Source organism: Labrus mixtus, chromosome 4 (genome assembly GCF_963584025.1).
Source record: "Labrus mixtus chromosome 4, fLabMix1.1, whole genome shotgun sequence".
In the NCBI taxonomy this organism is placed as follows: Eukaryota; Metazoa; Chordata; class Actinopteri; order Labriformes; family Labridae; genus Labrus; species Labrus mixtus.
In genome coordinates, this window is record NC_083615.1 from 3977310 (window position 1) to 4049398 (window position 72089).

Consider the following 72089-nt stretch of genomic DNA (forward strand, 5'->3'; position numbering starts at 1 on the left):
ATTTCCAGCCCTGCAGATCGAGCGAAGGAGAAAATACCTGCAAAGCCGTCGGGACATTCGACACAGAGCAGACGGGCACAAAAACCTGTCATCATGCCAAACTTTAAAATAGAGCCTGAAGATGGTATTTGCAAAGGAGGACAGTTATTTGTGGAAAGGGCACAAGAAGTACTCCAAAAGATTCTTCAGACTGTATTCATACGGTATCTTTTATTCAGCTCCATGAGTGCATGTCGCCGACAAAGACGTCAGAATACACTTCACTGCTCAATCAACAGTGACCGTTTCAGTCACCTCTCTTTATTTTTATATTGGTGAAATTAAATGAAGAGAAATAGTGACACTAAGGAGACAAAACATAACAGAAACTAAAGACAGAGGAACAACTAAATACAAACAATGTCAATATCTGAGTAATGTACAATCACAACCCAATATGACAAATATTTACAAAGTGTAGAAACACAACTGGTGGAAAACAAGGTACTGAAGTGCAGATTACCAAAAGTATTTAATTCAACAAAAAAAAAGACCAAAAGGCAAAATAACAAAAGCTTACTTAGTGGAAAAAAAACAAAGTCCAAGAACAAATCTAACAGAACAAAAAAACAGAGGCACAAGGAAAAATCAACACAGGAACACCGTGAAAGTTTGTGTTGCTGTCTGCCATTTTGCCAAGGTCGAGGGATTAATGGATGTTGTGTTTGTTTTGTCTAAATAAACAGGTAGGAACACGTTTTTTATGTTATTCTCTGCTGCGCTGCTGTGTAGCGCTGATAATTGTTTACAAAGAGTGACGAGTGTGACGATGAAATTGTTGCCGTTTGTGCAGAGAAATGTAGGAACCCCCGTAATATCAGACACAATTAAAACCGTCAGCTTATTAAAACATTCAGACTTACTGACTAATACATCCTGCAGAGTGATAGGCCTATAGGAGCTGAAATCGAAGAAATGGAAGCATTTGACAGACAGAGCAGCATAACTAGATGATATCCTGGAGTTTGGAGTTTTAGTTGATTATTATTTTCACAACAACCTCTGAAAGGAAGAGAGTACAGACAAGAGAGAGTGTGCCATTACGCACAGAGACTTATAACTTTGCACACAGAGGTGGAGGGATATGAAACAGAAACTTAAATCAAGGATGTAATGTAGTTTACCAGAGTAGAGTAGAGTGTGATCTACTACACTGCAGACGGTGTGCCTTTCATGCCCAGCCCCTCACATCACATATAAACTCCATATTCTGTTTCATTTTGGCTTGCCATGATTCTCTTGTTTTATTTTTAAGATTTCAAGTGTGTGGTGACTTGGTCAGTATCAGCCGGTGCTTTCTTTCTCTGACAGCACAGAGATATAGCGCCAATTCTTTTAAAGCTTATTTCCAATGTTCCAAAAAAATGTTACTTGTAGTTTGATTTACTCTGATTAGTGTTTGGAGTTCTGTTGTGAGAATGATAAGTGCCTGATAAGAAGCTTTATATATGTCTTAGCTGTTGGGTTTGGATGGCTCTAGAATGGAGGGTGCCTAATGGAGAAGGCTCTCTGCCTCATTCAGCTCTACATGTATTTCATTGTGAATTTCTGTATATATTTACTTTATCTGCATGAATACATTCTGACAGATGTTATTCCTCATAAGTAGCCACAGGGATGACAATAAAGCACTGCAGTTCTGGATGTTTCTGCCTGTTTAAATGACCTTTTTCCTTCTAAGTGCTTTTAGTGCTTCCATATGATGAAAGGTACATTTTAAAAATTGAGTTTCAAAAGAAGCTTCTCTCTGTTTCATTGCGTATTTATGGGTTATTTTACTTGGCGTGCAACCACACACTGTGATGTTGTAGCTCATGCCTAAGCACACGAACAAACATGAACTATTTGATTATTTATGAAGTTGTTTGTTTTGTTTCTCATTATTCGTTATTTAGCACAAATAGAAGCAGTCATGTTTTTTTCTCCATCTCCTGCTACATGGTGAATGAAGGAGGCCAAAAAGCTTCAGCGACACTTGTAGTTTTAAATATCAGGCCTAATAAACTACAAGTGCTGCCTGGAGCTTTTAGACCTCTTCAAGCCTTATTAAGCACAAGTCCATTTTTTTTTTATGAACGACTCATTCAAGAACGCCTACTTGGCATTTTGAATACAAGACTATAATTACATTAATTGAATGAAGTGCCACTCTTCAGCTGTCAGACTCCATATGGGCTGGAAGTGGACCTCAGCAGGACAGAGCACAAAATAATAATAATAATAAATAAAACACACTCAGCCTCTCTGCAGCAGAGGTATCTAGTTGGGCGGCCGTGGGGGCGGCTTGGTGGGGGTCGTCTGTTTCTTTAACAGCCCTCGCTTTTTGTCAGGCTGAGAGCTGGAGAGGAGGCGTGTTTTAACATCGCGCCCACCTGTCAATCATGTCAGCTTCAGCCCTAACTATGGAGAACAGGTATTGTTCATAAAATCAAAACGGAGCTGTTGTATAAAAAAAATAAAATAATCACCCGACGTATACAGCGTGTGCCCATGATGACAATAACTAATCAAACCTATTTCGGTTTTTTGAACCAGGCTGTAAACATGATTATTAATGCTGAAAAAAACTGGCTGTGGTGTGTATGTGACTTCAGTGCCTCAAACGGACACTCGACAAACTGCAGGACTTTGCACTCACTCCTAAAGTGAGGAACTAAAGCAAGGGGTAAAAAATAAAATAAAATCACTTTTGAACATTTTCCTTCGCACTTACAAAGGAGCAAAAAATAGTCAGGCAGAAATCAGAGCTGATGAACTGCAAAAATAATATTATTTCCCATTTTCTCTGGAATGCAATATTGAATGACTGTTTTTTCCATACATTTCCATGAATGCTGCTCTTTTAAGTATGAAAGGAGGCTGAACACATCAAAAGGATAGTTCCATGGATGATTTTCTGGTAGTCAATTTCAGTTATGGTAATCAATTCATGTAAATTGCCCATATTTAATATTGTTAACCCAATTTTTTTAATGTGTTTTCCTTGGAACGGCCTGACAAAGGCCATTAGGCTGAAATGCATCAGTGTATTCTACTCGTCCTTTTCCATTTCCATTCTAACCTCTCCCACACAAGAGTTCCTGTAACTGCTTCAGAGACCACTCCACTACTGCTTATTTTTTCCTGCAATTCGTTCCCTCTACAGAGCACCTTGTATTAGCGAGCATCACCAGACAGCAGGCCACCTTCTGTTCCCTGATGAAGTGTTCCTGGGACTGCAAGATTTTTCCAGTGAAGTAGCAGTCGTTAACCATTAGATGACATGTGGCGTGAAGACAGTTTTTAAATGATCTCAGTTTGTATTTTTTGGGGTTCACAAAAGCGTTAAGTTCAGTGTTTAGATACAGTGGTTGAAATAACATCACAAACACTGTGCTTATTGACAGAGAAAGACAACACCTTCATAAGTCTTTAAATTCAGATTTTTTTGGAAAACAAGCAGGTCAAGGTCAAGGTTTCTTTATTCGTCTCCCTAGGGTGAAATTTGTCTCGGATACTGGGAAATTGCTGCATGGACAATACATCAAAACAATATAAAAACAGTAATTAAAAATGTGCAAAAACATTAACTTATCCCTGCTACAGTTTACCCAAGCGTCTGCTTAAGTATCCATACACACACACACACACACACACTCACACACACTCACTCACTCCTACACTCACAGGCGCATGCACATGCACACATGCCACTCCAAACGCGTACGGTTTCATACATATAGACATGGCAACAGTTACCGGTACATTGGGGGCCTCCTGTTATTCTGTTCATCCTCTGTTGTTTGCTCATTAATGAGCTTAACTGAAAAGGGAACTAATGAGTTTTTGAAGATTAAGATTTACTTTTATTGATCCCTGCAAGGGGAAATTTTCTGTTTTTACACTCTGTAATCATGCTACACACACACAGGCTGAAATATGGAGAGATGTCAGGGTGACGGAGCTGCCCACTGCGGGTGCTCCTGAGCTGGTGGTGGGGAGGGGGTTTAGTGCCTTGCTCAAGGGCACCTCAGCAGTGCTCAGGAGGTGATCTGGCACCTCTCCAGCTACCAGACCAACTTCCATAATTGGTCCGCACCAGGACTTGAACCGGTGACCCTCCGGTTCCCAAACGAAGTCCCTACAGACTGAGCTACTGCCGCCCTGCTACTGAAGCAGTTGTGTTTGCACAGAGGAACCCTGTACCTTCTCCCTGAGTTCAGCAAAACATATTCGGAGTGCAATACATGGGAAGTGTCCGATAAGATGCCGTTGGCCTGTGTGATTGTAGCCTGCTCAAAAAGATCCTGGGGGGTAAGAGGGGTGGGGCTGACATTTCAACTTTTAACCTCTCTCTGTGAGGCTTCATTCCTCTGTATTTGAGACTGCTTGTTTCCTGAGGCTTGTTTGGTTGGCTCATAAAGCTCCTAATTAGCTAAGTTACTAAATAGTTAAGGATGGCCTTAAACCACTGTGGTAATGTTGCTTTTTCACTCTGCAGCAAACTCACACAGCTGCCCAAAAGAAACACTACCCTATACTCAGATTAATTTCATTTTCAACCTTTTCTGGTCCTGAATAGTGACTGAATTCTAATCAGTGCTGCTTACCTCTTAATATTCGAGGCATTCAGCTGTTCAATAACATCAATTATTCAAGGCAGTGAGTGAACAACAGAAAAGAAAGAAGGCTTGATTGTCCCGGAAAAACTCACTTCCACCGGGTTGCACCTCCACCACTTCATGTCATCAGTGTCATTGGTTCATTAGCAGTCAAGATATTTGCTTGATTGTTTGTCTTTTCTTCTTTGATTTTTTGCTTTTAATAAGCATAAAAATTAGACATCCTCACAGCCAGCCAGTGATATGTGATATGTTTTTGAGGCGGAATTAGAGCACTGAGATTTCTAACAAAGTTTCATCAAAATCAAGTCAGTGATGTCTGTGAACTGTAATGTTATAAAATTGACAAATAAATGAAACGGATTCCCCGTGGACTCAGTGGTCTGCTTCTCTAGTTTCAAAATCTTGCAATAGCTGGATACATTCTTCCCCTACACCGCTGGTGTCTGAGGTGTTACAAATGAATGTTAACAATCCACCACTTGGCTCTGACCTAACAGTGTTATACTGGAATGTGAAATGGTATGAAGATAAAAGCTAAGGTGTCGTGTGTATCAATGATACAATGAAAAAACAAATCAGTTGTGCCCCTTTGTGCTGATTGACTTTTTTTTCCCTCCATTACAGTAATTAAGAAGGGAGACATATTATTTACAAATTATCCCTGCACTCATGTTCACTTCATTTGTCTGTCTACTCGCCATTATAGTGAATATTTTCTGCTGATGACATGTCAACACTCCTGCACTTTAACATATGGATCACTGATTGCACAGCTCTGGACAGCTCCCTATGTCAGTACTGTCCATTTACAACTCTGTTTTTGCACAATTACATTTAATCTTTCATATTTAAAAGTAGTAATGTTTAGTTAAATCCTGGTTGTAATAATTCACATTCTTAGTTTTGATATTTTTAGTGCGTATTTACTTTGTATTTAATATCATATTGTGTTTAAATTTGCTAATATTGTGTTTTTTGCTCATATTGTGTGTTTGGATAACCTGCTGCTGTAACAATTTCCCAGTTTGGGATCAATAAAGTCATTCTATTCTATTCTACTGTGAACAATGGCTGATGCTGCCGTAATCAGACAGGGTGAAACGATAAATTGGCATTTTCTGGCGGTGGGTTTCTGGATCATGACAGTGGACAGCTGTAATGAGTCTCCCATACTTGGGTTGTTCTCCTTTTTTTTTTTAAGAGTCACCTTCCTCTAAAGAGCCTTCAGAAGAGGATCATAAAGACACTATTATTTTTGCCTTGCGCTGGAGAGGAGCAGTTTCTACATCTACAAACACCTGAGGCCAAACAGAACAGAAAACTTGTAACCCTTGCATTTAATGCAATTTCAAAGCTCTGATATTTCTGGTGCCTTCACTCCAGCAGAATGAGAAAGTAAACTTCTTTTAAATCTCTATAGGGAACCAGAAATTATGTAAATTAATAGGAACAGTAAGAAATCAGCCTATAACATCTGGGCCCTTGTACATAAGACTTTTATAGCATCATTTTTATATAGGCTGCTCGTGTGCATGTGATTTTCAGTGGCTCATAAGAAACAGTGTTTCTTGAAATTGCTGACTACTGAGCAAGAGACAGGGTTATTGTCAGAAAAAGGCCTGCTCTCATCGGCGTGTGAACATATCCCAGCACAAGTGGGGGGCTTTGGGTTCATTCATTTTGATGTCATAGTTCTCATGCCAACTATAGTGGCAAAGAGACATGTTGTCCAAACACAAACAAACTGGAGGAGAATGTTTTTTCTGCTCGATGCACACATATCCAGCCTCCTTGTTTTCTAGGCTTGCAGAACCTTGAAGGAATGACTGTGCAAGCATTGCTTTGGATAAGAAGGGCCAGGAGGAGGGGCTTATTACCACGGCGCGTAAGCTCAACAGGGAAAGAGGTTTTCAAGGACTCAGTGTGTTAATTAAAAGTTGTGGCTCACTAAATCCACGAACAAGCCCAACGGCATATCAGTCATTTAGAAGCCCCGTCTTCTCCTTCTCTGACATTTGTTTTTGATTTACCCACCTAAGAAAACTGCTAATGAACCAAAACCTCATCAGCAGTGATCGTAGGATTTATCTGGTAAGCTAGCTTTCAAGAAGAGCTTGCTAGAGCTTCTTTGTGGAAAGGAGATGCACAGTTGATCTCCCATGGACACCGTCAGAACACCTTTGTTCTCCGGGTCATTCAGGAAAGGAAGAAGTCAAGGACGTTTTGGCCTCTCTTTACTAATGCCAGCACGACTCAGGCCATGCTGTTGGCCTCACAAGGGAAAAACACAGGGAACATGACAGCTACTTTACTGACTTTGAGGCTCATTTTGAGTCATTTTAATCAGATACAGCAATAAATAAATTTAAAAAATAAAAGAGACATGCGGTCGAGTCGGCGTCCGCACATCGGAGAACATTACAGCTACTTTGTGTCTTTACTTTGAGTCCTTTTAGTCGGATTCAGACAGAACACTCCAGATAATAAAGGCTGTTAACGTTGTTTACCCGCCTGGACTTTAGGGTTGAAGCGTGCTTATAGGCACGGTACGGATTGCCAGTGTGACCGTGACCTTAGTGACATCATAGTTGGTCTCAACTGATCTCTTTTTAAGAATCCTTTATTTTTATTTTAAAAGAATGTAACTGCAACCGTATTAAGCAGGCAAACTTCCCCATCATCAGCATATAATCAAAACCTCTAAAGCTCATCACTCTACGGCAGGCATGGGCAAACTATGGCCCGCGGGCCATATACGGCCCGTTGGGCTTTTTAATCCGGCCCGCCGAACTTGTCCAAATTATATTATTATTCAATAAAATTTTATTATAATTAAACCTCGTTCGTTTTCCCCTGTAATGCCCGCGTTTCCCCAATAGATGGCGCACTTCAGAGTGTGGGGTATTATTCCCTTCTTCACTTTTTCGCTTTGCCCTATGAACCCGTATGAGCCCTTCTGTAAAAATGAGCGGATCAAAGGCTGTATGCCTGATATGCCAAGAAACTGTCGCAGTTTTCAAAGAATACAATATCAGCCGTCACTTTGCTACGAAGCATGCTAACTACGCTAGCAAGCAGTCCCCCGCAAGAACGGGCGGCTAACGGCTCAGAGGTTGAAGGATAATTTACAGACTCAGCAACATTTTTTTCACCAACAAACTGCGATTCAAGAGTCAACTACCGAGGCAAGTTTTTTGCTGGCATTCAAATTAGCAAAGGCTAGCAAGCCTTTCTCCGAAGGCGAGTTTTTAAAAGAATGCATGGTAGAGACAGCAGGTCTCTTGTGTCCGGAGAGCCAAGGCCAGTTTGAAAAAATCAGTTTATCACGCAGGACTGTGACTCGCCGTGTGGAACTGATTGATGAAGATATAGCCAGCGAATTAAACAAAAAGGCTGAGTCCTTTAAGTTATATTCACTAGCGCTGGATGAAAGTAATGACGTAAAAGACGCTGCTCAGCTCCTCATTTTTATCCGAGGGATTAATGACAGTTTTGAGATAACGGAGGAGTTTTTGACCATGGAGTCCCTGAAAGGACTTTTCATGCTTTGCTACCTGTTAAAGGCCAAATCCTTTCATGTAATGGCTTTTACATGTCATTTATATTAGTTCACACAAACACTCCATCCATCTGTTCCTGGCCCGGCCCCTCTGTCAAATTTTAGAACCCATTGTGGCCCGCGAGTCAAAAAGTTTGCCCACCCTTGCTCTACGGGGATTGGAGATCAGAAGGTCACCCAGTTGGTTAACAGAACACTAATAACAGTTTGAACTATTGAGTGCATTTTCTCACAAACACAAAGGCCAAAATGAGAGATCTCAGTAAACAACAATAATGAACAGGTTGAGAAGGAAAATGATGTCTGCAATGAGTGAGGTAGAAAATGTCAGCCTGGATTTTAAATAGCGCTGTTGGTTCATTTATTATGCTGCAAAGGTTTTTTTTTTTTTTAATCGACCTTTAAATTGAACATTGATTATGAATATAGTTAATCTCACTGTCAACTCGTGTAATTTTCAAAATTATACTCTGAATATTCATAAAAATAAAACAAAATTTGTTGGTTGATCCCCAGCTCCTAAAGCCACATATCTCTTTGAACAAGCTTTTCAAGTATGATTGTGATGTATTTTCTGTTTTCTGTTGTTTTACCTTTATTGTTGTTATCTTTATGATTTGTGTGTAATGTTGCAGTGTCTGTCTGTGTGAATGGGTAGGTGTTACACACGGTGTTAAAGCACTTTGAATAGTCTGAAGACTAGAAAAGCGCTATACAATTTCAGTCCATTTACCATCTAAAATCCATTGACGTAAATCTATAGAAAAGGGGAAGAAAATGTAAAGGACGAATATAACTTCACCTTATTTTCCCTAGAAATGGTGATTGCATTTCACAGATCAGGTAAAGCCAAATATCTTAGTTTTTCAGATGGCCAAATGCTCGAGTTTATGTTGACTGTAGGAAGAGTTTGCTGACATCAAAGCTTCACTGTCTTAAGCCCTCTCTCAACGAAGTGCACTTAGCAAATCAATTTCCTTGGCACAGCCAGTCAGGTTTGCGATCTATAATGGCATAAGAACAAAAAGCTGTATGTCAAGAACTTAACATAACAAAAAACAAGAGCCTCATTTAATATCTCTTTACTTATGTCTTCTGTTTCATAAGCAATGATCCAAATGAATGCCTGCGTGCTTTTCCTAAGTAGTTTTGACTACAGTGCAGTACTCAGAAAGAAGAACAATTTGAGGAAATTAAATGAACCAAGGACCTTTTTCTCTTTCCCGAATGACCATAGGCACATATTTATATTTGAATTCACTGATTTGATTTAACTTTGTCTGTGCTTCCCTCGTGGCACAATAAATCACATTGTACGTTTCATGATGGTTTGGAATTGATTGCACATTCAAATTTGAGGTTTGTCTTTTGATCTGAGGCCATCTGAACCAGGGGGGGGACCACAAATAGCCAAATCTTCACTGGTTCATTCAAAAGAGCCTCAGTCAACTGCAAATCTCACAGTCGACAACAAGGATCATACCATTCCAGCTATAGGGAGTGCTCAACGTCTAATTTACATAGATCTGCCTGTTTTCTTCAAATGTTTCATGACTCATAGCCTTTCTTGGTATAAATATAAACGTATTAATACTTCAGTGCAAGTCATTACGAGTAGTTTGATTAAAACACAAAAGTAACCTTGTTGTATTTTTAACAGACCAGGTGCCATGCCTAATTAAATTACCTATTTAATATTCCCATCAGGAGACTTTGTTACGAGGGAAAATATAATTAATTGAAATGTGCATCATCATCATGTGAGAGTAAAAAGTATTTTACCTCTTTAATTTCCTTCCCTATGTGTCTGAAGGATACATATGGGTGAGGATATCCCTTGATGAATTCTAGGCTCAGCAGAGGTGCTATATGAGGACGATGTTATGATGATGAGGCTCAACCCCGACTTTGGATGTGATGAAGTTTAGGTGAAGGGGATGGAGGATGGCGGCGACATTCAACATCGAAATGAGAAATGACAGCATCAGAAAAGAAACAGAGTTAAAAGTTTGACAGCAAAAGCAATCAAGCTCAAACAGATAATGATCGTATAATAATTATAAGAGGCATAAGATAACGTACTGTTAAATCAATTAAATGGGACACACGCGCACAGCAAGATTAACCTGACTACCTTAGAGTGAAAGTTTTTAAAACTTTATTTTCAGCCTGATGAGGGGTGCAGCAACAGAAAGAGAATCAGTTGTACCCACCGGAGACTGTTGACTTTACTCAACACCTTTACCCTCTGATCCATTGAGAAGGAGAATTCCAGAGGAGTGTGAAATTGAAAATGGTTACGAGTGGCTGCATCTTGCATTGCTAACATGTAAAGTTTCATAATGCTGCTGCGGTTAGAATAGAATAGAATATAATAGAATAGAAGTTTATTTATAAAGCACATTTCATTACAGGTAAACTCAATGTGCTTTACACTGAAGATTAAAAAACACAAGAATACAAGAGACAAAATAGCTGTCTCAACAATCATGAATATGAAACAAAAATCAGATTAGATTACAAAAACAGAAATAAAACTGTGGCTCAGTTGGTAGAGTCGTTGCCTCTCAACCCGAAGGTCGAGGGTTTGATCCCCAGCTGAGCAACATGTTCGATGTGTCCTTGCGGCAAGACACTTTACCCCGCATTTCTCCCGCTGAATGCATTAGTGTTGTACTTGCTCTGTGGTCTATGTTACTTTGGATAAAAGTGTCTGCTAAGTGAATTGTAATTGTTGAAAACAAAACACTTACACATATACACAAAGAGTAAATATTTAGCTTGAGAGAATAGATGGGTTTTGAGTTTGGCTTCAAAAGTAGAGACAGTTGTGATGGACATCAGGTCAGCTGGGAGTTTGTTCCAGAGAGAAGGACACAGTAACTAAAGGCCCCCTCTCAGGACTTTGATTTGATTCTTGGAATGACTAACAGACCTTCACCGGATGACCTGAGAGCTCTGGTAGGGTTTTAGTGTGTGAGCAGGTCAGAAATATACTTGGGAGCTGAACCACTGAGTGCTTTATTGACGAATAAAAGGTTTGTGAAGGTGATTCTGGGTGAGCCAATGGAGTGTTTTTAAGGACCGGGGTGACATGATCAAATTTGCTTGTGTGTGTGTGTCAGGACTCTGGCTGCTGAATTTTGAATAAGTTGGAGTCGTCTGATAGATTGTTTGGGTAACCCAGCATACAGGGCATTACAGTAATCTAACCTGGTGGAGATGAATGCATGGGACTCATTTTTCTGCGTCTGTTTGGGATATGACGGATCAGAGTTTTTAACATGTTCTTTAACAGTTACAAATCTTCACGGTTTTGAAGTTGCCCAGACATTTTCCCACAATTAAAATGATGAGTAGGCCTATTGTTTGCTTAACACTAGGAGGTTAAGCAGCTGTGTGTGCGTAGGCGTTTCTGTGCATTTGTGCGTCAGATACCCGAAGCCCCTGTGAGACATTTTTAGAGACGTTAATGAAACAGACTCGGCTGCGAAGCTGAACCTGACTGTGTGGGGAAACAGCTGGTGTGCAGCCTGGCCTTTTATCGTTGTGCTAATACAGGCCGAAGAGTCTTAAACCTGAGCTGCTCCTCAAATTAGGATGCTACATTGATATTGAACAATGATGCTTGAATAACCAGAGTAATAGTAAAAAAAAAAAAGATGATGATGTTGATATCTGTTATTGGCTCTGAGAATTGGATTTTGGTTTTTCTAGTTCCCATTTTAGGGCTGAATAAATGTCCTCTTCAATGATGTTGAAACCAATTCACTGTAAGGCAACAGTACCCCTTTTGAGGTTTAATACAGGAAGTGTATTTAACTTTTGCTGGGAGATTACTATAATCAAATATCTTGGATGCTGCATGTGTAGCAGAAAAAACAAGTGTCTGTGCCTCCAGTGTTATTTCTGCTCTTCTCAATTTTATTTTCCTCTCCTGTTTGGTTTTGCCCTACACATTGATATAATTGTCCAAAAAAGTTGTCGATTCTCCTCAAACTGCCCTGCATGGTCTCTGCTGGACACAGTGAAGACTTTGCCTTGTATGGGGTCCACCCAGACAACCAGCCATTCATTCTGTGATTCAATTTCATCAGTAAACATTAACTCCTAAGGCCAGACCTACCAAGCCTGAGAGAATTTCATAACTGCGTCCCTGTGACAGGCGAGGACGCCTCCTGCTTGGTTCTGGTTTAATGGTGTCTCAGCAGCGAGACTCTGTTGAGGGGGATCTGTCGAGATTAATAACCTCATCATTGGCTGAAACATGACGTATGCGCTCCAGGTGCCCAACAAGTAGTTCACTGCACAGACCTAAACATTGTACCTGTCATCCTCTGTCATCCTGTCTTTTTTTTAACAGGTTCAGCAGACGGGGGCCTCACTCGCTGCTGGGGAAAAAGGTGTACTAGATTGAGGCTTTTAATTTGTCTTAACAATAGGAGACAACATGAATCATACTCTCATTTATTTATGACAAGTCATATTACTTGCACTCCAAATGCAAATGCAAAAAAAAAACACTCCTCCATGTTTCCAAAGTGCTGAGGAAAATTAAAGTTCCTCCTATTTCTAAACAACCATTATATTAATAAGGGTGTTCTCAGATCCTCTTTGCACTGTATAAAGGGCAAGTGTAATGAGTGTAGCATTTGGGTTATAGTTCACATCTGATGTACCAGAATGCTCATTTTCACACTAAATAACATTGAATTATCTCAATAATAGCTTTCTATCTGCAGTGAATCAAATCCTCTCAGTTAAGCAGCTTTGCATAATTATGAGTCACGATAGAGATTAGAGATGAAAAAAAAATAATAATTTGATTCTGTCCCTTTAAAACGTTATTAAAAAATGACCCCTGGTTCATGTTATCCTCAGTACACCTTCATCTTGCAAATGGCAAATAATGGCTTTAAAATCACATATTTGGAAGTGAACAGAGGGAGAGATAAGCTAGTTACGAAGAATGTTAATTCCGATTAAATCCCCAATTAAACCCAAAGAGACAGTGATTTGGTATTGTGCCCTGTCACTTTATTCCATATCACTTCTGCGTGACATCTTTTCAAGAACGCTTTGATAGTCACAGAACTAAATTGGCTTATCTTCGGGGTGATAATCCTAACAAGATGTGTGGAGATTGCTTGCGTTGCAGGTTAGGAGATTTGATGAAAACCAGTGAGTCATCGAAAAAAGGACGAAGCAGAGTTCTGGAAATGGATAATAACTGGGGGAAATGTTTGAAGGCTTGAAAAACTCTTGGAATGGAAGTAACTTTTTACCTCGGAAATACAAGTTGAGACCACAACAAGGTCGTATCCTAACGCTTTGAGAACTGCTGTTTCCTAAGTGAACTCTTAACTTCTGCCGTCGAGCAAAGATGAGAAACCCTTTTAGTGCTTTGTAGAGGTTGACGTTTACCGTTCAAAGACTACTTTGCAAACGCCATCCACTCATATGGCTTAGTATTTTTTTAAACTCCAGACCACATGGTGAGTTTGTTTTCCCTCCACCTCAAACAGGCCCGCGTTCAACTCACTTCTGAGCATGAGACCAGAGAAATGTATTTTTTTTATAAGTCAGTGTGTTCAGTCGTGCGTTGTAGCTTCTAACTGAATCTGTGTGGTTTTAAGTTTTGTTTCCCTCCCGCAGAGTTGTGTTTATCTCCTGCTGAAAACACATTTCCTGACATGGCTCTTTCACAATAAAAGCATTTCAACATTCTAATTATAAGAGGGAACTTTTGTTGTGAAGGATTTGAAGGTAATAAAATGTGTCATCAATGAGCGAGCTTAGCTTTAACTGCTACAATTTGCAGAGTTTTTCAAAAACACTATCTGGAGTTTCATAGTTAACATCCGCTTTTTTAAAGCACGCTTCACAGCCACAGCCTGCTTCATTTAATCATGTTGGACTTAAGACAAGCGAGACACTTGTTGAGACACACGTTCAGCAGGTAGACCTGTTGTAATGGAGATGCAAATTCATGCTGTGCAGGGCTCTAGTTATATGGAGTTCAGCAATTCCAGCACATAGCCTGTGTCAAAGACGCCGGCAGATTTAAAAATAAGCTGCAAGCAAACATGGTTTTTGTTCTGTTATTTACTGAAACTTGGAGACTGGAGAATACAAGATAACTTGATTGCTTTGTAAGAGGCGGCTTCTTACATGTTGAAGAATGGGGGACTCAATTTTAAAAATCACTATTTAATGCTACTTTTAATTTCCTACCACCAGGGTCCGAAATCAACTTTTTTGACTCACTGGCCAAGGTGGCGGGTAGTTGAAAAACATCCCCAGACACACACATGAATGCCAGCAACGCTCCGACATGCAGACATCAGAGGAGCAGGAGAAAGAAGCTGCAGCTACACAAACACTTTACAATCCTTCTCATTTGTATACAAGACTTTTATGGTTCAAATATTTAGCTGCCATGTGGTGGGAAGCCCAATGAAACGGAAAATTTAAAATTTGGCGCTGTGCGGTTGTTCATTTTGGATGCTGCCCGACACTGTGGCTGGTAGCAAAATTCAAAATTCAATCAAACTTTTGTTAGCTGCCTAAAATGAAAGCATCATCATTCCAGAGCAATTTTCTTGTTATTTTACTGAGCCATTTGAAACTGATAAAAAACAATTACAAAGCTTAGTGGAGCTGTTCATGGTTCTTAATGTATCAACCAAAGGCAGAGGAAAAGGCAGATTTTTTTATTCTTAAAATATACACACTGCAAGTCAACATTACAACATCATTCATGTTTATTTTTTGTTGTTACAACAACATCAATAAATTAAATAACCTGTGTACTATCAACTTTACCATATCACAGAGCCAAAACAGTTTGAAAACCTAAATTAAGCTGTTTTCTTAAACATTCACAAAAATCAACACAACACACAAAATGATACCTTAACATTTTCACCTAAGCATGAAAATCTGGATTAAAAAAAAAAAAAAAGAAAAGGATTTTCTCCAGTTTGATTTTTGAGCAACACAGTAAATACAGAATCAGTCCTGGACAAATGACACGATCAATAACACATCAACAACATGCTGCACAGGTACATTCAATACATTGAACTGTAAGATCCGTTTTAAAGGCAATAATGGTCGATAATGAGAAATGGCATTAACATTCATTTTTGTCATGAAGCAAATCACAGTCTTCAACACGGCACACAGAGACAAGCAGTTTCCAGTAGTGATGGGAAAAGCAGTTCTTTTCAGCCTACTGAATCAGTAGAATCAGTTCAGTAAAGTGATTCGTTCAAAAGATTCGTTCACCGAATCGTTCAGTACTTCTCCGCAGAATTCAGAATCAGAATTGAATAAGCTGAAACACGGCCGAGCGTTTAGTTCTGCTCGCGATCGTACTGAGAACAGCCGGTGGTGAATAATAAACCAATGAGCTGAGAATTTAGTTGGATTTACAGTTTGCAAACTGAAAGCTGCTAAAACAATCACATTTATTTCCCCCGAACGTTCTGTTCAGTACGTTCAGTTCAAGAAGAGGAAGAGAGTGACTCGGAGGAGGAGCTCTCGTTCAGTTCGTTCAGTGAATGAAACACTGACTGAACACACACACACACACACACACACACACACACACACACACACACACACACACACACACACACACACACACACACACACACACACACACACACACACCGTACTGACTGAAACACGATCGTTAGTGGATGTTAAAACAGCTGAGTGAAATTAAGTTGGATATAAAAGCCGTTTGCAAACTGACAGCAGATATAAAAAGCACAAACATTTTCGCGACACCTAAATGTTAAATAATATATTTGCTACTTCCTCAATTTTGGAGACATGAGAGGGAGAAGTAGGGGCGGGCTTTAGTGACACAGAGCTCCCGACCGACTCCGTCCTGTTGGTTCAGTCAGTACGTATCACTGACATGAAGAGAGAGGGAGGGCGGGCTTTGAGCGACTCTTACGGTCTGGAGAGAGAGACACATGAGACGGGAGAGAGGAGAGCGCAACTGAAGTTGAGAAATGAACGACTCTTTTTCAGTAAGTGATTCAGTTCAGTTCGTTCACCCAGATGATTCGTTCGTTTTGAACGAATCGTTCACGAGCTACACATCACTCGTTTCCAGACAATAAGCAGTTAAATTAAGAAGGCTGTGTGCCAACAAAACTCTATCGTGCAAAACAAATAAAAATTACATTAAGTTAAAAGGTTACAAAGCAGTTACCAAAGTGATTCATCTCTCTGAAACCTTCATGCCATAAGTGCAGACTTTGTTTCTTATCTCATACAGTTCATGTCTTTTTGGTTTTCCGTAATCGCTCATTTACATTTTTTGTTTCTGTGTTTCAAACACATGGAATAACAAATGACACAATCACATCTTCACACTGAAACCCAACAGTTGTGTTTATGTGTTGAGTGTTCGTCTGTGTTTGTTTTGGGTAAAGCACAGTGAGCTATTGTCTTTCAATCTGTCATTCAAAGTCTTCTTTTTTTTTTTTAAACCCCCACTGTGACGGTGTGGGATAATGAAACGTCTGATCAGTGGTATCCAAGACATGATGTGTGACAGATGGATGGACTAATCCATGTCTGACCGATAATACAGCGTCGATTACATCAGTGAAACGAAAAGGAAAACAGACCCGCCAGACAAGAAGAACGTTTACTTTTCGTTGAGCTTAAGAATATCAAAGCAAAATCATCAATCTGTCATCTCTGGAGAGAGACACTCAAACGCTCACTGGCAGCAGCTGATATTCTTTTTTTATTGAAATGCTTTAAGCCGTTACATCTTGCTTATTGGGATGATTGGTCTTGAACAACTTTTCGTGCTGTTGCCGCCGTTCCTCTCCTCTCTGTTTAAATTGTGGCCACCTGAGGCGGTCTGCCCGTGAGACGACAGACGGGTCATGTGCATGAGGCAGGTGTTGTTTTCTAGTTCTGTCCGTGTGTTTGAGTTCCGGCAGCACCTCTTCAGACCCTGGTGGAGATGAATGGTGAACAGACCGTACGTGATGGGGTCCAGGCAGGCGTTGAAGAGGCCAAAGATGAACAGCATGTGAGTCAGTGAATGCGAGACCGTCTCCTCCATCTTCTCAGGGAACAACCAGTACCACAGGCCCAGCAGGTAGTAAGGGGTCCAGCAGATGATGAATGATGTCACAATGACGATGCTCATCTTGAGAGTCCTCATCCGAGCTTTGGGGATGTTGTTGTGGGAGCGACGTAGGTGAACATCTCGAGACACCACTGAAAGAGAGAACAACACTTATTCCTTCATTCACCACCCCCCCCCCCCCCCTTTGGTGTCAGACACATTATTTTGATCCCTTCGGAGTCCTTCAGAAACACTTACGATTGTTCCGGGCCATGCGGCTCGAAATCTCAATGAGGATCCGTGTGTAACAGAAGATCATAATGACCAAAGGCAGGAGGAAGAGGCACACAAAGGTGAACATGTTGTAGAGAGTCTCCTGCCAGTGCTGAACAAAACTGCCATGGGTGGTGCACTGGGTGAAGTTCTCCGGGACTGTGATGGTGACATTGTGAAATATGATTATCTGCATTGAAAGACAGGGAGAGTTACATTAGAGGATTGGTTGGTTGATATCTTTTATTTTAAAACATGTTGACAGAAAATTAATTTAAAAAAAAAAGGCTATAAGGTTGAAAAAGGAAAGCATTAGAAATGAGGAAAAGTGAGCCTAAACAACTACAAAAGCACATGTTCAAAGAGGAGTTGGGAGTAGTTCAGACTGATAATTCTCTACACCAGTGGTTCTCAACTGGTGGGTCGGGACCCTAAAGATGGTCGCGAGAGTGTGCCTGGACAAAAACTGGTCTCAAACAGTCTGTCAAGCGCTTTTTTTTTAATCGTGTTAGTTTTGTTCAATTTCTGAGGTTCAAAACAGAAGCTGCTGTGGACATGGCGGTGGGTCCTGAGGCTCGACGAATTGAGAACCACTGCTCTAGACAGACTTAAAGGAGTGCCTTTAATTTGCAATCAGATTGTTGATTGAACAACAGTAAAAGTTTGCTTCAAGGTTTCCGTTAAAACTACTTAAAAAAAAAAAAGTACTTTAAGATGAGTATTACATTATTAACATTGAAAAAGAATAGTAACACCGTCTCTGCATCAATGTAATATTTTTAAATCTTTATTCTTAAAGTATAAACATTACATTTGTGCGATTCTGAATCACAAAAAAATCCTGGTGCACTTGAATTGATTCAGGGTAAATTATACGTCATATGTCATGAGTGAAGCTGTACAATCATCTCAAACAATAGAACGCATTTAATCCAGCCTGGAGGACGCATTTAGCATACCTGCAGCCTTTCACGGACACATAATTGCAATTTCTAAAGCACATAGCTGATTGTGATTGCTGCAACACAACCAATCTGTCTTTTGCATAATAAACAAAAGTAATTGTTTTAGTCACACTCAGTCATCAGTCTAATTGGCACAGCAGTCATGAAGCATCAGGGTCTACTTGTACACCAAACTGCTATTTAAATTATCTTGCCACATTAAAGTGCAATGGAGACGCTTGCATCATCTGTAATTGCTGCTCTGCTCAGAATGACGCTGGAGTGAAATAGGACTTCCAATTTGTTAAATACAATTCTTAGCCTGTGTCTCTTCATTGCACCTCCATTTGAGAGTCACTAAGATGAGAGAAAGGATGTTAACCGGGTTTAAAATATATTTTTCTTAACCTGTCACTTGTGCAGGTTAACGTCTGCCAATTCGGAAATCATGTAAGGCAAGGCAAGTTTATTTCTAAAGCACATTTCAACAACAAGGCAATTCAAAGTGCTTCACACAAGACATCAAAAAGCATCATGACAGAGGAAAGAAAAGAAACATTAAAATAGAAAATTAAAAAATCACTGAAATTATTAAATCTGAAAATATGTTCAAATGAAAATGAAATTACTTGAAATGAATAAAGTAAAAATATAAAAAGAGTTAAAAGTTACAGTGCAGAATTAAAATTTAAAATCTTATTTAAATTGTTTAATGAAAGGCAGCTGTAAACAGGTGTACAACATTTCAGGAACATTAAGTTAGCCATAACAGTAAAAATGTTTTTTTAAACCTGGCTGTCAGAGTGGCAGGTTTCCTGTTTTTTTTTTTTTTTTATCCTACCACAGCTGACATTTAACCCTACTCTGTATTTGAAGGTGGCAGGTGCTTATTTTATTCCCTGCATTGGAGTGATGGAGGCTTCGAGTCGCACATAGCCAAAGTGAGAGAACCCAAGCCGTAAATTAGAACTTGGTTGTAGTACGGGCAGAATCAAGAGAAAGGACAGATTTTGTGTGCGGGGTTGGTGACTCAGTAGTCTCTTTCTATATATACATGAGCAATCCACAGGACTCAAATCTCTGTCATTAACTGGCCCTGCATGGCTGCTCACCATCCATTGATTTGAGTCTGTGTTCGTGTGGTTGAATGAGAATTGTAAATTGCTGTTTATATGCAGTCCATTTAAGACGCAGCAAGTCTGTCCCTATATACTTCCTTTTGACACGGTGTCTTTATAGATTTAGGGATTTATTCTAAATGACTGACATTTGCAGGGCTTTCAGACACACATATACAAAATCAGACGGAAATAATTGGCTTTGTCAATAAGAGCTGTTATGTTTTATAGACTGACTTCGGTGCCTGTGTTGATAAAAGAGATTGACAGTTAATATTTTGAACATAAAAAGCCTTTGGCTGTCAGTGTCTCAGAAAACATTAATGCTGTTGGCAAAACAATCCCATGAGACACCTGGGCTCTTTTTTTAAAGTAAAGGCCAGTATTTGCAATTATAGTGCACAAATGAAGCGAGCCTCAAGGGACAGACGACAGCCTTGAATTTCATTTAAAGGGCGTAAATTAGTTAAATGATTTTTCTTTTTTTCTTTCATGACAATTTGTAGATAAACACAAGTCAGTGTTTTGTCAACACACGTGCTGGTCTCCAAAGACAATGCCTTATTTACAAGTGCAGATTTGCTCAGGAAAAACGGAAATGGGGAAACAAATATCAGCAAACTATAACACAATCAATCCTCATGTGCATAAGAATTATTTTTGGGCGTTTTTCCATTATTTTGATAGGACAGTGGATTGAGTTGGTGATTCGAATTCTTTCCGTGCTGCCTAAATGGTGGCCCCTGCTGGATAGAGTTGACACTACAACTAACTGTCCTGGATTGATCATTGCAGACAGGTGTGTCAAGTGTGTCTGCAATCACAGGTGTGCCTACAGCCACTATTAAAAGCTCCAACCTGTCCTTCTCTCACTTTCAGTCAACCTAACTAGAGGCTGCAGCTAAGGTAGGTTTAAGATCCACCACAAGGCCGTTTTGGACACCCCTTGGTTTGCCAGGCAAATGGCTACCCAACAGGTGTTGCAACGATGGAAGCGGGCAAGCCAACTGGTTCTGATATTACTGATTCTACCTGATCTTAAAAAGTCTCTGCATTTATCTTTTAAGCTCCAATGAGTCACGACCAGAAACGTGGTGAAACTCGGAAGCATACTGGAGATCCTTTTGAAAAATGAAGATTTTAGAATGCAGAACGGTTTCAAGAACGACCACATCTGCAGAAGCTTCAGTGTCCGCGACATGGCAGCCCATGTGCACTTCGACTCTTGGGAGGAGGTAGAGTTTCATCGAGTTCTGCCACCTTCAAAGCGAACTCATGGTACATTGAATCCCTTGGGGGTTTGGAATTCAGCGCTATGCGACTCCCCTTCTCCAGATTTATGAGGCTCCCAAACTGAAGTCTCCAATGGATGCTGTTATTCCCAGCCTAAGGAGTGCAGGCAGAACAAAGACTGAAAAGAAGGCAGCTCTTTAGAGTGAAAAAATACTTAAGTTGGAGAAAGCTGGCTAAAAAAAACAAAATCCTTCTGAAGCCGTTTATAGCTCAGCAGAATCTTGTTACCCACCCCATCATCTGGTCAATCACAATCATCAACTTTTCTCTCAGATTCCAGGGGATGTGCTAAAATGAGCAGCTACTTCCTGGGCCAACCCTGAAAACCTCTCTTATTGGGGGTCCTCCTTTATTTTTGCCAAGTAGCAGTAAGCGACAATAGCAAGGCTATGTTCCACCAGGTCCAATTGCTGCCTGAAAACCGCCCCCCCCCCCCCTGCTCATAATCCTTTGGTGAAACATGAAGAGAGAATCGGCACCTGAGGTTTATGAATGGCAAGTAGCCTACTACCCGATGGTACCACAAGCAGCCGTTGTTGTGGCTTCGCTGTTTAGAAATGTGATAATTAAATGCAGGATGACCAAAGCTTTGCATCTTGGACTACTTAGTTCACCAGATTCAGATGCGTTTACATTGCCATGCATGTAACACAAGTTGTAAATGCTTATCTATATGCATTATATATGCATATACATTCCTGAATCTATTTGAGTTAACTATTCATTTAATCATGATGATAATTGTTTTGTTAGTATTTGGCCTTTTTTTTAATATTATACATTTTTTAATATATTTTCTGTCATTGTCTCTTTAATTTGGGACTCTGAGGCGGTCAGCCAATTCTTATGAACCTGACAGGTTTTAGTAATGGGATATCAGATAGGATATCAGGGAGAGAGAGTGAATGACATTCGGCATAGGTTGGACTTGAAGCTAGGCTGCCCACTTGGAGGACTATAGCCTCCGTATATGGGGCACGACCTGACCAGTTGGACATCTGCACCCCATTTCTCAACTGATTTATGTTCTACAACTTCTATGTGCCTTGTTTCTTGATCTGATTGAAGTGTCGAGAAGTAAAATCAGCTTTAGGATGTAAAATGAAGCGACATGTTATCATTTAAACTGAGAGCAGACCACAGATCTCAGGCACGAATCGAACCTAAAGGCTTAAGCATGAGCAGAATTTTGAGAGGACCCAGCAGCCACTGATCTGAGCAAACAGAAACAGCAGTAGCATGGCCCCTGGCAATTTTGTTTTATCAAGACATTTCAGTGCCGTAAATTTGTAGACTTCAGACAACACTGTGAAGATAAATGGACTGCAAGGGCCAAGCTGTATCACAGCTGAGCCTCTTTAAGTCAGCAGCCTATCAACTGCCCACGTCAGCATTGATTGGCCTACTTCATGAGCCAGACACCTTGTTTTTTCCACAATATCTACATGAAAGCTTGTATAGATCTTTTGGGTAAACCATGTCCTATTTGAATAATTTTCAAGTGTACAGAATGAGCCTTCTTTCGTGTTTAGTTTCAAAGACAAAAACCTGTCAGGCTATGCCTTCAAGTCCAAATTAAAGAAAATAATAAATGTAGCTGTAGAAATAAAAAAATGCAATTATGTCAAAAAATATATACATACATGTGCCTAACAATTTGATTCTGAAAGCTTTCAATGCAGTGTTGGTTTAGTCTTTGTGAATCCCCGTTAATCAAAATCCTGGCATATGACCAAGCCTTCTTTTTTCTACATTCATGTCGGCTTTACAAAGTGTCCTAAAAGTCCAAATATGTGATGCTGAATCTTGGAGATCTTTGTATAAAGCAACAATTTAAAAAAATCCACCATGTTCCAGTTTGACTGAAAGGTACAAAAACATGGAGTCTGTGCTTGCCTCTGTGCATTGTCTGACAGCACCAGTCGCAGATTCAAATTGATGCTGTTTGTTAGCACTCACTGATGTTGTTTCCTCCTTTCTATGTCCTTGCTTTTGTTCTACTAGATCGCATATGTAAGTGGCTTTGGACAAAAGCGCCCGCTTTGTAGAATTAGATTTGAATATTTGAGAGTAAATCTGGTGTTAAAGATGCACTTTGATACTTTATTTTTCATCTAAAAAGTTGGCTTCTTCTATATAACAGTGCAACCAATTTAACAATATAAAATACAGAGACATGCACAAGTGATGAGTATTCCTTTTTTGTTTGTTTGTTTATACCACTAAGAGAGGTTTTCAGTGAAACTACTTCAAGCTGCAATTACTTTGTATGAGTAGATTTCTGAAACATTAACTTGTACCTTTGAGTCATAGTCATGTACCTACTGCCCCAAATCCCATATGATGCTGCATGAATCATTATCCGTATTGTCCATCCATGAATGACATACATTGACACACATTATGCGAATGGGATGAGTAACCACTTTACACAGCCTGTACCTTTTTTTTCTGAGGCAAGAGAGAGTGAAAATGTTATATTGAATATATGAATATTTTTCCGAACACTGCAGGGTATGGAAAGTATTTAAATATCTGAGACAGAGACGGTCTGAATCAGTGTCCTAAATGAAGGCTGACCATCAAACATCACCGATTAATTTTGCATACAGATTGATTGCTCAATTTGCATTTCTGGCTCTCGTGGCTGTCATGCATGCACAGAAATAAGCTCTGTGATTACACATCAAAAGTAAATGATTTGCATTTCTGAATGTGTGAAAACATCAATTTGTTTATAGAAAATTACGGATACTATATGTCATATGAAATAGCCTAAAGGTAAATTGTGCAAAGCAAATTGACTTACAGTAATATCATTGTGTACAATAGAATACAATAGAAATGTTAGGGTCTGCTTCATATTTCATAGCAGCAGCTTTTGCATTTCTTTTACACGTATGTATTCATATTTTTCTGATCCTTACTAATGGTTAATGACTAATAAATGAACACAGATCAGTCAGGTTACCCTTTCCAGCAGCAGTGGAGGAGATACAGCAACATTTAACTGAAAGAAAAAAATGTAAAACCTAAATTGACAAAGAGCTTTTTAAAAGAACCCGAAACAACATTTCCCCTGCGCCAGTTTGTGTCTGACAGTACATCATAAGTGCAGTAATACACTTGAGATTGGACTATATTTTGTATCATATTGGCAAGTGTATGCTAATCTACAGCTCCCAGCCTCTGTCTTGTTCCTACAGCCAGAGAATATCAATGATTTTCTTCATATTCACGTCACATTTCTCACTGTCTTCTGTGGATTTCGTATGGATGATTAGTTGAACATTTTCACAGAGATTTCATCACTTTTATTTCTTTAGGACTAAAAAAGGACAAGTGGCTGTGGACCAAACTTTACTAGCTTAGGCTATATATTTACATTAGGTTTGTATGTATATTAAGTTTGCTTTATTCTCTAACTCATTTTAGTTTGTGTAACAAAAAACTCTAATCTGGTCATTTTACTTCTGTTCCCCTTCTGTTGTCTTACCCACACACACACACACACACACACACACACACACACACACACACACACACACACACACCGGCACCTTTCTTACACACAGATGCTTGTCCAACGCCTTATTACGTTGCTTTGTTGTTAGGGTGTTTATGCTCTTTTTACAATATTCATCAGCAGTAACCTAAAGACACTTAAATGAGATTACTCACATTTGGATACACATATACAGATTTCGATACATGACATCAGGTGATACGCGTGATGGTAGGCTTATTTGATGATGACGCGTATCACAACAATCATCCTAAACTAAGAGTGCATGGCAGCTTGCGGCTGCAGAAAATTGCTGAAATGAGTCCATTAGAAGCTTCAGATTTGACATGAGCATTGTATCTAAGTGGCAACCTCCGGTGTTGAAAAGTGAAGACGATGCTGGAGTGAAAAATCCTGCAGTTCTTCGAGTTGAAGGCTGGTTGCAGAAGCACAGGAAGTCACATACACACCCAGTCAAAAAAGTCGAAATTAACATGTTTACAGCGTAGTTCAGCAAGTGAAATTGGTCTGATTTGTTTATGTCTCACTCAGCACAAATTGTACGGGGAGTGAATTTAATAATAACTCGTCCGTTTTGATTTTTTTAAGAAGGAAAAGTGGTTTTAATATAAGACGCGTAGCTGACCTCGCTAAATGGCGGGCCCAATGTAACAGTATGTCAAGAGGCTTGAAACAAGCTCTTAACCTGTCGTTAGGTTGACTGAAAGTTAGGGTCAGACAGCATTTCCAGAATGGGCGACAGCCATCAATGGGACTCCAAAGCTCCCTGCAGTAAAAGATGGGTGACGATGGCTAGGTCCATGAATGTTCACAGTCTATGGTTGCACCTCCATTCTTGTATTTACAGCAGAGACGTTCTGATTGATGTTTTTGCACCTATTTGTGCCTTTTCTTCCCCATTTTATAATCATGACTTGTCTTGTTTTCTCACACCTTTTCACGACAATAATTAATGTTTTAATTTGTTATAATTCTCATTGCAGCGCGATCAGAAATAAGTGACATCATCCTGATTATACCGTTAAAAAAAGCAAACTTTTTCATTAAAAAGCAAAATTATGAATAATTTACAACCAGTAGATAAACCAGAAGACCCTTTTATTTAGAAAGTGCTTTTTAAAAATCTGAGTGAAACTGACAGTAATATGAAAAGCGACATCATTTCAAAAAGAGTATGTGTTACCCCATGCAGGGACATCAACATAAAAAAAAAATGAAAAAAAAAATGTTTGAATTACAAGCTCGCAGTGATTTTTAGAAACACATAATTTATGTTTATATAAGCTTCGACAATGTTGAGTACCTAACATACACACACCGTTCATTCACAGCAGTGGTTCTCAACTGGTCTGACCTCAGAAGGACTCGTATTGTTGGGGCGGCTGCCTTAACTACAAAGCCCCGCTGGCTGCTTTGTGTGTGCGCCTCAGACAACCGCCATCGGCAGTACGATGTGCAAAACGTGGCCCTTGATAACGATAATATTACCGGGTGACCACTACCAATTCGGACTGATCACCGTTTCTTTGATGACATTTGATTGGCTCATCATGTCCAAAAAAACAAAAGACGTTTGGCAGGCGTCTGAAGCTGTGAAACGTGGCGCAAAGTTTGTGCAAAAAAATGGACCGGTATTTTCGGCGGTGGAGGGTCCAACTGTTTCTGTGGCCGCTTATGATGAGGCTAATCCGAGCAGCTGGGACACGACAGGTGGGCATTGTGTGCAGTCCCTGCGCCGGAAGCAACGGATTAACTTTGAATTGTTCAATACGAGTATACCTACTTGAGTAATTAAACTTAATGGCTGCATTAGAGAACAGCAGCAACAGTGATTTGTGGAGCAAGGCTGCTGCTTATCTCTAAACTTTCAGGTCGGAAAATACAGAAGAATTAAAACCACTTTTTAATTAATTCATAGAGTACGTATCCATCCAGTAATTAAGTACTCATGTTTTTTTTTCTTTAATGAAATGAAAAAGAGAAATGTCTTCACACTATAATTTGTACAATGATGAGTGAGGAGAAGAAAACAAGGTATATGTAGCCTGCTTTCTACAGTAGAGTACTGAAAGCTGAGCAGAGATACGACCATGTCCTTGTGGTTAAGAAGCAGTTATGTAAGCCATACAGGAATACTCTCTGACTCGAGACCATCAAGCTTTTCATTAGAGTCTAATGCTAATGAAACAATATTTTCTTGTATATATGTTCAATCAAATTGTCATCTTAACCAACCACATTTCCGTGTAGGCGGCCTCACAAGGACTAACCTTTCTAATTAAAAGCTTTTACACTACATTTAACACACTGTGAGGAGCAACAGAGCGTCACTGATCAGGTTCAGTTTCTTTGCTGAAAGCTTCAGGCTGCAGTTTACAACTCAACTGGAAAGATTACAGGTCTCTGACCGCAGGACATGATGTTTGATGCCTGAAGGCTTTCAGCTGACTGTACCACATGTCGCAGTAGCAGCTCTTTCTGAAAGGGTGATCAATGTTCTCAGGCGCTTAGAGTGGATGTGACTGAAATATGACTCATCCTGTTTAAATTGTGTTGATTTGTCTTTTATTCAACTATCTGATGCCAAAGAAAAAACGTTTTTATCGTACACATGCTGCAATGGATTGTTGCTTGGTCAGTGTCCCAAAAAAGGGGGACAGCTGTGTAGTTTGACGTCTCCTGACCGGAAGGTTGGGGGTTCGATCCGCAGCTTCATGTCCGATGCGTCCTTGGGCACTTAACCCCAAGCTGCTCCCGTTGCTTCCTCTGCAGTGTATGCATGTGTAGGCATGGGATTAGTTACTTCTGATGGTCACTTTACATAGCAGCCTCTGCCATCAGGGTGTGAAGAGGTGTTAATGCGTAGGTGCTATCCTATGCATTTTAGTTAAGTGGTTAATTATTATTAAATACATATATCTGTGTAAATCAATATAAACCTTGAGTGATCGCCCTAAAGATAAATATATCTTTTTGGGGGGCCGTAGGGGAATTTTCCTGGTGAAGGAGCAGGTCCAGGTTTTGTTACCCTTACTTATATTGATTGATAGATATTAATGACTATTGTAGTTATGATGTGTTGATCTGTTATTGTTTGTGGGTTTGCTAACCCCCAAAGGGGGGATTATGTTGTAGTTTGAATCATAACAGAAATACACAATCTGGTAAGCAACAGGCACAAACCAATAGTTATCTAACCTCTGTTGCACAATCAGACCCTGACCTGTTCAGAATTGCCTTTCACAGATGTAGCTCACAGCTAGACATCTTACGTGTCAGACATGGAAACGCCGCAACGCTGGATGTGTTAATATCGCTACACCACAGCTAGGGTTTTCACCAAAATACAATTGTAGAAGGTTTTTATTTTAACACATTTTGATTTTAAGTTTTTTTTTTTTATTAATTCTGTACGTTCTGTATGTTACTTGTGTAAACACTGACGTTAATTATATGATTAATTATAGTTTTATTTGTATATTGTTACACTGGTTGGTTAAGGAAAGGTGAAAAGTGATGCAATAAAAATGAACCTGTCCTGTTGTTTGAAATATGTCGCAGGCATCAAATTAAACTAAAGTATTGATTATAGCACGGGGTGGAAAATAAAGCTACAGGCTGTGTTGCTAATAGGGGATTACTATGATACAGACGAATGAACAGTGGACCACTCAGTTCACTTTGAGTAGCAGTGTTTGCATAGAACATTGCTGTTTTTGCCATGCGATGCATTTACAGATTGTTCAGCTCTTTTATCAGATGATGTTGCACTACCCTGAAGCTAAATCTGAGACTGAACCACTTTTTTTTTTTGCTGAGCTAAATCCTACTTTTCTTTTCTGCAGTAGCTGCTGTTTTTAAGCCAATAATTTCACCGCTCACAATCTACAGTATTTCAGCTACCATGCATATTGAGGACAGTGTGTGTCCACTATGAAGATCTGTGTGGTGGACAAGCATTGAGAGTATCTAATTTGAAGATCGCAGTGGCAAAACATGTCTTAATAATTCATCCATCAAACAATGAGGACGGTTCGCTTCATTTGCAGTCACTGACTGTGTCCTTTTTTATTAAAACAGTTTGAATATTCACTCTCTTCTAGCTACGTTTTAGTCTCTATCACCTAGTACTGAAAATATCTGTCCCTGAAGCTGCTAAATGCTCCGCTGTGTTTAGCTGTTATCTGCTGACTGTGGCAGTTTGTCATTCAGTGTTTGGCAGGTTGTGTCTCATAGAAAATAAAAGCAGTGTAGATTCCAACTTTCTAATGTTATTGTACATGTTTGGGTTTTAAAAGCATATAATAATATTACGATGGCTGCTAAACTGTTAGAAGTCGTCAATCATGAATTATAATTATAAAGGTTTTTGACCGAAAAATCAAATTCCTCAAAAATGCAGAAACTTAAATTATATATTTTTAAAGGTTACAAGTAATTATCTAAGCTGAGTTAAAAAAAAAAATTGGACACAACTGCCGTAGCAAAAGATTACTATGCAAGGCGACGTACAGAGGCCTCTCTATCTTGAGAGGAAAGGCTGAAATGGGTTTTGAAGAGGTCAGTTCTTTTTGGTAGCCCACCTGCCATGAGAGAGATATTGGCACCATAGGAGAAGGGGACTTGATTTTGCTTTGCGGCCCAAAGTTTCACACTTTGGCCATATATAAGAATATGATTAGAACATCCAATCCACCAATCAGTGTGATCTCAGAATCTTTGATTTGTTATAACTCATTAAAGGAAGAATATGTGACTTTTTGATCCAGCAGATGTCGCCCTTGAGCACCAGCGTGAAACCAAAACAACTCGCGCTGCGTTGTTGTGTTAGCATGCTAATGCTAGCGCTCTTTATTTTGCTCGTATCTTCACACTGCATGTAAATTTACCTGAAATGAGCGTGATCTAGAAACACAGTTAAGCAGTGAGTACAGTATGTTATTCTTCTTTTCTCTAGTCCCTCAATGAAACAACTTTTATACTCGAGGGGAGGAGTCAGCCGGCCGTCCCGTCCATGCAAACACGCTGTAGATACGGCTCGGAAAACATCACAGGCAGTGGGACTCGAGTGTCACATTCATTATAGACAGTCATGACTCACAGAGTTATTTTCAGACTTGATTTCTATTACATTTAAGTGTGAAAAAAATCTCATATTCTTCCTTTAAAGACTTTTACAGACTAATTACAGTAATTGAAGCAGATGTTGTGATCAGATACAACTTGTGAATAAAGAATGTTGTAACCATCCTCAGGCTCTGATGCCGCCACTGAGAAAATGTCTCAGATGTACAGCAGCAGGGGTCACTAGGACTGGACTGCGTATTTCTTTGTGAATCTTTAAACAGCTATGAGGGACTTTCATTTCGTGTTGATTCTGGGGCATCAAGCTTGGTGTCAGAAAGACTGTAGGTGTATATTTCCTGTGATTATGAGTTCATTTCTCAAGAAATAACTGAAATTAACTAGTAATCTTTGGAAAGCGAGCATCATTAGCCCGAGATAAGAAAGAAGTACAGATCTCAAAAAACAAACTGAAATGTACTCGTTAACATGTGTCAAACAGAGGAAAAGTAAATGTTTGGATCTATGTCCTCTTAAGGCTTCTGTAATGTATACCAACATGAATATTACATTATAATCGTATAAGCTGGTTTTACACTGTTATGTCTATAGTGTCTGTACGCATTTCATGAATAAAGCTGACAATGTTGCAAAGCTGCGTAGGAGGAAGAGGGCACATTCAGGTTTGATGTATAATCCTTTGAAATGCCGTGATTCTTTCCATCTTTGAATGATGACTTGAGTTGACCGGTGTTATGATCTCTGCTCTATTCCCTTCCATTTTAGCTCTTTGTCCTTCAGTGTTCTGCTTTTTCCTCTTTGGGAGGCTGTATGAACTTTCGCTCTTCCAACCAACCAACCAACCAACCATAAATTGCTTGTAAGGACATGAACCGATAACAGCACAACATGCTATAGGAAGACCTTTTTAAAAAATAGCACATTTCTGAAGTCTGGCTTACTTTTGTAGTTCAGCCTGTTCATAAGCAGTCAATAACTTATTATAGAAGGATTCAAATGGATAGATGGGGGGGGGGGCACCAGTGGCATAGTGGTTAGTTGTGCATCCCATGTACAGAGGCTGTTTGAATCTGGCCTGTGGTTCCTTTCCAGCATGTCATTCCCCACTCTCTCTCTCTGTCTGATTTCCAACCGTATCCACTGTCCTGTCTCTAAAAATAAAGGTATAAAAAGCTTAAAAATGAAACAACTGAAAAGAAATGGGAGATTCAAATATTGATGCCACTGTCTTTCTCATCACCTCCCCCAGGTTTTTTTTCTGTTACACTCACTCAGAAGCTAAATCTTGACTGTGTCAGGTTTTGGAAGTTTAAATGAGGCATCATGTTGGGTAGCTATAGTGGCACGCCACGGAAACTTTTCTTCTGACTGTACGCAGCGGTTGTTAAAATAATGACACTGACAACACTGACACCTACTGTGAACCAGCCAAAAAGTGTCAGAGTTCACATTTTTCTAACCTTGCTCAAAGACTTTCAGCACATAGTTAGATGCAGTTAGACGGTTATTCCTCAAAAAAAAAAAGGATGGGTGCAGTTGAAGGAAGGAAGGGGTTTTTAGTAAATCCAGATATTTTTAAAGTGTGTTTATTCTTCTTGTTACAAGAAAACTGAGGGATCTCTCACACCAAGCATAAAAAGGATAAGACTTTGACTCTTCAAAAAAGCCTGAGCCAAGAATTTGCATTTCACTAAAAAAGCCGCAGGAATGTGCTGAATAAGAAAGAGAAAAAACAACATTAAAAATAAATAGAACGCAAGAATGTTCCAAGGCCTTTCTCCTTACTTTGGCCAAAATGTACCTTACTACTTAGACTTCCTATTGCCTTAAATAAATTGGTATTGGTACTTTGTAGGATTTTAAGTTTAACATCTGTTGTGTATTTCCACCAAGTGGATTTTTATTAAATTCCAGATGTCCTGTAAGATTTGTATAGATCACAGAGAAAACCAAAAAAAAGGGAGCAGGCCAATTAAAATGTTGTAATTGAAAACATTTGTATTCCTCTTAACCATATTTATCACTTTGCTGTTCATCTCCTTACACTGGCTCCCAGTTACTGCTCGTATCAAATTTAAAAATCTGCTGCTCGCTGACAAAACAAGCAACAATAACAGCTCCTCCTTATCTAAACTCTGTACATGCTACACTCACTCCCACCCACTACGCTCTGCCAATGAAAGGCGTCTGATCCAACCATCACAACAGGGTCCTAAGACGCTGACTAGACTCTTCTCCTCTGTCGCCCCCCGATGGTGGAACGAACTTCAAAACTCCATGTGATCTGCAGAGTCCCTCTGCACCTTTAAGAAAAAGCTAAAGACCCAGCTCTTTCATGAATACCTACTAACTTAATGATGATGGTCTCCATATTATTGATGATGATGATGGTAATGACGATGGTTTTTGTTTGATAACGACGACTTATAAGATGGTTTCTAAACTGATTAGAGCTCTCAAGAACTGCCCTCAATGTTGTGCTTTGCCTCTGGTCACTTCCTGTCAGCACCTTTGTCCAATCAGACTCAAAGCTCTTTGTTTGCACTTGCTGACATCGTTTCCTCTTTTCAAGATCCTTGCTTGTGTTGTACTCGTTCTCTGAAGTTAATTGTATTTGAATGCTTCAGTGCAGCATAGTGACGTGCTCCTGCAAAGGTGAATGACACTAGAATGACTGTAAACACCATGTGTGAGTTTGCTGTAAGTCAAGTTTGATTATCTGCAGTCTGAGCCAATAAACCCTGACAGTGGAGGGCAGCGCTACTGGGAGCACTGTCTCACCGGGGAAGGATGAGACAGTGCTGAGTGGGCAAGAGGCATTATGAGTTCTGATTGACTGCAACAGCTCTGTGACTTTAAACTTTATATCATTATACCTTTAATCAGCTTTACATAAATAGTCTACTCTAGATTAAACAAACTGGTAACATGCACCAGCCCAACTCTCAACAGACACTCATTTTACAGATTCAATCAGCACATTATTAAAAAAAAGGAGCTGTTCGGGGTCAGTATGCATATAAACTGCAAGTATCAGTTGAGCAGGAAATATTTGTGTTTTGACCACAGTTCAGTTCCAATAAGCTGTTGTACTAGGCTCCATGCCTGTGACCTAATCACAACTGTGGTGAAATTCAATACTACCATTCAGAATTAAAAATCACAGAATGTGTCTTCTGTGGGAGAATCCTCTCAGAGAGACTCCACTACTCTGAGATTTAAGGGTTTTAGGACTATTGCAACGATGAATGATACTTAAAGGTAAAAAGACCAAGTGATAGTATTACATTAGGCGCACATCACTTTGGCTGCTGGGGATGTATTATCATTTTCAGCCACCCACATTTCGAAAGGCAGCTGAATCTCTGGTTGTCTCTATTGTCCCAAAACTGGAGCTCACAAAAAAAAGAAGTATCAGTTTTGTTTCACACATTGAAACCGCATTCAAATTATGTAAAAAAAAAAAAAAGCAAACGAGAAATAGAAGTGCTCTTTGAAAGCATCTAGGTTAAGTCCCCTTTACAACCCGATGGATTAGAGAACAGCAATGGTTATGTGTGGGGTGATGCTGATGTCGCACATTTAAAGCAAAATGCAGTCATACAGAAAAACATACCCAGTTTGTACCACCACTTCAGTGATTGAGTAGATACCAACAAATCCTCAAATAATCCAGTATTTATAGATGTCCCTGTGCAGCTCTACCTCCTGTGTGTGTGTGTGTTATCTTATGTTATCTATCTTTGTGGGTTGATGAGCACTTATGCAATTTCCTTCTTTTTCTTTGAGAAATCAAATGAGAGTTGTGTGCACTAGAGGGCAGCATCGGGAGCAGCATCGGGAGCAGCATCGGGAGCAGCATCGGGAGCAGCATCGGGAGCAGCGATTTCAATAATGAAATTAACAACTGACGTAGAAAAGGAAGACTACAGTTGGTTTCTTTCAACACAAATGTGAAAAAGTTGAGATGTGCAACGGGCAGAAATCTGGCACATTTAGGCTGAGACAAAACACATGCTCTCCCTGATCAAAAGTAAGCTCTCCTAAAATAAAGCACTTCTTCCTGCATATATAAATCAGCACACCACAGAGAAATGTGTCACACTTTCGCAGAGATATCAGGTTTTCAATATTTTTTTGCTATTTTGTCAAATATAGATAGGCGCAAGGGCTTGGCCTAAAATGTTTGAATGAAGAGTGTCCGTCAGCTCGGCCTCAGCCGGTGTGATGCTTTGTAAAGGCTGAGAGTCTGATTCATGCGTATAGCTTTTACGCCTTCTAAACCTGTGCAAATATGTAAGAAGGCTTTAATATGACTAAATATAACCACGGGTAAAATCCATCCAGGGCAGGAGAGAGCCTGGAGCTGTTACACATGATGAGGATGAGAGTGTTGCTTTTTCTTCAAGTTGTCCTTTCCTGGAATTGTCCTTCAGGGAGGAAGCTTTTTATTAATGGGTAAAAAAAGGTTATTTGTCATGTGTGGTGCTTAAAATACAGCAAAGTGAACACATTACTGTAATAATATCATTCCTTTAACTGAAAACATGGAGAAAGCAGAGAGCACTCCCATGATTCCCCGTTATCCTTGACGTCATCTTTTGTAATTGTAGCATTGATTGAGAGCCCCTTGTCGGCGGAATCTACTTATTGTATCTTTAAGTAAATGTAAAATTGGCTAGATTAAGATTTTGACTTGTGACATTTTAATTTCTTTGAAATGAGGTAGCTTTACTTTTACTTAATGTGGTGTTCAAGTGTGCCTACTCCTGTTTCCCGCATTTTTTTTGTTGTTGATGTGGTTTTCATCTGCACTCATTTTATCCTGCAGTCCCTGCTTTAAGGTTTGTTTTTTTGTGATTACCCAGTCACTTCCAAAGTACAGGCTGTCGCCCCCCGATGGGCTGTGTAGGAACTGCAGGTGGCCTGAGATAGGTGACTGACTAAAAAAAAAAAAAAAACATTATATTTGTACGTTTTTCAAGTTATCTATTTTCTCTTAATGAAATAAAAAAATATATATTTTTTCCTCTTTGTAAACGTATGCCTATATTGGGCGATATCATTTTAATCTTGTGCATTCGGCAGAGTTGTGCCCTAACCTTTAAGGTTCAATGTGGGTCTTACGTTTTTAGTGGCTCCATTATATAAAACCTGAATAAACATAAAACCTGAAAAATGTCATGAGCTTGTTCAACCTGAATTCATCTCATAGTGGTTAATATCCCCAAATTCCCAGAGGCACCATAAGGTATTAATCATAATCTTTTCGTCTGAGAAGTTCATTAGTGAGATCTCTGCTTTTTTCATTTTACCTCAGTGTGCACTTATTCCATCTGATGAGGCTGAGGAAACTCAAATATGATCTTACACTTGATAAGGTACTTTATAAACGATCCTGACATTTGCAAACCACTTTGAAAGCCTGTCTGGTCAAATATGTCTAGACATTATGCTGAGCCTGATCAGAAATCCAGTTTGATTAATGTGTGCAGCTTCCTGAATTTATGTCCAGCCTTTTATATCAATTCAAGATCACCATTTCACGTTAAAACCAGCAACCAGTACCTTTTTATTCTCTGGAACAAATCCTGTAAACTTAGTATTGTGTTGCTTCCCTCAACTTCACTGCCAAACTTAAATTATTCAGTTAAAGCCAACTCTTTTAGTACAACAGATGGAGTACATGTGAAATGTACAAAGTTGATAAATTGCCTGCAAGCCACCCCAGAGATTCAGTGACCCAGCTGCTTTTCTCTTTCTTCTTCTGCCTTACTTTGTTATTTCATATTTTTCTCTCTAAAGACTTTCATGGATTATTAACTCCCACCTCCCTTTCCTACAAAATAAAACCAGCCGGATTCACAAGAGGAAAGACTTTCAGTAGCTGTTTCCTGAACAAAGTTGAACTCAACCCAAAGGTAATGTGAAGCATTAAAGCCCCATAGCTCTCACGTGTAAGGAGCCTCACATGATTACAGTGTGGGGACATTGACGTATTAGATGTGAACCTTCGGAACATTAAAAATGTATGTCCTCTTACCTGAGGGAGCGAGAGGATGACGCTCATCGTCCACGCCACAGTCAACATGATTTTGCTTTTCCTCTTTGCCTCGCTGATCCCCAGAGGATTGAGGATGGCCGACTGTCTGTCCAGGCTAATGACCACGGTCACAAAGGCGCAGGAGTACATCGCCACCAGCTTCAGGAACATGAGCAGCCTGCAGGCGACGTCTCCCGCCTGCCACTGCACCGTGATGTTCCACACCGCGTCCACGGGCATGACGATGAAAGTCACCAGCAGGTCCGCCACCGTCAGGTTCATGATGAGGATCCTAACGTGAGATTTGCGCTTGCCGCCGTTGCCGGCAGCCCACAGCACGACCAAGTTGGAGACGGCTGACACCGCGCACAGAGTGAAGGTGATGATCACTCGGACTTTGGCTGCGGTGGAGAAAGTGGGCAGCTGGAGCGCGTCTCCATCGGCGCTCTTGTTGCACACTGAGATGTCTCCCTGGCAGCTGCCGTTCACGTTTTGATCCGTCAGCTGATGGAACATAATTAACCCCGCAAACTGCAAACAAATGCGAGGACTTTAATCCCGTCTGATCCTGATCCACTATAGCTCCTTTTTAATGCGCATCTCCTGCTGGATCCTCAACTGTGAAAACTGAGAAAAGAAAGAAATCATCTTACTTAATGCACTGCATATCTGTGTGTTCCATACATACCGTTGGATTCAAATGCTGTGCGGTATGGCACCAGGGTGGCTCTTGAGAGTTCTCTACAGAACATTTCTTTCCTGTAAGTCCTGGCACGCACAGCTTATATTTGCGCACGTTAAATTAAAAAAAAAAAACACTTTATTTAGATTCTCGTAAAAACGGAGACATTCGAGGCACTTACAATAGATGAATAGAAACTGGAAAAGAAAATGTATCGGCAAAAAAAAAAAAGAACAGAAGAGGGAAAAATATTCCGGAATCATCAATAATGAGGCGCAGCAATGTGTTGAACTTCCACCTATCCGCTCCTTAATTGTAATTTACGCACGACTCCACAGTGACTGCTACTTCTAATTAAATTGACCAAACTCGTCATCACCTGAAACACTGAGACAGGGAGAAGAAATAAATAATGATTAAAAACAATTTAAGCGACGGATAAAAATAGCTCTGCTCACCTGCACTCAGAAGAGGAGCTGACAGCGAGCGCATTGCATGGGGATCTCATGGAGCGTGTTTCCACTGCAGTGTCTGCAGCTGTTGCTTCAGTCCGCTTCATCCCTCTGCTCTGACGCGCGCAATGACAAGCGAGAGCATGAGACGGTCTGGTTTGAATCCTCTGTGAACCCTGCAGAGCTCCTCTTTTTCTTTTTGCTGTGGGGATGGCTTATGGAAATACTACTGACCTGCTTTAATACCCACAGATATAGATCATGTTTAAGTTTCCGTTCAACTGTGGATGAGGATGAATTTTTAAGGATAAATATTTCAAATTGGAGGAGCTGCTCAACATTTTTGGCAATGCTATGATGACAGAAATTTGCATAACATAGATGTCTTACTTTAATGCTTTAATTATTTTATAATCCAACTGAAAGAAATGGGTTGTTATCCTTCTTACCTGGTGTTAATCCAGTCCTGTGGTACCCATCTGCTTAACGATTCTGAAGCTTTCAAGATATTTTTTTTAACTTTATTTTGTGAAAACACACCCAAATAAACTTCTCTATCTCCGATTATCTTTCATGTTGTTTTTTTATCCAGCTGACATGTCTTCACATTGAATAGATATATTCATTTGGGTATGGCATTAAGTGATGCAAGCAGTGCGGAACAGGATAATTGGGTTATTCTAAGGATAGGGTCCTGTTTGTGTGCAGCATGTATAATAAAAATACTGTGTGAAAATGTAATTTCCCTTTGGGTATTTATAAAGTATGTGTTCTTCTTCTTCTTTCTTTCTGGATCTTTCGTCTTGGACAGTAGCCTGTACTGAATGTCTGTCCTTCACTTAATAATATCTTTCTTAACACTGGAGCATTAGACTGCTTTAGAATAAGTACAAACATCTCTGTCCTTTTGTGTACAAACGACTTCACTGTGGGTCACTTTAAACAAATAACTCGACTATAACCTCCCTCAGGACCGTCTGTATACCAGTCCTTTTCTAGATGTGTCCACAAAAGACACCGGTAACCAGGACAACTGCTTTGCGCATTGTCTATGTTTATTATGATAAAGGTAACTATGTGGCTGTGATGTGAAACTAAACATGAGTTTGTTAGGATTACATTTTATAGACGTGTTCAATAAACAAAAGACTTGTGTTTAAAATCTCATAAACATAATCACATTTATTTAAAAAAAAAAAAAAAGAGACAACAAATAAGGAGCATTTCATATCTTAAAGCAAGTCTTAAAAAGGTAAAATCTAACTTGATTAAACCTTATTCATGAAAGAATCACATAAAAAAAGATGACATATTATATTTTACTTTGAACCACAGTTAGTTTGCATAAAATGTCCTTTACGGAAACATTTCAGGATTTTTTTAACTTTCATTGCAAGAAGAGAGGAATGTCAGTGCTCATACTGAAAATGCAACATGCGGTTCGGAGAACACCTGTTAGCACTGAGGACATCGTTTTCTCACTTTTTTTTTTTTTTTTTTAGAGTTCTTCACAATGTTGAGTCCCAATGGGAAAAGGAGGGTGTTTGACAGACTCTCATCATTCAGGATGTCATGCAGCATTACAGGACCTTTGCCATGCACAGCCTTAAAGTTGATCTCCATGTTTTCACTTTTTTATGTAAGTTTAATGTGATTGAAGTTTTCCTATAGTGATTTGTAAGTGTATTGATCTTTTTTGAGGTAGCGACAGCTGAAGGGAGACAGGAAAGGAGAGAGAGAGAGATAGTGGACGGCCTATAAAAGGCCCTGGCTGAAAAAGAACCACTGGGAACACACTTTGTCAGTGCCAGAAGTTCTGTTAGCGGATGTCCCTGAGAGTTATAAAGGCAACTTTTATACAACATATAAAAACCGAGTAAATTTTCTCTGTGTGGCAGTAGCTCAGACTGTAGACACTTGGTTTGTGTCTACCGGTTCAAGTCCCGTTGTGGACCAAATATGGAAGTTGGTCTGGTAGGTCAAAAAACCCCTACCCACCATCAGCTCAGCAACGCCCCTAACACTAATTAATCATGAATTAATTAACAACAGATACATGGAGAGAGCCTGAGAAGATAGACATGTGTTCTCTATACTTCTGACAGTTGACACAGTGGGAACAGATGTAAGGTCATCTGAGGTCAGGTCTTTTGTTCCAGGGAACAAAACCAAAGTTATTAGGAAGCTAGAACAGGAATCAGGAAAGGAAGGAAGATACAAAATGTGTCTTGCTCTCAAACAGCTGAATCCCTTGAGCACTCGACTGAAAGCTTAGAAAGAACCAGGACTGAACATATATAATTATTCTTTTGTATGTTAGTTTATTTGACATGGACATACAGTAACATTGGTGCAGTAACATGCAGAAGTCCCAGATGCACTGCTCTTAGTGTTTATAGCAAAATGCTAATTCGCTACACCTGTCCATGGGAGGCTTTCAGGAACATCAGATAGAGATAAATACAAAAAGGAAAAAGAGAAGAAAATAAGACTGAATATGTGGCGTACACCAGGTAGCTTGAAACTTGATTCCAAATAAATATTATCATGATGCTCCCATCGCCTGTACAGCAAATAAGCTACAATTCTGCATATCAACTTTGATGATTATATATTTTAAAAAAAATTAAAACTTTGATAATTATATATATTTTTTAAACATTTACAAACATTTTGATGATTATATTGCCAATATTGTGGTTGCAATTATTATCCCCTGCCTCAAATGGCAAAAAAATGTCAATAGGTTTCACTGACATGTCTAACATAAGACCAAACCAGATTTCTATTAACAATAATCATAACAAAACCTTATGTCAAGAGCAAAAGAAGTGGAACACAATGACATTGATGCAAACCCATCAAGTATCACCTGCTCATGATTTAGTTCTTCATTAATCTCCATAAACAGATTTCTGAATATAATTGCATTTTACAATCTGGTTGTCAACATATCTCAGCTTCATTTTCATTACTCAACTTGATGGTTGAGCGTAAACAAGTATACTGTGCATGGAATACAAAGTCTTGTCCCCAGAATAATTGCAAACTGCACTGCTTCAAATTTCACTCTGAACACTCACTTCTATATGTGTTTAAAATGTTGACAAGCAAAACTTTTAGAATGACAAAAATTGACCAATTGAAGTTTTCATTGTGTAATAAATGATAAACATGTCTGCCTTATGGTTCACATTTTCTCACACATGGAGTAAATTAAGATCAAAATGTGCTCATCATTGGACACTTTTAGTAAGTGGGTCATGCATCAAAGCCTCCTCAGTCCTGTAATGGATAGTGTCAATGTCTGTCATATGGTGTGTGTATAGGCTTCTGCAAACACACCAGCTCAGCTCAAACCAAATGTAGAATTCTATCACAGCAGACAAACAAGCTAAAGACGAGCTAATAAGATCTTTTTCAACAGTATCAATTTAAAAGCTGGTCCATTGTAATATAAACCTGTTGATATTATCCCAATAATTGAATATTACGTAAAACTTTTTTAATTTAAACTTTTGTATCAGGAACAGAAGCCAACAAGATAGCAGGTCATTATTTTTCATTGGTGTCAAAGCTGCAATAGCTGAGGAAAGCAAATGTCCTTCATGAGTGCATCACACAGGATTACTCTTCTCGAAAAGTCCACAAATTGCTGTAACTTGTCTTCCTTGATTAAGTGGAAATTGTTGCAGAATAATCCCCTTTCTCAAAGCATCTTGGATAGTTTCAGTCATGCATTCACACAGAGGGAGAGAGGGGCTTTTGGGGGCGAAAGAGAGAAATTATCCACAATTTCATGCTTTTTCTATTTTTCCACTCTCAATGAGACCTCTCTTCTTCTTATAAATCAGTATGGTAGAGTTCATCTGAAAATGAGAATGATCCTACCCATAGGCGGTGGCATACATCATCTCCATTTCAACACTGCACCTAGTGTTGCAAGTAAACACACAGTGAGTGAATCCCTATGGATACAGCCACATACTGTAGAGGGTCTGTATGGTCTCCTGAAAGCTAGATGGGTTTTTGTCCCTTCAACATATTTTTTTACATAAATGCAGGAACATTTATCCATCACCAAAAAGCTTGACTTTAACTGTATGCTTTTAACAGTGTCTTAAAGTCAGCATCAAAGGCTGACGGTGGTTGGTTGTCTTTAAGATAGCTTAGTAAACGTCATATGTATTACCTAAGGTTACATGATTACAATGGTTGCATTTAAGGGGGGTAACTTCACACTTGTTCACACTTGTCTCTGGTCAAAGATGGTCTTTAGTGTTCCTTGATTTCCTGGAGCCTTCCTTGATGACTCCTGATGACCCCTTAAGCTGCTTTGATTGCTTCTGGTCTGATCTTCACAGAATGCAGTGATCACTTCCTTCTTGGTGCAGTTCCTTTCTCTGATTTAGTTGCTCCAGTTGGGTGCGCCTTTATGTGAAAGTGATCCATCCTAAGGGACTCTTCAGCTGCAAAATGCTACACTTTGTTTACTCCATTTTTTTTTTTTTGTCTGCTGCAGGTTGTCAACATCTGCAATTTAGTGTTTTTTTACTTTCTCCCTAACACATTGATTTAAGTGTGTTATTTGATGCATTGTTTTAAGAAAATATTGATTTGCAGGTAAAATATATCGTACTTTACCCATTAGAAATAAGTTTGTGTTTCAAATTCTGGTTATGGCATACTTTTACTTCGATCACATCCCATGAAAAGATCAAAAAACATTAAGTCAGCATTTTCTTTTTGCCTTTTGATATTGTCCAACCTTCCTATCCTGCTTTGCTTTCAGACCATTTGATTCTACCCAAGAAATAGTTTTCAAATTGGTTACTTAAACCTTTCAAAAAGTAAACCTCGGTTACAACCGATTCTTGAGTATGATAATTAGTAGTGAGTCCATCATGTTCTGAAATGGCAATCATGAAGAACAATTTGTGCCACAGGGGGCAACACCTCTTACTGAATATTTTTAGTGATTGAGTGTTAGATAACCACTCAAAATAATCACCTGAAGACTTCCCTAATTTGATGCATATACCCCGTTATTGATATATTGTACCTTCTTCAGTGTGTACCTACATTTGTATTGGGTGGGGAACCTGCATTAGTGTCTTGGTCACTTTATAGTGTAGCTATTGTGTATCAGATACTGTACCTTATATCACGCCGTGTGTATTATGGTCCTATTGTTGTTTTTTGTGTAAGGGCTCTGTACCTGCAGCTGATCATTTTAAAAATGTATTGATTGTATACTTTGTAATAAGCAGGATATACTTAAAACTCACCCACCCTCTAACAATACTTCTTATACCGGCCTCCAAAAAACAAAAAAACCCAGCCTTCATCTCTGAGATACATGACCTACTTACGACCCTCTGTACAACACAGGCCAATGTTGTAACACTTGGAGACATTAATATCCATGTTGACTCACCCTCCTGACACTTTGCTGCTGAATTTTTACAGTTACTAGACTGCCTCAACCTCACACAACATGTTGATGTGGGGCACACACTGGACCTGGTCATCACTGACACTGCCACCTATTAACAACCTGGGAGTCTCTGATCAGAAGGTCATTTCAATGGAGCTGCCACTGATGTCTAAACACCAAATCAATCTCAGAAATCTAAAAAAAAACATCAACCCGGACTCCATAAGGTCTGACCGCCAGCGTCAGTGTTTGACTTTAGTTGTTGTTTTTATGCTTTTATTCCAAATTGTAGCACTTTGAGATTTGTTTCAAATGAAAAGTGTGTTGTAAATAAAATGTTTTATTATTATTATTTTTATTACTTATTGTTTTCTACAGTGATTTTTGCATTTTAAAATATAGTTGATGTATTTTGTGTTGTCAAGTGTGGTACTTTACTGTCCTCTGTTGAGAAGAGTTTTAATGTATGTCTGTATCACTTTTATGTGGGACTAGTTTGAAATTAGCGACTTGCTAAATATGACGCAACAATTCCTTAATTTTTCCATGTACAAATGATCAATGTCATTGCAAAATGAAATGAAACAAAAACTGTGAATTGAAAGAAGTGACATTGGGGTCACAGAAATGTAAACGTGTATCTAACAGTTTTAATGCATCCAGAAACTTTTACTGAGCCAATGACACAGTGATTCATTTGGTGAAGAAAATTAAAAAAATGTTTTGCTCAGTCTTGTGGTTATGCCCTGTTCAATATTAGAAAGATCCAACTGTTAAAGAATGTGACACAACCGTAGCCTGTAAAAACCATGGAAGTCGTCACAGTGAGGTCACCCATTGGTTGCTAAAGGGGGATTTTGAAGCCCAATGATGGCGGTTACCATATTGAAAATGCTGTCTCAAACTTACTTTTGGTCAGCCTTGGTGAAGAGTTGGAGCTTATGTGGGCCTTAAAGGAGATCTATTGTACTCACTTTCACCATTAATTATGTCAGTCTGGGACACCTATAGAGTAACATTGATGTGTAGCTCAAAAACCTCCTTAATATCTTAAACTGGCGTCAGTAAAAACCCTCATTTCAGCCTCAGCCTGAAACTGTTCATTTCAGCTGCTGTCTCTTTAAGGCCCCCCTCCCCACATGCCTACTTTCCTCTGACTGTCCAGCTCTGTTTGCAGTCACAGGGAAATTTGGTTGAGCTTCCGGGTCAGCTTGTCCTTGAAGGAGCTGTCGGGTTGGGCATGTCCTGCAACTTTGCTCCATGGTTTGCTCTAATATGTCGGCAGAATCTAACGTTACGTCAAAGGTCTTTCAAAGTTCTCGTAACATCTCGTTCAGAGCAGCAGGGAACTACACCCTGTGCATTGCCCATGTGCGACCTCCTCTGTCGTCACTCCCATCCAACTTGTAGCTCTTTATTGGCACTAACTGTCTGTCTCCTCTTTTCTAGATTCTTGCTTGTGTTGAACTTACTCTCAGATGTACATTGCTTTGGACAAAAGCGTTTGCTAAATGAAACTGTTAGTTTGTAATGAGGGAAGTGATTTTTATTACATTAATCACATGCTGTTTTGTCCCTTTAAAGACACTGTGGATAAGAACGACCCTGCTTCGTTTATCGAATGGCTCAGACAGCTCAGTGATAAAATCAAAAGTAATATCTACCTTATGACATCAAACATTCGACTTTTTTACCATTCCTTTTGGATATTTTTTATTTAGTGTTTTATCTTTAACCTCTAGTTTTTTCCCTGGTTAGTTAATGTCTTAACCTTTGATGTACCAGAAGGTCCTTTCTTTATTTCAAAATAAAAGCTGGGTTGAATTCAAATAGCAGCTAAAGTTATCTCAGCTTGAGACAGTACAAAAATTAAAACTAAAACCCTAACCATTTGTATTTTTAAATGTGAAAAAAGGGAATTTAAAATGACATGAAAACGTGATTAATCTGGATTAACTATTGAAAAAGTGATTAATCTCAATTAAAGCATTTCATAATTTCAGAGCCCTAATTGTAATATTTAATTTTAAAAATCCTCTACTTTTAGTTTCCTTCAGCAATTCATGTTTTGCTGCCTGGATAGGGTGTAATATAATTGGTGACATCATTTTATGAAATGCAAATTATACTGATTGAAAGTATTTCTTGAGAAGATTGAGGCAACTCTTTGAACTCTGTCCACGAGCTTTGTCTTTGCAATTTATTTTAACATCTCCACATGCTCTTTTTGAAGACAAGCTTAGCAGAGGGGATAATGAAAAAATGTTTTTTATTTAGCTATTTTTCAAATTCTGAGAGATCTCCAAAAAGACAACTTCAACCATGCTTAAAGACAAAGCATATAGGAAAATAATCTGATGATGCCTCTGTCAGTTTTGTCTTTAATTTGCACAATTAAGATCAATTAAGGTAATGATCAAAAGCCATTCTAAATGTAAAAATATTGTATTGATAGTTTTTTTCTAGAATGCATTTAACCTCTACTCTTTAAATATCTGTGAACACGTCCTTCTAATTACTGAGAAAGAGGGAATTAGAAAGAAATCCCTCCCAGCTGGCAAATTTTGAAATGCTGTGCTTTGCCATGCTTCTCCCTCATAGGTGACAGAAACTGAATGATTATGTACAAGTTAAGGAATAAAAGAGTTTGAGAAATAAGACAACCTCATTTCTAATGATGGAACCAGTAAAAATAGAGGGTGTGCCTATTATAATGGCCGCATATACAGTGGAGGAAATAATTATTTGATCCCCTGCTGATTTTGTAAGTTTGACCAATTACAAAGAAGTGAGCGGTCTATAATTTTTATGGTACCTTTATTTTAACAAACAGAGACAGAATATAAAAGAAAGTCCAGACAAAAAAAACATTGTATAAAGTTATAAATTCATTTGCATTTGATTGAAGGAAATAAGCATTTGATCCCCTACAAACCAACAAGAATTCTGGCTCCACTCCACCACCATGGGTAAGACCAAAGAACTTTCAAAGGACATCAGGGACAAGATTGTAGACCTGCACAAGGCTGGACTGGGCTACAAGACCATCAGCAATAAGCTTGGTGAGAAGGAGAAACTGTTGGTGCAGTTATAAGAAAATGGAAGAAATATAAAATAACCATCAATCGCCCTCTGTCTGGAGCTCCATGCAAGATCTCGCCTCGTGGGGTAAGGATGATCATGGGAATGGTGAGGGATCAGCCCAGAACTACACGGGAGGAGCTTTGTAATGATCTCAAGGCAGCTAGGACCACAGTCACCAAGAAAACCATTGGTAACACACTGTGCCGTAATGAATTGAAATCCTTGAGGAAGGCACATGTACTGGCCCGTCTGAAGTTTGCCAATGAACACCTAAATGATTCAGAGAAGGCTTGGGAGAAGGTGATGTGGTCAGATGAGACCAATCTCAACTCTTTGGCATAAACTGGAGTTGTTGCGTTTGGAGGGAGAGAAATGCTGAATTCCAACCCAAGAACACCATCTCCCCCCGTCAAGCATGGAGGTGGAAACATTATGCTTTGGGGCTGTTTCTCTGCTAAGGGTACAGGACGACTTCACCACATTGAGGGGCCGATGGATGGGGCCATGTACCGTAAGATCTTGGACAAGAACCTCCTTTCCTCAGCCAGAGGATGGGTCTTGGATGGGTCTTCCAGCATGACAACAACCCGAAACATACGGCCAAGGCAGCAAAGGAGTGGCTCAAGAAGAAGCACATTAAGGTCATGGAGTGGCCAAGCCAGTCTCCAGACCTGTGACAGCCTCGAAACCTTCAGAATTTGGAGAAGATCTGTAAAGAGGAGTGGACCAAAATCCCTCCTGAGATGTGTACAAACCTGGTGACCAACTACAACAATTGTCTGAGGGTCACTCCACCAAGTACTAAGTCATGTTTTGCATGGGGATCGAATACTTATTTCCTTCGATCAAATGCAAATGAATTTATAACTTTATGCAATGTTGTTTTTCTGGACTTTTTTTTATATATTCTGTCTATTAGAATAAAAGTACCATAAAAACTATAGACCTATCACTTCTTTGAAATCAGCAGGGGATCAAATAATGATTTCCTCCTTTACACAGCTTTTCAATCCTACAATCAATAGTTCAACACAATGAAGTAGAGCCATTCCTTTATGTATGAACACTTTGGTAGCCATAGGAACTAAGAAAATTAAAAAAGTTTTTATTTGACCTTTAAAGCATCACTCATCCATATGGCTGATCCTTCCGGTATCCGGTATAATAAAAAGAAAAATGTATTGGGGGATTGTCGCTAAGAAAGTAGTGTTATGATCGGAGCCAGGTGAAGTGTGACTCATCTGCTTGTCTGCATCACTTATTGGCCAGCAGAGTCAACAATGAGGGATGGTGTACCAGTATCAATAAGACAAAGTTTTCAGGGATTCTCTTAGGAGCTTCACTTGCTTATGTCACAACCTCATCATCACTTAGCTGCTTTCATATTCAAAACCAGTAATATGGCAATCTTTATGCAATTAACAGTTGCTTAGAAACTGTTCCCTGGAACAAAGCTGATCTAACTGAATGTATTAAGCTCAAGAACAGTTTTTAAAGCTTTTGTCGTACGCATCAATGTACAGGAAAACACATGTTATATGCAAATTTGAAACACTTCAGGCTCCTTTTTGTAGTACCGTACCTTACGGCTATAATTATGCCTGTGGAACATCTAAGAGTAGAGACTGTACAGCCAGAAGCAGGCTCCATAGTATAGTTTGTTTTTTTTACGAGTAAAGAAGCTACATGATGTTCTGTTCACTATTTAAATGACACAGATGTTGCCTTTTCCTCTTAAGCTTCAGAGAAGCTCAACTGTTTTTCTGTGTTTTTACTCTGACAAACAATAAGACAACGAAAAAAAAGTGCAATTTTTCTGTCAATCTTCTTGTTGTTTTAAAAAGGAGCAATTAACTGCACTTCCTCCAAAGAAGCGTTTTAAAGCAGTTGTAACAGACAGGAAGAGAATAGTCATCCAGGAATGTTATTGTTGGTAATTATTCTCTTAAAATGTACTGAAAATATAAAGCTCAGATTTTCCAACCTCATATGGCCAACTCATGTCTGCTGGTTATGAATTGCAATGTAATGCAGATTCATCATAGAGTGCAAGTTTGACTGGCAGAGACATTTGTTTTCGATTTCCTGAGAGTGTGTATCACAATCTTAAATCTGGAGTGTGGGACTATTACATATATATGAGCATCTGTTAGATTCAAGTCCTGCCAAACAAGTTGACATCCTGCTGATTAACCCTGTCACTGCCGAAAATAAAAATCCCTCTGTCTGCAGCAGTTCATTTTTTTTTTCCACTTTGTTAACTGTTTAGTTATTTGTGGCAATGTTACTGTGCTGATGTGTCTGTGTTGAGTAATTTTATGTCAACCAGTAAAGATGAGTGTGACAGAGATGAATGAGGAAGCAACAACAGCTACAGAGTAAGTAGCAGCAACTAGCATCATCCTTTAATAATAATAAAATCAATATGTATCCCAAGAACAAAAAAAACATTTGCAGTATAAACTTAAATGTTAATAAAAATGAAACAATTAAAATGTGAACTTCCAAGACAAACAAACCGAAAACCAAGATGTACAAAGTATAACAAATATGTATTTTATTATTATTTTTTGTTTTTTTGGTCAAGCAACTCCATAGCTACAATGATAAAGCTCTTTTTTCAGTTCCGAGAGCAGTGTAATGCTTGAGTCCAACTCGACTCTGACTCGAGTCCTAATTTTCGGGACTCGTGATTCGACTTGGACTAAAGCACTGATTACTCCAACATGGAGTTGGACTCAAGCATTGACTGCATTCAGACTCTGAGGATTTATTTATAAAGACTGTTTCCTTCTTTTTGGTCATTTTTCTGTAAAAGGCCTAGTCATTTATTTCATTTTGCACGAGGGCTATCACGTGTGTTGACCTGCATGCGCTACTGGATTAAACACTTGTGACTCGAGACTTGACCCAAACTGGAGGTTTGGCGGTTTGGTGATTCAACTACAACACTCAAAGAATGCTCCGCTGTGCCCGCTGTGTTACATCACCAAGTTGAGATTGCTTCATTTGTGGTATGCAGCACTTCTTTTTTTTTTTAGGTTTCTCAGTTGTTGACTTGGCAAACTGGTAGTCAAGTGTGTCAATCATGCACAACAGTGTGACAGGATGAGAGATGAAGAGACCGGGGAGAAAACTTAAATTTCATCTCCCTGGATCAGTACGCCTAGACAGTGCAAGGAAATCCTTTACCGAAGAGTGGGTAGGAAAATAAATGAAAACATGCAGTTACTGAACTTTCAGAAATAATATTTTGAGACCCATGTGCTCAATGGAAAAACTGAAAAAAAAATTCCTCTGCCTGTCACTAAAACATTGATGTATACCTTTCACTTTGGACAGGCACTCTTCTGCAAGGTAATAAATTGCGTCTTCTTCTAGTCTTATAAATGTGAATCACACAGACGTATATGAATACGCCTGTAGAAAGTGTGAAATAAGTGAACAGTCCTCTACCAACTGCAAAACATCATGATACACAATAATGGAATCAAAACGTTTATTTTGGTTTTGCAGGGTTATTGACACTTTTTGGCTGATCAGTCTGTCCAATACTGGATTCATGTTGTGTCTACGCTGGGGTTGCTGTGTAGCGATGTTTACCACAGTATCCTGACTCTGGGCATGCATTAGTCGTGAATGGAGGGCAGACTGACAACAGTGATTTCCTCTGCACTCCTGGGGGCCTTTTATGGTCTTTTAGACTTTTTCTTGTTTGGTGGCAGATGTGATTGAGACAGCGATGGATGTTCAGAGAGCTGACTGGATGATTGCAGTGGATCAGCAGTTCTTCAGACAGGTTGGAGTGTATACTCTGCTGGGCCCTTTTTTGAGGATGGATCCTGTGTGAGACATCCGCACTCAATTCTCTGTTCACTGCCATCTCCACATTTCTGACCCTGTTGAGCTAAAGGTTCTCCTGACAAATATGAACTGTCTTGATTATGAACTATTACCATAAAACCTGAGAAACAGGGTTCCACATAGATCTGACTGAAGCACATTTTCCTTCACCAGTCAATCCAAAAATTGTGCGTGGGAGAGCCTTGAAGTCATGTGTTTGATGTTAAAATGTTATGTCAAATATGACTCTTTGTATCTTGGTAATGGAGTTGCTTTGATTAAAGACATATTTCAGACTTTTTCTGAAACAAAGATCACATCAGTCAGATGTAACACTGCTGACATTGGACAACAGCATCTGTCATTCAAATCCTGAGCCAATTGGATGCAGTCTGCAGCCAACAGGCAGCTACCCCCTTTCCCCAGGTGCACTAATCACCTGATTGAAACCAATCAAGGAGTCAGTCAGAAGGCAGCAAGACACAGTCATTCCTGAAACAGTCAAGGGGAACTTCTGAAAGAAAAACACTGTGCTTTTCAACCCTGGACACAAAGCTGGACGTAACTGAACTGAGACTTCAAGCCCTTGAGGAGCTGATGTGCTGCTGCTGCTGCTGCTGAGGAGGAATGTTTCAGGACTGAGCACTGGTGAGACATCCACAATAGAACATTGATGAAATTGCTGCTCCCAAGTTGAGCAGACATGTGATTTTGTTACCTGTTTGCCTAAACAGGTCAGGCCATATTGCCGGAGCAAAGAAGATGGCGAGCTCAAGGAGCAACTTCAAAAGACTCAAGACTGGCTGTCTGGTTAAAGGGTGTGGTAAGATTTCCCCTACCTAAGTACCTACCTACTAACATTTGAATTTGTTGGACATTCTGCACGCACATAACAAATGACTGCAGTACATGCAATGTGTTTTGGTGCATTGATTTATATGAATAGAATTTGGAATATTTAGCATATGTTGTATGGAGGGTAAAAGATGCCCTTAAGAATCTGTTAATTGAAGGCCTATTTTCTTTTATTTAAATTGTGTGATTTTCCTTGATTAAGTTCAAGTGTTTTTTGTTATTTGTTAAAAATTTAATTTTGAAATACAAAACCGGTTATCAACATTCTGTGTCGTGTGTTTAATTAATGCTCCAAGAGTCTAACCTACATTAACCCAGTACACCTTAATTTGTTACATCTTGGTTTTCTTTGATAATTTATTATTTATAAATACATATTTTAGTTGAAGTAAATTTTGTATCCTGAGTGTTACACAATCATCATGGATCATTTATGGCAAGACAACACCGCAAACTGTTCAATCTCCTGAATGTATGCAGATTTGTTCCTTTTCAAATTAGGCGGAAAATAATGAATCATCTGCAAACAGATGGAATGTTTTAAGGGAGGGCAATGGGAAAGCATACATCACTTGCATGCTGTTGTCGTGGTGAAATACTGGCACAGTGAGATTCTTGAGGCTGTTTTCTCATAAGAACTTCAGACACCTCTATACTTTCAGGTCTCATCACTCTCTCAGCACTCGGTCTGTACAGGGTGACATACGTGTTGCACATGCTACAAGAAAATTGGTCTGTGCTAAGATGTTACCTCATCGCACTGGTGCCATGAACGAACGGGGAGCCTCTAGAGAGTCAGAGAGAGAGAGAGGTGTGTGCGTGTGTATGCAGGGTTGAAATTAGCCTCTGCCAAATGCAGGCGTTTTCTGCAGTGTTAGGTGAATTCGTTCAACCGGTGGCGGGTAAATAAAAGCCTGCAAACTTGACAGAGTGATTCACATCATGAAATACCAGTTCATCAGCCGTGTAACCACCTGTGAATTGATTCCTGGCAGTTAATGGCACTTTACAACAAAATATGCCTGTGCCGATAAGGAAGGAACTCGCAGGTGGCTTTCTGGCTTCTCACCTTGAATGGCTCTAATTGGCTGTAATTTGAATGTCACTTGTGTCTTTCTTGGCTTTCTCCCTTAAGACCCATTGATGAAACCACAGATGTTTCAAAAGAAAACGATAAAAAGAAACTAGTGGCTGGCAGATTTTTTTAATCCACCAGCCACCAGGTAGACAAAACAGGTCATTTCCAACCCCAACCCAAATATATTTTTTGTGCAATGGGCAAACAAAGAAAATTTTTTTTTACCAGAAAACACTTATTGTTAAAGTTTGGATTTACGTATTGAATGCAACAATATGTGCAAAATGTCTTTTGCCAGTCGTCACAACCTGTTTAGATGAAACAATGCACTACTTGTGGTTGGTTTTAAAGATGTAACAGACAATTTATATATATTCTTTTTAGTTTTGTGCTACAATACTAATGACCTCTGTAGCACCAGTGGGCAAAAACAGTGAATGCTGCCTGACATTGCAGGGGCGGGGGGACAGGTGGCGGGGGACGCTATGTAACTACTGGAAATAGCCAGTCATTTGGTTTGCAGTGGTTGCATTTACACTTGCAGCCGACCAGACCAACTAATTTCCTGAGGTTGCAGGGGTGTAGTTCATGTGTGAAAGAAGAATGAGTTTGAAATGATGAGGTTGAGTGTCCAGTTGAATACAAACAACAGTATTCTCAAGTATGTACTTGGATAGTTGAGGTGTGCAGAAGGTAGTTAATTTTCAAGCTGAAGTAACCTATATGCAATTAAAAGGGGATCAATAAAGGGCCTTTAGAGTAGTCCTTCATGTGATGTTTTATGCAGACCTATTTATACTTCAACTGTAGCTCTAGAGATACTTGAAGACAAGGCAGAGCTGATATTCAGTCCTTCTTTGAAGGTCCAACACTGTTTCTATTGTTTCATCCACCAATTTTATGTCAATTAGGGTGCTAAATTTAAGAAACATAACTTGTAGAAAACTGTATTTAAATATAACAGTTTAAGTTGAATCAATGCCTTTTTAATATGTGTGCACTAAGACTGAACCTTCATAAATGAAGGCTTCATTCATTCTAGATGAATTACTTTGAGATATACGGTAAATGTAATTTTCTGAGGGATAAATTGTTTTTTTGTTTTTTTTTAAATCAGTCTTCAGGTAGTAAATGAAGATGCATTGGTTAACTGTCACTCAACATCTTTATTATATACCTGGGCTTTTGATAAACAAACCGGTTGAAACGTCTCTGGCACACAACCAGTCAACCCTGTAGATGTATCAGGCCTCAGATGGTCACAGTTTTCCATCAGGATACTTGCACCTGTGCAGCTGGTCACTGTAAGGATCTTCCATTTGCACTGTAAGACCTGAGAAATGACATCCTCTTTAGACAAGACCTTTTTTCTCTTAACATTTATATCTAAAAAAAAAAAAAAAAAGCAGCTTTGAAACAAGTCATTTTTAACAGGAGAATTGTTCCTTTTTCTTCTCTTGCTTTTTTTTTTGTTCCCCTTTTTTACCCGCCTCCCCCATCCCCCCCACATGTATTACCACGCAAAATCCACCCACACACACGTGACACACACATATACGCATGGAACGTATTGCACTATTGGAATGCAAATTCTGATACATATGCATACTACATCAAAACAGTACGCCCCCATTCACCTGCCTCTACGTTTTCCTCTTTGTTCTGTTGCTGTCAAGGTTGGCTTCATAGCTTATTTTGTTTGTGTGTGCCATTTCTATCATGTCTACTTGCTGCAAGCCATGTACCCTTATACCTGTGGTACAGGAAAAAGTTGAGCAACAGGCATACTAGACCAACACCTGTTCAAAAACGCATGTTCTATGAAGTGAGTTAGACATAGCCAGCGTATCTTTCGGTTACCTGGCTTCACTAATCCAAACAAATGACAACTTTCTGAGCGGTCACACGAAGCTGTTTATCAACTCAGTAAACCGCCGCAGGGTTTCCTGTGAGCACGTTTTACATCAACGTGGTGGTCATATGCCACAAGCAAACTGTTTTAGAAAAAATGAAGAAGTTAAACATACTACAATCAACGCAGTGCATTTATAGAAATGCAGAAAAAGAAAAAAAACCCTGACTGTGAATGTACAAGTTAAGGCTATCACTGTCCATCATTCATGTTTGATAGATCTGACTGATGTTTCCTGTTATTCCCTTGATTTGTTGCACAGATATATCCTTGTGGAGTGTCTGACTGTTTAAAGTCGTGACGGGAACAAACGGAGCAGTATGGAACTAAAAAATTTACATGTAATTAAAGCCTAATTAAAAGGGATAGTGCGCTCCTTTTTGTTTCTGTTGTGGGATGATACCAGTAAAGCACAAAGAAAAACTTTTACTCGTGTAAAATCATGGACAGACAAAGCGTTTGCCGGCCTCTCGCCCCTTCTCCCCTCTCAATTCAATTCAAATGAGCTTTATTGGCATGACAGATCAACAATCTATGTTGCCAAAGCAGTACAGAAAACATTTTGAACAACAAATGATTACAATATATACAGTAAACAAATACAACAAATATGAAAAAAAGACATTCACAATAACATGAATCATTTTTACAGTGTATTTCTATGAAACATTAAGTGTATTTTGTCTCAGTTTGTGACAATCAGAAACATATTTAGCAGCTCGTACTGCACACCGGCTTTTCTCTCCAGCAGCTTCTGAGGATCAGGGAGATGGAGAAAGTCAGGATATTTATTATAAATGTAATCAAAGAGAGCCTCTCTTAAATCTTTATACATGTCACAGTGTAGGAGGAAGTGAGATTCTGATGGCAGAGTGAACACAGCCTGGCCTCTCTGGGTAACCAGTTCTGTCTGTGACGGCTTGTTTCTATGGTCAGACTGTGTCCACTCAGTCTGTACATCGTCATGGTTTTCCTTAGTTTCACATCCCTCGCTGTGCTCAGCTTGTGCTCTCTGTTTAGGCTCACGTAGAATTCTAATTTACTTTGTGATTTGGTGCTTTCCTTCCAATATTTGATGTAATTGTCTTTTTGTTTTGAGATAATTTGGTTGGGCCAGATTGTTTGGGGTGTGTCCTGAAGCGCCGGTGTTTGAGGGCGGAGCTTCAGGATCAGCTGGCAGAGGGGACTCTCTCTTGAACTTGTGGAGGATGTCCAGGCTCTGCTGTAAACCCTCTGGGGAGGGAGACAGGAGAACCAGGTCATCAGCAAACATCAGACATTTGACCTCTGTGTCCTGCAGGGTCACACCAGCAGCTGTGGACTTCTGCAGTTCTTCTGTGAATGTGTTAATATGTTAAAGAGGGTTGGAGTCATGTTGCAGCCCTGTTTCACCCCACGGTACTGCCTGAAATAATTTGTTCTTTTGTTTCCAATTTTAATTGCACATGTGTTATTTACATACATGGTTTTAATTAAATAATTAATTTTCCCCCCTATGCCACTTTCTAGTAATCTGTAAAAGAGTCCTTCATGCCAAATGGAGTCAAAGGCCTTCCTGAAGTCTACAAAACAAGCATACATTTTCTTTTTCCTTTGGTGTACATGGTGGTTAATGAGAGTGCTGAGGGTGAAGATATGATTTGATGTGCGATGGTGAGGCATGAATCCAATCTGACTTTTATGCAGGACGTTGTGTTCTTTTAAGAAGTCAACGATCCGGGAGTTTATGATGCTGCAGAGCACTTTGCCCAAACAGCTGGTGACACATATCCCTCTGTAGTTCTGAGGGTCACTTTTGTCACCACTTTTAAATATCGGTGTAATAAGACCTTGACTCCAACTCTCGGGGAAATATCCCACACTCAGAATTAATTTGAGAATAGCCAATTGGAATTTCTCTGTGCTGCATTTTAGCATTTCGTTCAGTATGCCATCAGGGCCACATGCTTTTTTTGTTTTTGAGGGTCTTTAATTTAGTTTTCAGGTGGTTCGAATTAACGGGGAGATCTAGGGCGTTTTGGTAGTCTTTGATGACCAGTTCCATATTTAGTAGTTTTTCTAGTATTTGAATGGTTTCAGAGTCAGTTCCTGGTGGTTTAGGTCCAAATAAGGACTGGAAATGTTCAGTCCGTATGTCTCCGTACTCTATGAGCAGCTCTTCAGGCTCAGACTGACAGACAGACTTCCACTGGTCCCAGAAAGAGTTCGACTCGATGCTCTCTTCAAGTCTCTCTAACTGTTTCTGCGTATGGTGGAACTTTTTGTTTCTGATTGTATTTTTAAGTGTTTCAAAGTACTGAAGGCGTAGTTGACTGTATGAGGGTTCTCTGTGTTTAAGATTTGATCATTTTCTGACTTCTTTTCTCAGATTTTGACACTCTTTGTCAAACCGCTGCTTCTTTTTGGATGTTTTCCTTTTGTTTGTTCGTACTTTCAGTTCAGCTTTTTTTGCTGTTCTTTCAAAGATAAAACTCATTTTGGACAGCCTTACATAGGCCTTCAGTAGTGGGGGAGGGGGGTAGGGGTAATCTATAAACTCTTACTACTAATGATTGGATCTCTTCACTATTGCTGGCCTCTTGGTATTGCTCAGTGCTGTCGGGGGCTCCGTCTACACGTCCTGGGGATGTTGAACAGTTGGCTGGGTTTGGTCCTGTGTCATATTGTTCTGTTTGAGGAACAGGGTGATTTGGTTGTGGTCAGATAGAGGGGTCTGGGGCTTGACTGTGAATGCACTGAAAGAGAGGGGGGGTCCATGTCTGTGATCATATAATCTACAGTGCTGTTGCCAAGAGCTGAACAATAAGTGAACCTTCCCAAAGAGTCGCCTCTTATCCGCCCGTTGACGATGTACAGACCGAGGCTCCTGCACAGCTGTAACATCTCCTTCCCGTTCCTGTTGATCGCCCAGTCAAAGTTGTTTCTAGGAGGCAGGTGGAGGTGGTCAGTAGGAGCTTGCTGGATTATAAAACTGTCTCCTTGACTATTAACGACTTCAGAAAGTGTACCAGTCCGAGCGTTCAAATCCCCACAGATGATATTTCCCTGGCCCTGGTAGTGAAATATCTCTGACTCAAGGCAGGGAAATATGTCATCAGAGAGGTAAGGCGACTCGGGGGGGGGGGGGGGGGGGGGGATGTAGACTGCACATGTATATCTTTCTGTGTCGGGATAAGATCTCTTTTGATTTTCAGCCAAATGTAATTTATTTTCTATTTTGAGAATCTGTATTGAATTGTGTAACTGTGACTTGTACCATATAATGAGTCCTCCTGAGTCTCTGCCTTGACTAACAGTCGATCATTTTTGGGAAGGATTGATAACCTCTCTGTAGTTTGGGGGGCAGTGGGTGGGTACATCAGCTCTACACCATGTTTCTGATAGGATAATTATATCATTACTATTTACACTATTTACAAAATCAGAGGTTCTACTCTTCAAGCCAAAGAGTGAGGAGTGAAGACATTGGATATTCCAACAGCTTATTTTAAATGAACTCATTGAGATTCTGAACAAAGGATGAAATTAAACAAAGTCAAACACAGAAATAATCTGAACCCAGGTTACCTGGATAAACTATTAAACTGAAATATATGATATAAAATATAACAAATGTATGTGTATTTAAATGATTACTTATTAAGTGAGTATTTGTTTCATTTTCTCTGAATGTTTAAAATAGTCATTTTAGTTTAATTATAAATATATACATAAGTGATTAACAAAAACAGATTAAACCAAACAATGTTACTAATATATTATTATAAATGGTGGACCCCAGGAAGAGTAGCTGTTGCCTACTGTAATAGTTCATGGGGATCCTGATCGAATAAAAACCCTCTCTCTCTCTCTCTCACAGCTCCCGGAGCTCCTCGATCAAGAGATGTGGTTGGTCGTTGGTCGTTTCTTATCCTCGGTATTGCCGGCTCCACAGCAGTTTAGGTGTTCAGCATGAGTTACCATGAAGTGAACCACATTCACAGAACTGAAAACAAGAGTTAACCACTTTGCTAAACTAAAATCCTGCTTAATAGTACAGGCCCCTGCTTAAAGTGATTGCACTTTGGCTAGCTTTTGGAACAGAACGTGGAAAGATTAATGAAATACATACAAGTACAAAAGTTATTTAAATAACTCAAATATTGAAAAAGTTTATCGTATCATATCGTAAGGAGTCGTATCTGAGATGCTATAACGTTAGGTGGCATATATTAGATAAAACTTGACTTTGTGCCATATGTCAACAATAATATTTTGGTTTCACATTGGACTGGAATTCTTGTCCTGTGATGTTTTGATTTTCTCGTCTTTCCATTCCGACCTCTTTCCTCAGTAATTTTTAAAGTACATGACCTGACTTTCTTTAGTCTTATCATAGTATGGCTGCTCCACACGGCTGTTGCCTAACAGTACTTGCACAGAAGACAAGTCTGTTGTGAATCAGAAATACATGAAAATAAGTCAAATGTTGCAATAAATGCTACAATCTAAATGTTTTACTACAATCTGGAAATGCAGAACAGATCACAGATGTTTTAAGTGAAGAAAGTAAAAGCATGGTCAGTCGGTTTAGATAATCAAGTGCTACAAACCTTAACTAGGATTGTCTTAATAATAAATATAGGGCAGACTGTTTAATGTTATTATTTGTCTTTAAGATTTATTGTTGGGCTTTTGCCTTTTATATGACAGTGGATAAAGTAAGGGTGGCTGGGTACTGACATGCGGAAGAAGAGCCGCAAGATGGACTTGAACCCAGGCCGCCCCCTTGGAGGACTGTAGCCTCCGTACATGGATTTAACAGCTTACCGCTTGGCTTTAAGCACCGCATTAACATGAATGATGTGTTTGATCGAAAGAAAAGCCACTTTCAACGTTTGTTGAAAGTTTTCCGGTCTACCATTCAATGGATTGAGCGAGCTAGATACAGTAGCCAGTTCCCTCTAGGAACACTGATGGAGGGCCACTTTTTGACTTATTGAACAGGTGCTAGTTTATCTGTGCTTGGATTCTCAGAGCTTGACGTTTTGAGTTCATTTGTATCTCAAGCCTTTTTGAGTCATAAGTACTCCTACTCACTCTTAAAATAAGGTGTTTGAGTGTCAAGTGTTCAACCAGTACATAGTTCTCCTGTAGCCTTTAAACTAAACAAGTCTGCAAGCATTCAGACAACAGGATATGAGTTTTAAAGAGGTGTATTATATTATTATTATTATATTATATCATATTTTTACAATCTTCTTATCCAAGGTTTTCTCCCTGTCTATATATTCTGAAAATGACTGTCTCATGATTCATTCATAAACTTACTGTGGCAATAGTCCTTACAAATATTTTAAGTAGCAATACTTTTATATATGTTTTTCCACTCCTTCAGCTCAAGGTCAGGGTTGTTTACTAGTTATTTGTTTTTCTTCACTGTACGAGACATTGTTGGTATGAAACCTTGGTAATCTGATTTTTTTTTTTAGAAATATTGCTCATTGTGGGCACTTAACTTTAGAAATAAATATTTTCATTTATTAAATTGCATGATCTTCACTTCCAATGATTTTTTTTAATGAGACAGTCTCTCTTTTTGATCAAACATAATTTTTAATAATTTAGCTCAGTGTCTCTGCATACTAACGTTTGCTAAGTAGCACCAGTCACAAAGTAATGTCAGACATTGTGCAAGTAATGGGTCATTTTTTTGACAAACTAATTCAGTGGTTCTACTTGATGAAAAGGGGAAAAAATCATGAAGCCATTAAGATTCATTAAATATATGCAGTCACAAAGCTCATGGCAATCCATTCAATAGTTGAGACAAATGTGAGCCTTGTAGTGGAGCTAAAAGTAAAGTCATATAACGGAAACACAGAGGTTCATTCTCTGGGAACCATCAATGTCAGACACGCTGTCCAGTAGATGCTGACATATTTTGATCGGGACCAAATTAGTGCATCAACTTGCAATCCATCTAACAGACATTACCATCTCTGGAGCCAGAGAATTTCTAAAATATCAATGAAACGCCTGATCAGACCCACAGTATCAAAGGAAAAATATTTTGAAGGTCCCAAGAGCCTCCATCTCCAGCCTCTTACCCTATAATCTATCACTAGACTTTTCTAACTTTTTCTATTGGAAACAAACTTTCCAATTGGATGTTGCTGAAACAGAAGTGCAAACACTGCAGTCACACAGCAGCCAGGTTTGAATGCAGAACCAATATTTTTTCCTCTGCAATTACCCTCCATCACATCACCTGTTTGTGGCTCTCAGTTTCTCACAGCAGAGCGCAGTAATCAGCATGCTAGTACCCTTCACCATATGTGGCACCCTGCCTCTCAACCGACACTCTGACACTTGGGAGGTGAGCCACAAACAGATTAATTTGCTTTGCTGCAATATGAGCCCAAAATTCAAATGTGTGCAGTTCAAACACAGCAAAGCTGTCTCTAATCATTTTCCATGCAGAGCATGTCATCAAAGGCGGCACAACACAATCACAAAACCATTTAATGATCTCAAAATTGTCCAAATAGCGACTGGAGTCATTTGTTTATTTAGTAAAAGTGATTTTTAATGAATATACATATTTATTGGTTGGATTTTATGTATTAGCAGACAAATCCAATAAGAGAAGCACTTTGAAATATATGCAGACAGATTGAATGACAGACTGGTTAGGATGGATTAACAGACAGGCATGCACATGTATTCAGTTCAGATCACTTGGCGTCTTTTTTCTTGACATAGCTGCCCTCTTGTGGTTATTTTAAGAAATAAAACAGGACCAACATTAAGATATTCTGTTTCATTAACAGTTTTTATAACACCCAGTACATTCCAGCACATTATATTCATAAAACACTTGATGTGTGCTAGTGATAGAAAAATAGACAGAGTTCACATTTTCTTTTGTCTCTTGCTCAACATTTTCTTCTTTTCTTTTGGACTCATTTGTTTATTTTACGAATGCAGTTTTGTTTATGTTGTGTCGGCAAAAAAGGTGTAAGTCAGTAAAAGATTATTTTAATTTAAATTGACTAAATACAGTCACACACGGTTAATCAAAAAGAAGTCAAAAACACAGAAATAGAAATTAGGAGAGTAGATAATTAGGATGTTCACTTACTTACAAAATACTGCATTGGAATTTCTCTCAAAATAAAACATTTGCTTCTTTTTTGTCTTACTGTTTCCTGCTCCTCCTTTTGAACAATGCACATTGTAGCGCAAGATCATCTCATGTAAGTATAATTAACTCATCTTTAAAATCTCAATTTGCATTATTTAAATGATCCAAAGAGTTGTAGCACTGTAAGTGAGTCCTCTTCATCTATCATTAGCTGTTTGCGACTCGGTGATGAACAGAGGCAGAGAGTCTATGGTGCCACCTCTAACTCTCCTGTACAGCAGCTGAGAGCTTTTCCTACCTCTTCATACCATGTGATGTTTTCTGTTATGAAGTCTGGGCAGCTGGCCTGCTGCTGGGGATGACTCTCAACCCTGGACAGCAGTAAAGCTCACAATCAGATGGCTATCAGCCTGCTCCAAAAACGCAAACATGAATTAAGGGACCTGGTCTCACCCTGAGCAGCGTGTCATTACGAGAGAGGGTGCAGCAGAGCAGCCTGCTTCACATCTGCTGAAACCACTGGAGGAGAGTGTTGATTTGCATTGAAACTGCATTATGTCATGTAAAAGAGTTGTTATTTAGCAGTTGTGATGTACCAAGGTAAACACAGATGCCAGACAGCCGATGTAAGAGCTCATTTATCAAGCATTGATATTTCTTTATATTTTTCAAACGATGAATTGAGAGGAATAGAACAGCATTTTTTGGGAAATACTCTTATCAGCTTTCTTTCCATAATTTGACGCAGCCAGTTTTTCACCTTCCTCTTAAGCTTTGTACTATGCTACACTAGCTGGCTATCAGCGCTAACCTCAAATTCTACATACAAACCTCTAACTCTCTGCTCTCTTTCCAAAATAGGACTCTATTCCTTTAGTAAACGTAAACTCCATCTGCAAAGTTTTTGAAGTTAGTTATACTGTAAACCATTTTCTTCTTCCTGCATCTTCCTCAGAGGTGTCAAAAGTATTCACATTCATTACTCAGGTAGAAGTATAGATACTAGGGTTTAAAAAGACTTCTGTAGAAGTTGAAGTATCAACTCGAGCTTTTTACTCAAGTAAAAGTGAAAAAGTTCAGGTTTCAAAACTACTTCAAGTATAAAAGTAACGTAAGGGAAAAAATGCCATTAAGGACAAAAGCTTAGCACAGCGTGTCGGAATGGTATATGTTTATACTTCTCATCCAACCACAATCAAATTCACTCTATCCGGATGGCGCGATTTATCTGGATAGGTTTTTGTGTTTTTTTGGAACGATGATAAGCCGGAATGAAAACAAGCCGAAATGAAATAGGAGTAACGAGGCTATTTTTAAAATGTAAGGAGTAGAAAGTACAGATAATTGCGTGAAAATTTAAGGAGTAGAAGTAAAAAGTCGGCTGAAAAATAATTACTCCAGTAAAGTATAGATACCCAAAATTTCTACTTAAGGTAACGAAGTATTTGTACTTAGTTACTTGACACCTCTGATCTTCCTCTATACCATTCTTCAAGCCCAGCGACGTTTCGGCAGATGGCTGTTCATCATCGTTCTGGTTTTCTGCCTCTTAAAAGGAAGTTGATTCTTGCAACTGTTACGACTTGCAACTTTGCTCAATTTTGCTTAGTGCTCATGATGGATTAATGCTGGGTCTTTGTAGATAATATAACAAAGAGTAAGGTCTTTTACCTGCTCCTTTGTGTTTACCTTAAGAGAACAAGTGGTGATATGTAAATTCAATCTACCCATATTGGCAGGTTTCACGGTTTACTGCAGCACTGCTCATGACGTCTGATGAATCTCTTACTTCCTGCTGCTGTTCCCACAAATCTCTCCGCAGATCTTTTCTGCTTTGACATCGTTGATTGCATTCTGCTCATTCGCTTAGAAAATCAGTTTTGGCTCGCAGGTAGCTTACTGAATTTGTTTAATCATATCTTGCCGGTGACTAATTCAAGGTTGAGTGAGGGTGCTTCATTTCACCCAGCATCAGCTTAATGTGGTGTTCCCCCTATGATTACCGCTCTGTCATGTTTCACAATGAGGTAAAGGTGCTTGGCTTGACTCTGTTTTTCTTTATCTGTGAAGTATGTCGTGTTCTTTTTGGACTTCCTCTAGTTGATCCAAAGACATGCTGCATCTGGACTGAAGACTTTTAACTGACCTCAGGTGTGAAAGTAAGTCTCTCTCTGCAGTATAGATATAGTACTGCAATTGCGAGTGATCAACAGAAGCTTCTGTTTTTTTTTCTTCCTTTGGCTCAAGAGCAGAAAACTGTAATGCATTCCACTGCAGATGCCATTACATGCAGAAGAAGGTGTAAAGATTACAACTGTCTTAAGTCTTATTGGCCTTAGTTGTGCATAATATTTGATGCACTACTTGACGTCTTGACGTGTGAAATTCTCAGGAAAGGTAATCAAGAGCATTCTTCACATTCCCTGCGACTCCCCTTTTATCAGCATAATTCAGAGGGTAATTTCAGACAAAGAGGCTGTTACACAACATTGAACCCTGACGGGGGGGGGGGGGGGGGTCAGCCTGGCAGCCAGCTAATGCTATTAGGATGTATATACATACTGAGAGAACACCTACTGCACCTGCTGTGTGGGGTATGTCGCATGTAAACTTCATGTTATGTAAAGTTTAAATTCCAGGCCAAGACAACGTTTCAGAAAGGACTACCAACATTTACAATATCAATTCAGTTCATCTGGTGATAAAGTGTAGGATTCACTTAAAGTGTCATTAAGAGTTTCACTTAATGTTCATTTTGACGAATCATTAGAAATTAGTGGTAACAATTTTGGCAATTTTAGATAAAGGATCTCGTTTTTCTTACTGTTCTTATTTTATACTGTTGATGTTTTTATTAGTACAGTTTCATACTTTTTACAGTGACTACTCCCTAATTTATTTATCTTATTTTCAAATAATCAGCTTTTACCGTGATATGAAGAGATTTCACATTCACAGATATAAGTTGCACAGAATGTGAAATTAAAACAAAAAGAAATTGGGCAACTGTCCTCACTGATAGATATGTTTGTCTGTTTTTCAAAAGCCATAAAGTCTTGTGTCTCAATCAGTCCCTTACCCTTGATGATAACAGAATCAAAGCAGGTATGTCAGTTTCTACTGCAGGTCAGAGCAACGTTTGATTTAAGATTAAAAGACATATTATGTCATCTGATAATAAAACAGTTTGATGAAATAGCTAACTAGCAAAAGCTAATAATCACAACAGAATGTTTTTTTTTTTTTTTTAACCCTTTTAGATATAAATGGTCTCAATCTCCCTATTTTACTTTCCACATGAACAATACTTTGAAAGGATTGTATGATTGGGGGGTTAGGAATAAAAAGGTAATTTACTTGAGAGGAATACGTTACTTATGTGTGAAACTGTTCAATAATACTTTCAGATTGATGAGTTCAAATACCAGCTTGTTAGTAGTTTCCAGTCTCATGTGCACCACATGCAAACACCTATATGGCCACTTACTTTAGGTGGTGTCTGTTACGAGGAGGGCACCCAGTCAAACACTCCTCACAGCGGCTGATTTAATATACAGCCTCACGTGCTAAAATCTGTCTCCCTTCCCCTCCACGTGAACCCATGTGAGAGGAAACGTTTTTATCCTAACTCAATCACCCGATTTCTATTAGATCAAGGCGTTTTCAGCTCTGCCCAGCAGACATGACTCCTCTACAGTCGGTGGAGTATCGGGTTATTAACGGCTCAGACAAGAAAATTATCCCTTGATCGGCAGGATGTCGTTAATTATGACACATTGAGCTGCTAAACCCGGAAATTATACATGGCCCACTAAACCCATTAAACTATCATTAATGGTGGAAATGTTGCACATTTTAATCCTTTTCATTGAGCACGTTGAAAGCATTTCTTTTAGCTGTTTACTTACAGTACTACAGTATCTCACTACTATGTGTGTTGAAGTGAACAAGCGGAGGTAACTGTAAGGATGCTATACAAAGATGAATCTTATTGTGTGAGAGAGGTGGGCTTAAGACTTGAGCAAAGTATACACTGAGTTTGACATGTGATAGATTTAAACCCTTTTCGCACATACGGAAATCTCCTGAAAAACTCCAGAGATTTGGCTACCCGGAGGTTCTTTAGGCTATGTGTGAACGCAAACAGCCGAATTTTTCGCGCAGATTTTACCCGGAGTTTCTCTTGCTGGACCCCTAGTATTTTTTCCGCAGAAAATCTGAGTGAGCTGATGTCTGAACGCGGCAGCATATACTCCAGAGATTTCAACTCGAGCCAATTGAAAGAGAATGACGTTTATATAGTGACTGTCTAAAGTGTCTGCACGCGACCACTACGATCTCCGTGCACGTAATTAAACGGCTGCATTATGTTTTCTGTTCGTCAGTATGTTGTTCTCCTCTCTTTTCTGGATGTTGTCATTCCATTGGATTACATATAGCATTGATATAAAGGGAAATATTCTTATTATAGCGTCGTGTAGCGACAGGGATAGTCCCCCGCTGTGAGGAGCATATGTGAACGGCTAGGTCGGGAGAATCTCCGGAGAAGTCCTCCTGTAAATATCTAGATATTATCTGGAGTGCATCTGTGAAAACGGCTTTATTAAAGAAGTCCTCTCTGGCACGAGCCTCATCTGTCATCTCAGAGACACATGAGGCTGCTGGGTCCTGTAGCTGTAACTCCGACTCTAATTGTTTTTGATAAACCTGTTTTACACATCATGGAGCGCTTGGCATATTGAAATGCGTTTGGTGACAGTTTGAAACAAAGCATCTGACACAAGTATGCAAAAGTTAACGTTGTTCAAAGAACTCAAAAAAGTAAATGCCAAGGTGCTGTTGGGTTCATGAAGCACAGAAAAGCACCAGTAGGATAAGCTATTTAAGCCTAAGGACAAAAAGTACCGAGTGCTGGTGGACTTTGTACCTTCACTGCTGGGGATTGGATGTGGGTTACTGTGTGCACACTCCAGGACCTTATTTGGAAAGCTGCTGAGCTGTAGCGCGCTGCAGGGGGTCCGTATGAGTCTGCAGGGGAGCTCGGCAAAAGTGCATAGGCAATGCAATAGTTGGAATGTCTGAAGAGTTAACACATTGTGTATTAAATCTGTGTAAGGAAAAGGCTCATTGAGCACCTTAGTTTGTTAAACAGTCCACACATTCCAGACCCCCCCCCCCCCCCCCCATGTAAATCATGTATTAACAAACTGAAAGTCTTTGTCAGATTGATGAACGCTGTGATGTCACAAGGTGAAACATTAGGCTCATTTGGGGATATTTACTTACTGAAGAAGATAAAAATGTTGTGTCTGACCAGTTTTTAATTTAAAACGACTGAAGAGATCAACAGCTAATAACTTCCAAAGAGAAATAAAGGAAAGATCTAAAAAGACAGGACACTTTACTGGATACTCTTTTAAATGTTTGCCTCTGGAATTATTGTGCAAGGAGCTTCTTAGCTACAATATATATGCAGCTATAACCAAGAAATAATCTGACATAACCCTCTGATTTTTATTTTGTTTGTACAGAGTCATGCCAACCAACCCCCTTTGGTTTCCAGCTCTTTATGCTTTGCTAATTTAGCCAGCTGTTTGCTACAGAGATGAGACCCTCTCATCTTACTCTATTTCACATATTGTAATCAAAAAAGAGACAAGAAGCTAAGTTTTGTTAAGTTAAAGCTAAAATAAAAATTTAAAAAATCATAGATAATCAAGAGGTTTTAGCTAATGCTAAATGTCACAAATTAATTTTCAAAAACTATCAGTGCTATAAAAGCAATCATTCAGTATGCAGGTCTTTAGATAAGACAGCAGGGAAATTAAGTGAGATCAATTTTATTTACCCAAGGACATATATGTGAGCAAGCCCTGGAAAAAAGCTAACTAGCCTAGCGTGATTGTGACTAGTATTAATATGAATATAAACATTAGTATTAATAGTACTATTAGTGAATATTACCTAATAAATACTTTAAAAGTGTTTCTGCTCTCAGTACAGAACAGTCAAACACTGATTGATCGCTCCCTATCATGAGGTATTCATTTAGCAAATTATAAACCTGAGTGTTGAGACTGAGTCCGACTTTCTTCAACATAAGAAATAAATAAAATAAAAGGCTACACAAGACAATATTCAAGATTGAAAAAAAAAAATGTTGATCCTTTCTGTGTCCGTTTTTCACAGTCCATTCATTTAAAGTGTTCATGTGCAGCGCAAACATTTTGTTTTGATCAACCTATCCTGCTTCTGTCACCTTCTCTCTCTCTGACTGTTTCCCTGCACTTGCTAACCTTCCAGCCCTCTTATCCTTTGATCCTTTTACGCTTCTAACTCAATCATGAAATCAGACCTGCTTGTATTTAATAAGGTAAAGAAAATTACATTTTGGTCGTGCTTGATCAGTTGTGTCTCCTTAATGTGATGCCAGGCAAGCAGGAAACAGCACTCAGAGCAGGTATAATGGCACCTGCAGCTCTTTGTTATTCATGCACGTGTCACCTTCAAATGGAGTTTTTCCTAATTCCCCAAACAAATTAAAGATATTTCCGTTTAATTCCAGTTGCCAGTTTGCTCCTATTTCAGAATCTTGAGATCTTTGTTTCCCTTTTTGAATAAAATAAAACATATGAAGGCATAAACACTATTTTAGATGATTCACAGACAGCTTTAGAGACACTGAGATCAATCGCTCCTTTTGATGTCTTTGTTGTAGTGGCTCAGCTCAGAAACATCTTTGTCTGTACAAAATAATTAAGAAATCAGAATGTTTAAAACTATTTAAAATAAGTATTTAGTATTGTCTTAGTTTTTTGAATATTTTCTGAGAAACCTGAGGGGTCTTTTTTTTTTACCCTGCGGGATACCACTTTCCTGTTCATGCAACTTATTTTCCATTATTGACTTTGACTTGAAACACTCAGAAAAGGTCCAGTGCTTTAGTTACTGTTTAACTAAATGCCATGAGTCATAATACGCATTTTTTTTTTGTGGATCCAAAGTTTGACTGCTGTTTCCCTCTCCTATATAAGCTAATATAGCTTAGGCTGTCTCTTCATAAGAACATAAAGCGGGTGCCCCTCAGGTGTCTCTTTGTTTTAGTTGTTTTGTGTATGTTGCACCAATAACTAAGTAGGTACAAGATGTGCTCGGTTGCTCAGATCTACTCCACCTGCTAGTGACAGAACACAACATGTTTGGCTGTACATTTGTATGATGATGTTGTGATTGGCTGTTAATCAGAGAGTTTACGGATGTAGTCTTTGCGAAGCAGCTCTGTTGATTGAACTATTTTTCTATTTTTTCTACGACATAAAATACATCCGGAAGTGTCCCTTTTGATTTGTTTTTTGAAAGCTTATTCACAACTGAAAAAAGGCAGTTGCTTTCAAGTGGCTAATTTAGGATTAAAGAGTCGTGCTTAGCGGTGGGGACGTCTTAGTCAGTAAGTTGAAATCAGTCGATTGTGTTCCTTCATGGCCTAACAAAAGTGTTTTTTTATTTGATTCAAAATTAAAAAGTAGTTTTCATTTGTGAAGATTGTCTTGATTGAACAAAAAGTGCAAGTTTAATACACTTTTTTTTCTGCCACAGAGTTTATTTTCAGCAATAATCCAAAAGCCCATAGATCCAAACAGCCAATCACAATGTGCATACAAAAGTACAGCCAATCATACTGAGTAACAATACTAGCAGGCACAGTTCCCTCATAACCTGAGCTCATCTGGTTCCTACACCTTGAGCTTGAGGAAAAATAAAAAGCTTAGCCCTGGTGATGAATTAACCGTGACATGTTAAACCACCCGTACTGTAAACAGTTAGCGGCTTCATCCCTAGTCGTGTTTGACTTTCTCGCTGTCAGGGTCATAAAATTGTGTCATAATGTTTAATGTTAATTTCCTGTGATAATGAGATACAGTCTATAGCTACGACTGGACTAGTCCCTCAACAAAAATGAAATCACACATGTGTTGTTAAGCCCCCTGTAATGCTAGAATGAAACTGAACACCTTTCATCTGCAGGACAGAACTCCACAGCGCTCGTCACTGTGGGGCTGCAATGGTAGATTTGTTTGGCCAATGTTAACCAGCAAACACAGAAGCTGTCCTTACGGGGAGCGTGCCTATGTTCCCATATTTCTAAGATTTTTTTCAAAATTAGGCCCTTTGTTCCCACATTTCCTTTTTCATAAATTTGTATCAGATTTTATCCCCCTTTCTCCAAATTTGGTAGCCAGTTACACACAATTAACCCTAACCCTAAAAATCTTAGAAATGTTGGAGCATAGGGCTGACCCCTCCTTATGTTAGCAGATTAATGCCAGCGTTAGCTTACACCATGGTTTAATTTAAACACTAGGGAGTACGCTAGCTTTAGCTTGTGTACGCCCTATCTCTAAACAATCACTGATCAAAGTTTTAAACAGATAGCTGTAAACTCTGATTAAAAGACAACACAGCTGTCCGGGGCACAAACACATAAACCATGTGATAAGTTGCATTGATGTTGTTTTGACTGGACGTTACTAATGGAAAATACAGTTTATCTGTGGCTAGAAAAGCCATAAAGGTGATATGTGTGCTACAGTTTGGTACAGTGTTTCTTGTCCGAAAACTTCCACTATTCACACCTGCCCAATGTATTTGTGTTGGGGAGAGGGGGCGAGAGCGAGCTGGTGCACTGATGCAGCTTCTCCGGGCCGGTCCGTCGCGTACACAACTGTGTTTAACGTCTGCTGTGTCATCCAGTGGCAGTGTAAACATTACTGTAATTTTGTGCTCAAGGTTTTTCCACATCATCATCGGGTAAACTAACCTTAAAAGACAAAAACAGCCTTCAGATTTGAAACATCAAGGGTCACATGCTGCATGTTGTACTACAGAGTGGATAATACAATCATCATGTGGGATGAGAAGCACATGTCAAGAGTTTTGTTTCAACAATACATTTTCATCACACCCAGCATGTGCTTCATATTGTACATAAAAATACATTAAACGGTGTAATTGTGCTCTTCTTTGATAACCTGAAATATCAAAGTGCCTGCTCTCTAAATTTGCTTAAATGTGTTACTCACGTGTGCATCTTATACCCAGCATGACAAGCAGTTGCTTCCAAGTGTCTGAAAGATGTGTTTAATTTCATGTGCTATTCATTTAGATGCTAATTAATATGCTAATGGTTGGTTGTAATTACATTAGCATGCTCACAAATTATATTTCTCATTCAACAACAGGAAAACGGGGGGCCGATCCCATCTGCTTTGATTTAGCAAAATCATTTTCATCTGAACTTTGTGGTTTGAACAGCATGTATGTGCAGGTTTATAATTTTCTGCAGACATGTGGCTGACTTTCTAAAAGTGACGTGTCATTGACGCAGCGCATGGAGAGACAAGACAAAAGCTGGAGGCAGCTTATCCAGGTGAAACGTCTTTTGTCAGGTCTGTTCTGGGTCCTGTTGTGAAGTGACCCACACGGATCAGAGACTGTGACGAGAGCCTGCAAGGCCAGACTGCAGCAGTCTCACTTTGTTAACCTGTGCCTTGTTCCTGTCTGAAAAGAAAAGAAAAAAAAGGGGGAACTGGCACCAGCTTACTTACCATTTGCCCTCCCATGCTGCTTCCCTATTAGCCACATAGACAGACATCTTTCTTACACCTAATGGCAGGAGGCTGAGGGAGCAACAAGAACGTGTCTGTGGCCGAACGCTGGAGGTCAGATCAAGTTTACGAGAGCAGGCCAGCCACAAATGAGAGAGGAATTCAAAGACCCTCGCTGAAATAAAAGATGATTCTGAAGTCTTTGCATGGTTTCAAATCTGTGGAAGAGATGTGAAAGGGTTTAAAGAATTCAAGAATGTGTATGTTTAAAACAAATATCATGAGTGGACGATTGCATTACTTTACTTTGTGTTTTCAGTGGACATTTTTTAAGCTTCTAAAACAGGCATTGTCACTTTTTGCTAACTTGTAAATGTCATGTTCATTTTACAAGGCGTGTTACTGAGAAAACAGTGCAAAGAAAGGACTGCAGGTAATTTATGTCAGAGGATAATTTTAATTGTAATAAAAGCCTGCAGTTTATTGTTTTCTATAATGTCTCTGATTTTGGATTCATTTTCCACAAAATGCAAAACTGTATGAATTAATATAAAGGCCTTTCTTTTGACTGCCAGCTTATCCAAATGTTAAACTGGTGACCTGTTTTCATGGCATTAACCAATTGCTCATATTATAATAACTGAAATGTGATGCATGTATAATATGTGATTTTAACATTATACTATATGATACATTATATCTTCAGATGTGTTGGATAAGAAACTGTTGTGCAGTAGAGTAATGGCACAAAGTTTCTGCTATGTATGATGATATAATCAGTAAAAAGAACATCCTTCATGAGAACTTGGTCAGCCCTGTATGCACTGAGGCTCCACAGAGGTGCAGCAGTCAGGGCCTTTCTCTCTGTGGAGTTTGCATGTTCTCCCTGTGCATGCATGGGTTCCCTCCGGGTCCTCCAGCTTCCTCCTGCAGTCCAAAGACACGCTCATTAAGTTAATCGGTGACTCTAAATTGTAAGTAGGTGTGGATGAGAGTGCGACTAGTATGTCGTCTATGCATGTCCGCCCTGTGTTTCTACTCTCGCCCAATAACAACAGGTTTCGGCTCCAACCCCCTGCAGCCCTGAATGACATTAATAATGGATGGATGAATTCATTAGCAATGCACCGAGTCTCTTCAAGTTCTTGATCATAGCTTCTCACTGAGTACAATATTATCCCTTAATGGGATCCTTTTAAATTACCTAAGTGGTAAAATAAACATTTTCAACAATTTTAGAATCAACATGAATAAAAAAAAATCAAGCACATTTGATGCTTTATTTAAATCATTATAAGACCAAACAAACGGTTAATACAAACACACAGTTAATGAACCACAATCAACTCATAAATATATAGAAACCCCTCTTTGTTGTGTTGCTTTACAGTGTTTAGACTTAAATAAATACAAAAATTCAAGTGCCGCTTTGAATTTGAGTACAAGGTAGAGTGGTTCACTTATTCCAGCAATAAAAAAAGAGGTCGCACTTATTCAAAGAGCTTTAATAATGAACATGTTCTTTGGTCGTAATAGTAAGTAAAGGCACATTTACTTTGTGCATAGGTTTTTCCTCCAATATGAAGCCACAGCTGGTGTCTTAAGCTACAACACATAGCAAACCTTGTTGCACACTATAGTGAATAACATGTCAAGTATCTTTATAAATAATGACACAGTGCGGTTTCTTTTATTCTCGTTTTTTCTTGAAGTGCAGCAAACTTCCAAAACCTGTCACCCGGAGAACCTCTGTGATCTCTGAGACGTTGTTTTGACTTCATGATCTCTGAAGCTTCATGGCTTTTTTTTCTTCTTCTCTGGAGTCTTTCATGCTTCTTCTGGAGTCTGTGTGAGACAATGAGACTCCTGTGGCTCTACAGCGTGCGACTCATCTGGCAGACTGCGATATCTACCCAGCTTTCTGCACACGAGGACGTAACCTCTCTTATGCAAATTCACAGCAAACCTCCTCTTCAGTGTCTGTGTTAACTAAACAGAGTCGACCCGCCTCCTGGCGAACACCGCCGACATGCTTTTCACTATTCCCTTGAACCCCGAAGGCCTCTTCGTGGTCAGTTTGGCGTCCTTCATCCTGTCCACCAGCCCATGAAACACCACGAGCACGCTGTGGTAGTTCTCGGCCGCCGACACCTCGTAGAAGAGGCAGTCGCTTTTGAGAGCGAGCAGGCGGCCCTCCTCGCTCGGCACCGTCCGCCTGTGGTGGAGGTCCCTTTTGTTACCCACGATCACTATGGGCACTTTGTCCGTGCTCAGGCAGTCTCTGGTGGACTTGATGGTCTCAATGAGTCGGCTCACGGTGTTGAAACTGGCTCTGTCGCAGATGCTGTAGACGAGGACGAAACCGTCTGCCCACTGGACCTTCTTCTCAAGGAGCGACGTCTCCACGGACAAGTCCTGTCAAATC

At 39.3% G+C, this 72089-nt stretch overlaps 2 protein-coding genes across 2 annotated transcripts in view; both read right to left on the minus strand.

Annotated features, from left to right (window-relative positions):
- Positions 1 to 16331: 16331 nt before the first annotated feature.
- On the minus strand, positions 16332 to 37043 carry gnrhr4 (gonadotropin releasing hormone receptor 4). Its single transcript, XM_061035221.1, has 4 exons — positions 36731 to 37043; positions 35591 to 36217; positions 17567 to 17771; positions 16332 to 17460 (listed from the first exon to the last, which is right to left on the minus strand). Exons 2-4 carry the CDS (start codon positions 36104 to 36106, stop codon positions 16997 to 16999), a joined length of 1185 nt encoding a protein of 394 aa, XP_060891204.1. The 5' UTR covers positions 36107 to 36217; positions 36731 to 37043; the 3' UTR covers positions 16332 to 16996.
- A 33886-nt stretch (positions 37044 to 70929) lies between these two features.
- Positions 70930 to 72089, minus strand: part of si:dkeyp-59c12.1 (Ras-related and estrogen-regulated growth inhibitor-like protein) — a 2188-nt gene continuing 1028 nt past the window's right edge. Inside the window, exon 4 of the mRNA XM_061035222.1 lies at positions 70930 to 72079. Coding sequence (XP_060891205.1) covers positions 71654 to 72079 — 426 coding nt within the window. The 3' untranslated portion in view covers positions 70930 to 71653. The remainder of the gene's footprint in view (positions 72080 to 72089) is intronic.

Bases quoted from the DNA above. Each gene is read 5' to 3' on its own strand.
- gnrhr4 (XM_061035221.1), bottom strand. From the start codon at position 36,106: ATGTTCCATCAGCTGACGGATCAAAACGTGAACGGCAGCTGCCAGGGA. The intron at 17,772-35,590 runs GTAAGAGGACAT...CTTTCAATGCAG, and splicing joins TCATCCTCTCGCTCCCTCAG to ATAATCATATTTCACAATGT. The intron at 17,461-17,566 runs GTAAGTGTTTCT...TCTCTCTTTCAG, and splicing joins CCGCATGGCCCGGAACAATC to TGGTGTCTCGAGATGTTCAC.